Genomic DNA, 69370 nt, shown 5'->3' with positions numbered 1-69370 from the left:
CATACCTATTTTAAAGTTTTTTAAAAAATGTTTTATAGCCCTGGCTAAATAAACAACTGTTATTTTAGGATATCACGATAGAGTTGACACCTTAAATTTATGTAACTAGAGATATGTATACAAATGAAAACTAAATATGTTTGTACAAGCTTTGTCTAAGTGTTATGTAAAAGCTAGTAAGATGAAAACTATATAGGTTTAATACATGCATGGTAAGCAATGAAGGCTCTCTTTTATACATTGTATCTGACATAAAAGGACCCCACTGTCATTTAATACACTGGCTTACATCTGTTTTATCTCTATATATATATGTTTCATTGTTATATAAATGAGATGCATTTGTACATCAGATAAGTCTATTTTTGATACCTCACCTGAGTTAAGGTTCTACCTCTCACCTTACCCCATGTTAGAATGACTCCAAAATGGTCCATAATTAAGCTCATTTAAAGTTATGTGCAAAAGATAAATTTTTATTATAAAGATTTACTGTGATTTCAAAGTAAACAAGGGATATAATGCAAAACTAAGGAAAGATTTGGGTAAATTATAAAAGGTATTAAGGTTGTAAGAGAGTTGTAAAAGAGAACAAAATTTGTAAAGAATTTCATATATTATGAGTTAATAAATTAATGGGTCTTTGTAGAGGCTAAATAAATATTAACTACACCTTAGTGTTATTATAGACACTATGTTTCTTGGTTTGAAGCTATTATACAAACTAAATCATCATACAACTTTATAACTGTTGCCTGTTAGTATTTTACAAAATTACTACTCCTAACAAAACAACCTGAGCTAATTTAAGACAATAAACCATCAGATAGGATATAATGCTTCCTTTCAGTACTACTATTGACCCCAATTAAATAAAAAGAGTAACTATACAATCATAGGCATTAAAGTGAAAACCCAGTACTCTTATTTTCAAGAATGGTGAAATTGGCCTGCTGGTTGTTTTAAAACTAAAACTTGGAGACCAAGTCAAAGAGGTAAAAGGTAACAACAACAACAACAACAACAACAACAACAACAACAACAACAACAAACCCAAAACCTAAAACCCAAACACAACAGCATCAACAACAAACCAGTCAATATTTTGGCTCTTGCCCTCTAAGGTCAGCCAGAATTCAGGGAATGACTATACTTCTCTAAGGGCCCTGCAACTCTGGTGAGTCACCAGGTTTCCTTATCAGGGGATCAACAGGATCCGAGAGACTGGGAAGCCAACCAGTGCACATTCTGCAAAGAGGAGTGTCTTTGGAAAGGGAATAGTCCCTGATGTTTCTGAGAAAGCTATTTACAAAAAATTAGATGGCATTCCACAGCTCAAGGGAAAACCTGTGCCATTTTAAAAATTAAAAATTGACTATGTTTTCAGCAACTCTGCTGATGTTTCTAAAGCCTTAAATGATCTCCACTGACAAGTGAACGACATGCTAGACCACACCTGAAACTCTAACAAGTTGCTATCTTTGCAGTCTTCAGAGGCTGGCTGATAACACTGATTGTTTTGTTCTAATTGTTTGCAAAAATTAATACTTGACTTTCTTGTTTATGGCTGCACTGGTATGATCCTTACCCTATGTATATCTTGTCCAGTCACCTGCCAGCTGCTCTCATGGACCCCTGTATTGCCCTAATGCGTGAGCCACCTACAGATGACCATGGAGACACTACCATGGAAGTACCAACTGACTTTTATGCATGTCCATTAGATAGGCCTCTGTAGGAGGACCTTGGCTGCTGTTCCCCTCTCAACACCCCTTTCGACCTGAAGAAGCTAGAGCTGTCATTGTCCAAATTCCCTAATGGCAGTTAGGGTTACCTTTCTAGAGCAGGGAACAACATCATGAGGAAGACATAAGGCTGGGAGGATATGGAGATGGGCCCCTAGGTAAATTCCTAAGGAGTTGAGCACAAACAGCCCTTGGAGATATTTTCTAAGAAACTTACAAAAGCTATTTTAAAAGCTGGACCTATGTGGCTGGTGTCTATATCTGTCCAAAGAAGGGAACATGCCTGATTGACATTTTTGAGTGGACTAAAGGTGCATGAATACCTAATGGACACTGAGTGCCTTACCCAGGGTTGGGCAGCGGACTGACTTCCTTAAACCTATAGATCTATGTAAACCTCTAGACAATAGCCACTCTTGGGTATCCCTTGTCTCTCTCTTGGGACTCCTCCCTCCCCAGGATCTCTGCTCTCTTTCTATTATTCTGGTAAATCATGTTACTTTGCTCTCACCCTTGTGTCCATGGACTTTATTCATCAAATTCATGAGACAAAGAACCCAACTTCCTGCTCCATGCTACATTGACTTGACATGTTATCTCCCACACAGTCCTTTTACTCTTGCACTTAATAATTTGTCTTGTTTTCATTTATTCCGGTGTTTGGGAGCCTAACTTTGGCATTGCTGGTGGTGTTGGGGAGAATGCCTCCCAGTACTTTGTGGGGGGAACCTGTGACCTTGCTGAGCTGTGATTGCCCAGAAAGCTGGGATACCTAGAATGAGGGTGTGGACGTAGTGTGTGAAACCTGAGTGGAGTGAAGTGCCAGCTTTGTTCTGGCCCAAGAAGAGCCAGGTCTGGGTCTTGACAGAGCCCATCGCATCCCTGCAGTTGGTCTTCCGGGCCTGCCTCTTGCCCCACACCACCCACCTTCTGCTCTTAGTATGAAAACACCTGGTGAGACAAAATCATGCAACTTGATTTTATTAGGACAGGATGGTGGGTACTGGAGTGGCACTTCCCAGGGCAGAGGGAAGTGCTGGGGCAGCATGACACAGATGCCATGTCACTAGAAGGCGCAACTGCTTTCCACAAAGCGGCGACACTTCATGACCCGCAGGTAGGTCTCGGCCTTGTGCAGGTCCTTCTTGAAGCAGGAGAGCAGCCCGTAGTTCTTGAGCAGCGCATCATCACTGCGCAAATTGATGTCAAACTTGTCATAGGTTTGCTTGAGGATCTGCCCAGCCCTGGGGCTGCCATCTTCCAGTTCCTGCAAGGGGAAGAAAGGGCAGGAGAGGCCGATTCCCCCGGGAGCTCTGCTCTCCCTCTTCCAGCCATTTTTCTCCCTCACTCTGAGGCCAGAGAAAAGGTGGGAGGATTCAAAAGGAGAAATGAGGTCCTCCTGCCTCAAGCCCTGACTGGTAAAAAGAGAGCAGCAGCCTATCCGTCCCCAACCAAGGAGCCCCAGCCCTCAGCCAGGCCAGGAGGGTCTCCAGGCCCAGGCCGAGGTCAGCTCTGGCCCCAGGGTTGGGGATCCTGGTGCCATCCTCACCCGCATCAGGGCCTGGATGCCCTCCTCCAGGTCCTTCAGTTTCTCATAGACGCGGTCAGAGGTACCAAACACCAGGCTGTTGGTGAAGACCCTGCTGAGGAACTGCACAGGGCCCAGCCACGACTGGATGAGCAGCAGGGAGAAGCGCAGCAGCTCCATGTCCTGCAGGGGGAGGGCTGGGGTGTGACGGGGAGGCCTCTGCCTGGGCCTCCCGTACTCCGCCCCAGCCTGGGGGAGAAGGCTGTTGGGCAGGAAGGAAGAACTGTGTCCAAAAAGAGCCCAGATGGTCACTCACGGATCTCTGCTGGGCCTCATCTTTGCCCGTCGGGGCAGGGATGGTCTCTGAGAAGCAGAAGGCAGCCTGGGCGTTCTGGATGGAATACCGCTGTCCCTCGGGGATATAGGCACGCTCCTGGGGAAGCACCGTTCCAAAGTCGGAACTGGTGATCAGCTCTCATTGCTACTTTTTTGGGAACCCCTTCAGTGTCTACTCAGTTTCACTTGCATAAAAAGCCCTGAACCCCTCTATATCCTCCCATTGCTTCCTGGCGGGGGGAATCGCCCTTCCTGCCACCCCACCCAGTGCTCATCCCTGGGAGCTTACAAACTCTTTGTAGGTGTCAGCAGCCAGCTGGTGCAGGTGCTGGGCTCGAAGCACAGCATTGGCAAACAGGCTGGACAAAGGCATGGCTGGGAAGGTGCTGGCCTCCCGAGGCCAGGACAGGCAGAGCAGGGTGAAGGCCAGGAGCCAGGCAATCTGACAAGCTAGAGAAACGCAGGAGGGCCAGGAGGCCCTAAGCAGGGGCCACTCTGTCTAAGCCCCTAGAGCAGTACCTTGTCTTCCCACTCTCCCCAGGGACTGAGAACATTCTCAACATGGCCCAGTGTTGGGCTTTGATGGCTATACTCACATTAAAAAGCCCCAACTACCAGGGTTAGTGCCCCCATCCTACCTGCACAGACCCTGCATCTCCTCTCGGTCCATCCCATACCCAAAGAGGTATTAGGGGTGCTTACCTGCAGCCATTGCACCTGGGTGAGCTGTCCACAGAACCCTGGCAGTTTGAGGAGCTCAGCCCTAGGATCCTGGAGTAGGTCTCTTGCAGCCCCATTTATACCTGGTCCCTTCTCCCCCACTCCAAGGCCCCCACCTACTTTCTCTATACATTTATGCATGGGGGCGCTGATGGCTGTGCTGATGGATAATTTAGAAGCTTCTTCCACTCATCCTGTTCCTGCTCCTCGCTGGGGTCATGTCCCCCATCCTATCATCTCCTCACCACTCTGATTAGGCTTGTGATGGCTGTGCAGGGTCTCAGCGAGGGACCACCTCGTCCTTCCTCTTTTAAAAAAGTGGGAGGTGGTAGAGGAGAGTAGCCGGAGTCCAAGGGTGCTCTGCCAGAATGTCATTGTGGAATAGTCTGTCATGGTGAGGATGGCCCAATGGGGTTCCCCAAAAGGAAAAAGTGACTTTTTAAAATTTTTTTATTTTCTGTACTGAGGGTTGAAGCCAGGGCCTTGCACATGCTAGACAAGCTCCTCTCCACCAGGTTACATCCCCATCCCGTTTTATTTTTTATTTTGAGACAGATTCTTGTTAAGTTGCCAAGGCTGGCTTCAGACTTCCAATCCTCCTGCTTTGGCCTGAGTCTCTGGGATTACAGGTGTGTATCCCATAACATCGGGCTAGGACACCTTTCTGGAGAGCAGTACTGACCCCTTCCCACTCTCCAATGGTTCCCCTCCACTCACTGGAGACATGGTATGGACTGGGGATGGGGGCCAAGGACAGCCTATAGATCCTGGGGTCTCTGGCTTAGTTCAGCCCAATTCCAGTTTTGCTTTCTCTGCTCCTTCACCTGGGCCAGCAGAGCGGCGCTGGATGCAGTGCTAATATTGACCACTAGAAGGCACGGACCTCACATACTGACACCCCCCACACACAGTTTCTGGATCTCCCCCAAGTCCAGTTCTGTGGGGCAAAGGATCCAAACTTCAGGCATTGCCCCTGATCCTTGGACCTGCCACAGAGATGCAAACCAAGAAGCAGAAATCTCAAGAACAGACAGACCATAAGTGCTTCCTTCCATAGCCCTGAATCCTCAGTATCAAAGTTGACTTGAGTTTCCTCCCTGCATTGAAACTCAGAGTACAGCATCCTGAAAGATGCCCTCCAGTCATCATAGTCTCCTTTTCTTCCTTCTCCAACTCCTTTCAGTCTCTTTACAGAGCTCATCAGGTGAGGAGAGCCTGCCTGCTTGTCCTCACATTCAACCCCTAAGGCACCTGTGAATGAGATGGTATCATCACACCCATTCTTCAGAGGAAGAGACTGAGGCTCCGAGAGACCGACTTGCACAAGCCAATTCAGCAGAGGTGGCAGCTCTGCACACACTCTCTTCCGTGTGTTTCCTTGTCCAAAGCCCTATCCCCCGAGCAGCCTGGGTAGTGCCGCTCAGTTATTTGAGCTTCTAAATCCCTCTGAATGCTGGGATCCTGTCCCAAATCACAAGAGTGCCTTTACATCATTTGTCCTTCTGTAAGCAGCAGATTGTTCCCCCTCAATTTCCAGGTGAGGAAGTCCCAGGGGTACAGGTTTATGTGGGCACCTCGGAGCAGGGCAAGGAGAGGGTGCAGGGACGGTGCCTTTGGGCCTTCTGGGGCTGAGGCTGGGCTGGGGCTGTCTGGATGGAGTGCACCAGCCTCCAAGGCCCCCGGTGCTGATGGGAGGATAAGTCACGGCCCTTCAGTGCAGCGCCCTGCTCCTTGAGTCTCGGAGCATTTGGCACTCCACCACGTAGGAGAGTACACCCACTGGATAACCAACTATTCTGGAAGGTGGACTTGTTTAACGCCGGCACCAACATTGAAAAGGCACGTCCTGTGGTCTGATGAGCGAGAGCTCGGGCATCACCACTTCCCCATTTTTAGGACCAGAAGACAGAGCATCTTTCCTTCCGAGCATCCCCAAAGCGTTGCCCCAGCAGTGCCCCCCACCCATCATCCACCCTGAGGCCACCGGGATGCTGGGGTTGTTCTGCTGGTCGGTCTGGGAAGGCCTGGGACAGGGGCAGGCTCTAGGAAGATGGGGCCACACAGGGAAAGCAAGGATACCCTTTCCTCTCCTCCATCCAGCTCCACTGCAGAGGAGGAGCCAGGTGGGAAGTGGAGGGTTTCTGAGCCTACGTAGCCTTCTGCCACATTCCTTCTGCATTCCCCAAGGAACATGGAACCCCCATGACAAAGACTTCCAACTGAAGCTGGGGAATTATATGTGGGCTTTGGCCCAGAGGGAAAGTCTCTGGCCTCCTCTAGGAGGGAGGACAGGAGGGTGTAAACGAGGTGTGGCTGAGGCACCAGAGAGGTTACTGCCAAGGACCAACTGGGACCAGTCAAGACAGGGCAGCCTCTCCTCTCGCCATCTCATAACTGAGGTGACCCCAGAACTACAGTGGCCCAAAGGACTCTGGAGTCCCCTGGAGATACACTCTGGCAACTACTGGGCCCAGAAGGCAGAAGTATGGCAGCAGAAGTTGGTGATCACTAATCGGGACCTTTTCAGGGCTTCTGGTGACAGAGACCACATCTGTCATTCATTCCTTATAGAAATAAAACTTTGAATTGGGCCTGGGATTTTCTCCTCCTGTCCTGGGAAGTTGCCCAGTCTTGGGGCAACACTGAGACCCCTGACTCTTCCAGGTTCAGAGACTGCCCAATAATGGTCTCTCATTGAGGAGAGACTATGATTGGCATCTCTGATGTCAGCCTCCAAAGACTCAAGATGAACCCCCCAGTTGTCCCCAGAGAACACCCCCTTTATAACTTGGAATCCATGGATTTCTCAGTGTATTTGGAAACTCTTCACATTTCCAGAACTGACCATCTCTGGGGGTCTGTGTACCTACTGTAGAAGGTCATAGATCTACTCTTGATCCTAATGTGGCCTTTCAGGCTTCAAGAGCCCCTCTGAGGTTCAAGTCTGTGGACTGGGGGTGAGTTTATTTTCTCACTGGTCATAGGGATGGTCATAGAGGGATGGGTGGCCTGTCTTTCCACTCCTCGTTGGTGATGTGAGGCCCCCACTTCCCACCTCTAGCTCTGTCCTCTCCTTGAGGTCAGAGGCTGATAATCACATATCACAGAGGGACATATTCTACCTTGTCTTAGCTTCCAGTGTCCTATACATGAGTCTTAGCACCATTGATCACTCAACCCATTGGGTCAAGGACGTTAGAGAGGATTATGAGGGGACCCCAGGGCTTTTCCAGGGAGGTGTGTTTTGGAAGGCTTCTGCCTGCCAGGCACTATTCTGAACAATAACACATGTAAGTCTCATATAATTGAGGACGCAGAGGCTCAGAGATGAAGTAGCCCAGCCTCCCCCAGTTCCTGAGGGAAGTCTCCTCAAGGCTGCCTGTCTCTCCACGTCAAGTGCTTCAGAAGCCTCATCCAGTAAAGAGAGTGGTACAGTTTGGCGTGGGCAGGATTTTCCTTGTACAAAAGATGATTGGGTCCCCCCAAAGAAGGTGCTGAGTGAAGGTGGAATTGAAGGCAAGGCAACTCAGCCTCAGGATACGCTGTCCACAGGCATTAAGGACCACAGAAAAAACAGACCCCTGTAGCCAGATTCAGTGAACCAGATCCCACCGTCCTTTGTATTTGTGTTGCACGTTTCACTGTTCATCTGCGTTTTCACTTCCTGTATCTCACTGGACCCTTGAGTTTACCCCACCATGCGATCGGAGGGCTTGAGCATGGAGGAAGCACCTTGGCGGGGCAGACGCCCTGTGTGGGGGATGTCGTTTACACTGGCTGACAATCCCAGAACAATCTAGAACTCCAGGACCAGCTAGGTAACTGGACATGCTAGTAGCCTCAGCTTTGAGAATTATCCTCCAGGGAGAGAAGGCCATGGAGAAAGAAGCCATGTGCTCTGAGGGGCGTTCCAACAGCTGTAGGAAGCCTGGGCTGCTTTTCCTGATGTGTGCCCTTGCTGGAAGTAACCACTCCCACCTGGTCCTAAGGTTGCATGTGGACATCTCCTTCCCTTTATTCCTGCTCCGCAAGCTCTTACAAGGCAGGCTGGATTTCTGCCATCCATTCATTCATTCGTTCTTGCCCTCACTCCCTCCTTCTCTATTCAGGCATTGACTGAGTCATTAAGGAGTTGGAGCAGGCCGACGGGCACACCAAGGTGAACAGAGACAAGGCCCTTTCTCTTCTGGAGCTTACAGTCCACTGCGGGGAGACACAGTAGCTAACAAACGTGAACTATATAATGGTAAAATATAGACGGAAAGGTCAATTTGAGGGGGATTACCATGAAGGAAATGGTAGAGACATTGAGGGGAAGGAAGAAGCCTGGGAGTGGAGAGAGTGGGCGACCCGGTGCAGGCTGGGACCCCGGGATTAAAACATCTGCTGAGTGAACAAATGAACGGAGGGACAGAACCAGAGAGGAACTCAGAGATGGAACGGACTGGGAGCAACAGGTAGGCATGGCCTGTCTAGGTGTCCTCCTGCTAGTAGTTATTTCAAAATAACAAGGACAGGAACTTGAATGTACGGCAACATACATGGGGAAAACAAAAAAAACAAAACCCGAAAAAGTGTGCAAGGCTGTGTGCAGGAGCTGTTCCAAGTTCACACGGACATTCTACCAGACTACGACCTGCGGAGCCTGGACCTAGAGGAGGTGTCCTGCCTTCCCCGCCTGCCCCGCCTGCCCCACGGAGATGGCGGGTCAGGTCCAAGGCAAACGTGTCCCTCTTCTTCTTTTGAAAATTGCTTTAGGATTAAGTAGTCATCTGTTTCTAAGGGAAGGCTTTTGGACTGAGTAGGGCAGTGGAATGTCTCAAGTGAAAGGCTGCTGTTTCCATGACAACGCAGGACCTAAGGATGTCATTCCAGGGGCCGCTTGGAGACCTGGACACAGCCAGCATTCCCCCGATCGGGTCCTCATTCCAGCCCTGACGTGGACTAATGGGAGCAGACAGAACTCAGGAATCCAAACTCCATGTCCCGGAGTGGCCTCTGGGGCACTGCTCAGGATAAGGATGAACGCTACCCCCCACTGTCACCCAAGCAGTGGCAGGTTTCATATTTTGTTTTTTTCTCACCTCTGATTCTGCTGGAAAAACACCCAAAGCCTAAAGTCAGATGGCCCCAGCCCTAGTAGCACCTGCAGCAGGAGGGCCGGAAGTCAAGCTAGGTCAGAGGAGGAACCAGCCTGTATTTAAACCAGGGTCCCGAGGGACCCAGATGGATTTCCCCCAGTGGGCAGTGGGGCATGTGCCCACCAAGGGTCTCAGAGCTGATCTGAGTGGGGGGAGGCCAACAGGAGCTGGGTTCCTGCAATGGCAGGCCAGGGGCAGCCTCTCAAGTGTGCTGGGAGGCCTGTCCAGGTCTTGTTAACAAGGGATGTTCCTGTAGGGCTTCAGACCTTCTGATGAATAGGAAGAATGAAACTTTTCAAAGCCCAGAGCTTTGAAGAAGTCAAAATTACCCCAGGATCTCCTCTCCCTTTGTTCTTTCCCTTCTCCTTTGGTTTAAAGTCTTACTGCTGCAAATCCTGCTAGGGAGGCGGATGCGCTATGGGGTAAGAAGGTTGCATCTGGAGGTCAGGAGGTTTGTGTGTGACTTTTGGTCAATTCATGTAGTTTCCTTGGGCCTCAGTTCTTTGTTTGTATGGTGGCGATAAGGGCTAAGGGATTTAACCCAGATAATATAAGTATGGGGTTGCTCAATAAAATTTTATTGATTATTAAGAGGTGTGTTCAATAAGAATTTGCACCAGCAACTTGGGAGACTGAGGCAGGAGGATCGCAGGTTCAAAGCCAGCCAGCGTCTTAGCGAGGCCCTAAGCAACTTAGTGGAACACTGTTTTAAGAAAAAAAAAATGTTGGGCTCCATGAAAGGTTTTGTTTACATCTGTCTCCTGATTGTGGAGGTAATTATACAGAATTCATAGAACTGTACACCAAAAGAAGAGAAACTCAATTTTACTATATGATAATTGAAAAAAAAAAAAAACAAAAAAAACCCCACTAAAATCCAGCATCTGGTTCAACTTCTGTCCTTCAGATAGTTTTTTTTTTTTTTTTTTCTTTTTCTTTCTTTCTTTCTTTCTTTCTTTTTTTTTTTTTTTTTTTGAGATAGGGTCTCACTATGGTACCAGGGTAGTCTTGAACTCCAAGGCTCTAGCGATCCTCCTGCCTCAGCCTCCTGAGTATCTGGGATTATCAGTGTGCACCACACACCCAGCTTCAGATAGTTTTATGACTCCCAGTTTACAGATGAAACAACTGAGGCCTGGGATACTCCTAATATGTGTGGATATCTCCACACCCAGCTAGGTTTCCACTGCCAGAGTCAGTTCTGGGGCCAGGAACCCATAAGACAGACAAAAACACACAAATTGTGAGCTCCTAAAACAGAAAAAACAGTCAGGGGGTGTCTGGTGGAGGGGGCAGCCTCCTCCCAGATGACTTTCAGTCTACAGGCCCTTCAAGGCCGTAGGGAAGCCCAGTGTTCCTGTGCAGCCAAGGCCTCCTCCAACCCAGGGCAGCCCCAAGCAGGGGGAGACCCTGCTTGGGGGGAAAGTGAAGACTCTAAAATCTCTGACAGCTACCCAGGTCCCTGGTGGAGGTAGGGGGACAAAATTAGTGCCACTATGCAAAGCAACAGGAAAGCACAGGCTCCAGCTCAGTGGAGGCAGATGCCAAAACAAGCCAGTTCCCTCTGGCAGCCTCAGCCAGGGAGGGAACTGCCCAGCCCAATTCGCCAGTCCAGCCCAGAGTGTGTCCTGCCTGGTAACACAGATGGACGTGAAACTCCAGGTGTCTGCCTTACCCCCTCACCCCACCCCGCGGCCGTCAGAGGTCTAGGGGGATCTGCTAAAAAATGATGCTTCTCTCAGACCTTGGTTCTCCAGGTAAACTGGAAGCTCCCTCAGGGTAGGGATTCTCCTGCCTGAATCAGAGCATGAAGCAGAGAAGTGCTTCAGGGTCCCCTCCAGGTCAACAGGAAGTAGAGCACAGCCTGGCTGGGAGCGCGGTTTTGCACACAGATTAAAGGCACTCGATCTCCCAGCTGTGAGGTGCTCCCAGTTACTCCCACAGCTGGTATATTTGGCCCTGATTTTCAGGACCCTAAGGCCCATTTTGGGGGTAACCCAGGGCCTTCAGAGCGGTGCTGAGAAAGTCTGAGGGGTCACCTAAGGACTCCCAAACTTCACCACACTGCAGACTCCCTCTTTATGAATCTCTTGGTGGCTTTGGGTGAAGTTTTAAAGACAATGTCCCAGGTTTGGTGGGGGATGGGTAGGGGGTATTGTAGAGGCAGAAAACCCCTGACCCTCAGGAAACGTCCAGTCTAACTGGAGAACCAAGAGACATGAGCAGCCCAGGCAGTAGCTGAGGCATAGGCTGCTCCGAAGTGGGGCTCGGCACTGCCTGGGGCACTGCGGGAGGAAGTTCTATAAGGAGGACTTGAAGGGCAGGATTGGGTTGGGATGGTGTTGGGTGGGGTGGTGGGCAAGATCCTCCAGGGTTGAGATTCTGGCACGTAGAGCATCAGGGTCAGAGGAGTGCAGGGTGAGGGCATCCCTGCTCAGGGGTAGGACGGGCTGGATCTGCCTTTTTGCAGTTGCTGTAGGCCCAGCCAGGCCAGAGGGGAACAGGGAAAGACGGGGGATGTGACGTCAGGCCCCAACTGGGCCTTCAGAGACCAGATGACCATGGTGGTCCCCCCTCCCACAGCCTCCAGGCCCCCAGGTACCACGTTCGGAACGCCACGCCTGACCACAGTGGCACATCATCCAGTCCGCTCACGCAGATGCCACATCCTGTGTGGGGTTGTCAGACCATTGTTTATTCCATGGGAGAATGGGCTCCAGGCTTGGTGCCCCTGGGATGGGAGAGGATGAGAGAGAGGAACAAAGTTCTCACCCGCCCTTCGGGGCCATGGGGGGCCATGGCTCTTCCCAGGTTCTGCAGGAAGCAGGTCTGTTCTGAGTCCATTTGCCGGTTCCAACAAGTCTCTGCTTTCCAGTCTCTATCCCCTGAGGACTCCCACTGCAAGTCACTGCCCTCTTGTCCTACTCCAGGTCCTTTGGCAGGAGATGGCGACCTGGGGCTGGAGCGGAAGGTGGCTTGGCAGACCAGTTTTGGAGGCTGTCTGGGGATCCAAGGAGGAGGGGCTGGGCGGCAGCTCTGAAGCATCAGTGAGGCCCGAGAACCGTGCTGGGGCGTAGGGGGCGGCTCCTCACTCCTGGCCTGGGTGCTCCCCAACAGACCACTTCACCTCTCCTGTCCGCAGAGTCACTATGTCCTCGTAGGTGGCTGTCTGGTCAATGTCCAGGCCCTGGAGACATGAAATGGAGCTCAGGCCTGGGCACACCCTGACTGAACCAACAGACAGCAGGCACTGACCTCTCAGCTCAGAGCTTCTGGGTCACCTGTTCCTTACCTCATAGGTGTGATCTTCCTCCATTCCCGCTTTGCTGTCATCCTGGAGAGAGTTGAAGGGAGGGATCAGAGTTAGTGTCCCTTAGCCCCCGTCCCTTGCTGAATCAGGCTGAGGAGGGCTGGGGACATGGCCAGTGCAGAAAGGAGGGGAGGGATGCAAGGTGTACCCTCCAAGAACAACTGAACAGGCGGAGCCAGAGGGTGGCCTGGGACTGAGCCGGGTCTGGAGGGCAGCCACAGGTGCTGGCAAGATGGAGGCCCGGCCCATGACTGGCTTGCCCTGTGGCCACCTTCTTGGCCAGCCAAGGCTCTCCCTACCCCTGTGGTCACCTTGTCCACAGCAGGAAGATATGCACAATGATGAGAGATGATGAGGAGGGTCTGGATCATGATGAATGCCATCTTCAGTGTGTTCCGCCTTTTCAACTGTGCCAAGGTGCTGAACCCTGGGGGAGGCAGAGATGGGGCCATGAGGCCAGGGCGGAAGGTCCTTGAGGGGAGCCCACTCTAAAAGCTTGCAGTGGTGGCTCTCTGTGCACCCCTCAGGACCCACTTCCCCAGCATCTGTCCCAGGTGCTCTAGGGTCACGCCATCCCATAAGTGGCTGCTCTTCCCTGGTGGCAGGCTGGCTGGGGGGGTCCTGGCTGGCTGGCATGTGAACGCCTGTCTACCCAACACACACCCATGACTCGCAGCTTCCGTGCCACAGCCCCAGAACACAGGCTCGGCGGTGCAAATTCTGCTGGCAGAAGTAGATGCCGTTGTCCTCGAACCGAATGCCCTGGATGGTGAGGGTGTAGACAGAGCCGCTGCGGGACTGCAGGATGGGGCCCTGTGTTCAGGGGCAGCTTTCGAGGCTCCTGGTCCATATTCTGCTTCCAGAACCAGGTCACATTGCTGGCAACGCTGGAGTCGTGTACTAGCAATGCATTTTCACCACAGAGCCTCGTTTCTTGGCCATGAAACGTGGATGCTGCCAGATCCGGGAACAAGCACTTCCTGTGGGCACCAAAGGCCAGGCTCAAAATCCTCCTTGCCATTTTTCTGACTGCCAGCCTCTCCTGCAGTCCCTGCCCTGGAGGGCACCTCCCCTGGCTCTGTCTGTCCTTGCTTCTCAGGGTGCGAGGAAGTCAGGGGCAGAGGTTATTGGGGAGCAGGCCACACTAGAGGCTACACGCCAAAGCACTGGGACCTGCCTTTTCTTGGCCCATTTGTGTTGTCTTTAGACGGACCCTGGGACCCGATTTCTTTCCATGCTCATTACGACAGCCAAGCCTAGGCCTCACCCCAAAGCCTGGAGGCCCACAGGACAGTCTGCCACCTGGCCCCATACTTCGAGCTCTCCTTCCCCTGGGCTACCCTGCACTTGTCTAAAATCCTCAAAGGCTCCCCTCCACCCCCCAGAGAATAAGGCCACACCCTCAACCTACTAACCGGGCCCTCCTCCGTCACCTGTGGCCTCCCCTGTGGTGAATCTGCCTGCTTGCCTTCTTGAATCCCCTGCTTGGGACCATCTCCCATCTGCTACAAGGGAGCCTCCTTGGTCCCAGTAAGCAGCCCCTTGGAATCTGTGAGTCCCTCACTCTGCAAACCTTGCCCCGAGGGACTCATTATGAGGCTGAGCCCAGCGCCCCAGCCAGATGGGCCTCAGTGGAATCCTCTCTGGCTCCACTGATCTGAGCTCAGCACCCACAGGAGCCAGGACTGAGCCAGCTGGTCTGATGAGAGGACAGCTGGCTGGGGGTGGAGCCTCAGAGAGAGACCCTAAGGAGGCCTGGGGATCGCAGTCCTGGGGGGCACACCCAGGCTAGGATGGGACAAGGGTCAGCCCAGAATAGTGACACACTTGCCCACAGAAGCCGTGGGCAGGGGGACTGAACCTTGGGGATTCGGGTACATGTCCTTTTCTGTCATTGCCGGCACGGGCTCCCCTGCAGGGTGGGAGAGAGTGGGCGGGCCCAGGTCAGGCCTTTCCACCCTGGGTTCCTTGTCCCACACCCCTGCTCCCTCTGGGAGCCGAGGGCCGCTTCCTCCCATCAAGCCCGCTGCTTTAAGACCCCTCAGCTCTCCCTGCCCCGCCCTGGGGAGACACAAGCGAGAAGGGTGCCGGAAGTGGGGAGCCTCATCCCCAGCTCCCCTCTGCCACTGACGGCCTAAAATGAGGGAAGTCACAGCTGGGAGGGCGCTCCCAGCTTCCAGATGAAGAAGGAACCCATTCTGGAACACGAATCTCCGCCCTCCTGTGTCCCCCAGATGGTGCCCTCTGGGGCTTAGGGGTGAGCCACACACTGCTCCCCTCCTCCTCCCAGGCCCAACTCGCACACAGCCATAGCTGCCAACCAGGTTGTACCGTGTGCCCAGCACAGTCCAACACCCTTCAGGCAGGAGAGGGGTTGGGGCTGCAGACCCCCAGCCAGTCACCACCCGCTGTGACCTACAGACCCGGACCTCAGGGCAGCCAGAGGGGGACAGGGAGGCAGCGAGTGAGACGCAGGAGAAGGTTGAGAGCAGAAGACTCAGTCAGCAGCACAGAGCGAGGCGGGCAGGCCTCATCGCGGGCGCCATACCTGAGAAAAGCAGCAGCAACACCACCAGCCAGTTGCCAGGCACCGGGGACAGCACCAGCCCGGCCATGGTCAGAGCTCTGCCCAGAGCCTGGGCCCCTGACTGCGTCTGAGGCTCTTGGGCGAAAAACGTGTAACTGCCTGGCTGCAGCCCATCTCCTCCCCGCCTCTTCCCCTCCAGGCCCCTTCCTGCCATGCAAATTGTGACCCAGGGGAGGCATCAGCTCTCCTGGGACCCTGGGGGATGGTGGGCTTTCATCAGCTGGGCTGCTAAGGCGACCCAGGTTCGCCTGGGTTGGGAAGCGCAGCTGGCGCCTCAGTAGAAGCCCTGCAGGGTGGGGTTCTCAGTCTTTTGGGCACAGCTTGCGCTTCTCTCCCTGGGTCCCCATCCCCTTGATGGTCATCTCCTGGGTCTGCCAGTTCCTGAAAGGACAAGCCCAGTGAGTCTCCATTCCTAGGCACTTAGCTAAACACATGGGAATGAATCCAAGCTCGTCCTACGAATGAATCTGAGTGCCAGTCGTCTGCCCTGGACCACCTTTACCCTGTGAGAAGAAGAGAACCAAGGAAGGACAGTGCAGGGGTCAGGGGAACCAGGGCCAGGTACCTGGAAGGGGCCCAAGCAGAGCCTCTTGTGTGGCATGCAGGTGACTATGTTGGAAGTTGACCTTGTGAAAGAAGAGAGCTAACAGAGGTTCTTGAGCAAGAGCAGGGCAAATGAGGCAGCCACTCAGGAGAAGATGCCGGCTAGGCCCTGGTGAGGGGCGTCTCTTCCTCATGCTGTGGAGAGTTGCTGTGGGCTGCCCAAGGTGAGTGGACTAGGTAGAGATGCTTAGAGACAACCCACTACTTAACAATCAGGGGCTTTGCCAGGAGCAGTGGCACATAATCCCAGAGACTTGGGAGGCTGAGGCAGGAGGATCGAAAGTGAGAGGCCAGCCTCAGCAACTCCCAGAGGCCCTAAGCAACTTGACCACGCCTCAAAAAACAAAAACAAAACCCCAAAAAACAAACCACCCCAAAAAACAAAAAAGCATCAGGGGGCTTCTTCAGGGAGTTCTGATGACACTGTGTTGTCCACAGCTCCAGGGAGCCTTGGGCAAGGGACAGGGGGATAGTGTGGGTGTGCCCTCAGGTTCTGGAATTAAAAGGCCCTCTGGCTCTATCCTGTCAGTCAGCAGGGTGGGAGATGGACCGACAGCCCTCAGGAGTTCATGCAGACTCAGCTTCCAGCCCCTGCCTCCAGGGTCCTTCGGAACCCTTGCCCCAGGGTGCAACCTGCAGACCGAATAGACTTGAGAACCTCAGCCCCACCACCAATCCTCTCCAAGTTTTATGTCTCCTGGTGGCTTCCTTCTCTCTTGTCCTTTGCCTCTTTCTCATACTGTGACTCCCAGGAGGGGAAGACAGATGCTAAGTCTTCTGTTCACATCTCACTGTCCCTAGGACCCTCCATTTCTCAAACAGCCTGCGTGGGTGGCAGACCTGCCTGGGTTTGGGGAGCTGCGACCCCTCATCCCACACAGGATTGGCATGCAGAGGGTCTGCGTGCTTTGCCTCTCTCCTGGGCCTACGTGTCACCTGACAGGTGGGGCCTGTGCCCGAGGGGAGCAGACCAGGAAATCGGGGATCCAAGGGTTAAGTGTGCACAGAGGGACGGGCTGGTTCCAGGCAGTACCAGATATTCTTGCTCATTTCCAGATGTTTCCGAATGGAAAAAACATTTCTCTGAAAAGGTGTCAGATGTTCAACTCACAGAACAAACAGCCCAGAATAAGAACATCACCTGAGGTCAGCCCTGGGGACCATGGGTCCACTGTGCCAGTCAGGGGAGAATGGAGAGAGACCACCTCAGGAGTGGACAAAATCCAGGGGTCTCTTTCCAGCAAATTCTACCCCTCCTGAGCCCCTGGGGAGGGAGGCCTTGGTTAGCTTTGGGGCTAGTGTCTCTCAATTTGGGAGGCTGCTGGGGAGGAGTGGGGCTCACTGTGTGCCTGGGGTGATCTCACACCTGTTGCTCCCTGGGCCGGGTGGTGTGGGGCCGGCTCAGGAACTGGTCCTGGGGCCCAGGTGCCTCGTTGGCGGGGGCACAGAGGTTGGCAGAGGGCAGCTGGCATCCTCCAAACTCACAAACATCAACATCCCCTGTGGCAGGAATGCAGATGTGTCCTTTGGACTTCATCCCCATTCATGCCAGGCAGGGTGCCCCTCCCACGAGCTGTGTAGGCGGTGGGGCCCCCGTGGCCTGCCGGGTTATTTGTCACAGTTGGGGCTGTGTTGTTCCCTGCTGGTGACAACAGCACTGAGCCGTCCTGGGCTTATGAGGATGCCCTTTCCTTCCCAGAACAGGAGGCTTCGTGAGCCCACCCCCGCCTCTGCCCCCGACTGTCCGGGCTGCCCGCTCCGACATCTGGTAGGCCCTGCCTTCCAGGAAAACAGCGTCAAAACAAGAGAAGGAGCTGGGGGTGGGATGGGACCAGGGCTCAGACGTTGGGGAAACAAGAAGACAGGGACCCCAGTCACCCCGGGAAGGGTAGGAGGGGAAGAGTCTCAGGGGAAAAAGGAGGCCTGATCTCCCATGGCTGCCCGCTCAGCCGCCCTGGGCCTGTGGGGCCTTGTCACTGCTGTCTGAGAAGGATGCCGGTTCAAATCTAACCTGCATGAACCAGCCAAATCCTCCCTGGTCGCTGGTGGTTCTCTATGCGTCCCTCACTGGGAGGCATTTGGAAATGTGAGGGTCACAGTGGGCACCCCTGGCATTCACGGGCCAGGGGCACTGAAACATCCAGACAGAACGGACAGTGAACCGCAAAGCAGAGTTTCTTGGCCATCAGCACCCCTGGCAGCAGCACCCATTCTTGACCTCTCAGAGACCAGGTGTCCTCATCTGTATACAGCAGAAATATTCCCCAGGGCGTGTTCTCCACGGGGGGCTTGCTCAGGGAAGCCTGGAGCACTTGGCATGCGGGAGCGCGGTGCCTCCCGGGCCGGAGCAGCTCTGAGGGGGTGGGAGTAGCTGTGAGACCGGAGCCCGAGTTTCCTGTTTCCTGCCTCAGTATTTTGCCTTTTTCCTTCCCACTGGTCATTCAGGGGAAGGGTAGACCAGACCCCCCGCGAGCTTCCTGTCCTCTGGATCAGAGAGGACATAGGTGACGTCTCTGGAGAAACTTGAAGGTGAGAAGAAGCCCCATCCCCACAGATTGGCAGCCTGTGGGGCTCGGAGAACACTGTGGGGTGCTCCAACCCCAACAGCCAGAGAGAACTGTGAGGTGGCAAGGGGCAACCGGGGGCAGTCAAGGGACATAGGGGCCACCTGGGAGACTGGGCCCGTGAGTACCCCTCATTCCTCGTGCTGTGTACGAGGGCCCAGAAAAAGGGGGCGCAGAAACCTTAACCCTAGGAGCCAAAAGTTGTTACAGAAAATAAAATTACATTTAAAATTGCTTGTCACCCTCTGGGCTTGTGGGCTGATTGTTTTAAACATGCTCTCTGTTGTGCAGAGGCCCGTGTGACGGGTGCTGTGTGTTGGAGGAGGGACTGGACCCACCTTGCCCTACCCTAGCCCCCAGGGGCTCCCTGTGCAGTCCCCACTGGGCACCAGTAACCACTGGTCCACCTTCCTTCTTGCTGTCCCCAGCCCTCGCCCTCTTCCACACACGCAGAAGGCAGAAACCACACAGCAGAGGCCAGGGAAGGGTTTATTGTAAGAACTGTACAAAGAAGCTCATTTGCTAGGCTGGTTTGGGACCAGTTCCCACCTGGACAAGGTGGGAAGGGCGTCAGTCTGCAGGGGAGGGGGCCACAGGCAGGGAGAGGCCAGACCCTACTCATCTCCTCTCCCCCTGCAGTCGGTGACAGTCCGTGGAGAACATCCAATCTGACAGATTCCTGAGGCTCAGGGCCCACACCAGTCTGGGGCTCAGGAAGGGGAAGGCAGAGGAGCAGGGTGCTGGGCAGGGGAAGGCTGACCCTCTCCTGGAAGAACCTTCTGAAAGAAGAGGCAGAGTCACTGCAGGAACAGATGGAAGGAACTGAATTCTTTTCCACAGAGGAGACACAGGCGGGAGACAGGGAGCAGGGCTGATGACAGAGGAGCTGAGGGAGGAAGGGAGGCAGGCTGGGGAGGGCAGGGCAGACAACAGGGAAGACTCTGGCCCATAAACATGCACGCATGTGAATACGCGCACATGCACACACACAACTTGTTCTGGAGATTTTGCTGCTTCCTGAGTTTTAATCAAATGGCGTATAGAAACAAGAAGAAAAAGAAGAGGAACTTAGGCCAACAGAGGACTCAAAGTGCAAATGTTACCACACGTGTTCACATTAAACCCTCCTGGCACAGATTCACTCTCCCCACATGCAGGCACACTCATGTGAACAGGACAGGACAGAAGATGCACGCATACAAGCTCACCAATCTGACACTCCAGGGCACACTGACACACACACACACACAAAGATACCCAGACACACATGAATCTGCTGGCAGCCTCCACAGTGGCTCACACGCACACACGCGTGCACACACACACACACACACACACACACACACGAACCCACATACAACTACACTCAGGCTACAAGCAGACACAGTCACAGAGGTCCACACACAAGTGACTGAATCCAGACAGCCCTGAGCAGGACTCTCACACCCTCCTCCAGGCCCAGCCTCTCTTCTCTGGAAGCCAGCAGAGCCCAGTACAGCCATGTCTAGGTCATTGATGCTGGTGGAAGTGGCTTTCCAGGCAGCAGAAAGTCAGAAGTTTGAGCCCCAGCTGGTTAGCCTTCTCTGCTGCATGCCTCAGAGCTGACATCTCTTAGGGTCACTTTGAGGAGGTGGAAAGGGAAGAAGAGACAGGCGGGGAAGGAAGATGAGGAGAGATCTCTGAGGCTTGATGGGGTACTAGTAACCTGGGGTGGACTAATGAAGGTGTCAGGAGGGGAGAGAGGGAAGGAACAGAATCTTCGTACTGAGCATCAGGGTCCCCGGCCCCCACCCAGGTCTGGACACTCAGGCCAAGTGCAGTGACTTGGCTGGCAGGACCCAGCCTGTACTACCCATCATTCTTCTGAGAAAAGGGCAATTCTTAAGTGGAATCCTTCTTTCTGCTCTTCCCCTAGGGGCCAGCCAGGGGAGCTGTCCACGGGCCTGGTTGTGGCCCTGGGGAAGGATTTCAGGAGTCACACTCTCAGCCTGATGCAGCAGGATCCAGTGGTCAACTGGGTTGTGGAGCAATTTCTGGACCAGTAACATTTCCCTCTTCCAATGGAATTCCTGAGCCGGCAGAGGAAACTGCATCCCAGAGTCGGAAGGGGCAGATGTCCACACTCACTGAGGTTAAGACGTCTTTGCCCAGGCTAGAAATGGGAACCTGGGCCACTTCCTGGGGAGAGGCCAGCAGCCCTTAACACTCTGGTGACAGGAGGGCAACCAATCCCTCCATGGTAGGCTGGATCCTCCCCATGTGGGGGACAGAGATTCTGATATTCAGACCTCCCCCAGACCAAGAGGAGGGGTGGCAGGGCCCAGGTCTTGTTGGAGAAGTAAGAGCAACTTGAAGTGAACTCAGAGGTAGGGCTTCCACCCATCCTGGGGCCCTGAATCAACTCCCATTTGCTACGGCCTAAGTGTCAACCCCAGCATGGCCAATCCTTTCCTCCAGAAGGGAGCTGGACACAGACCTGGATGCAAAGCCCAGCTCCATCACTCAGCCTGCGGGCACCTTGGGGGAGCTTTGGGCCTGTGCCAAGACTCAGCTGGCCACCTCCATGCTGCCTGCTAGACAAGAGGACTCTTTGAACCCTGGGCGCACCGTCTGCCCCGGTGGTGGGGAGGGAGGCAGGGGCAGCGTCCGAGGGGCTGACAGGAGCAGGCGGGGCAGTGTCTGAGGGCTGACTGGTGTGGGCCCCATGGAGGGTCCAGTCTCCCCCTGGGGAGCTGCTCTCATCCCCCTGGCTCTGCACACTGCTGTTCCCATTCTCGGGACCGTACATCTTGCTCATGGTGTTGGCAATCAGTCCCTCCTTCTCAGGGGCCCCGTCCCCGTGCCGTCCTGGCTGTGGCGGTACATGTAGGAGGCCTGCTTCACAGAGCGCTGCAGCAGATGCCGGCGGTAGGCCCTCTGGATCTTGATGGCGCACACCTCCTCGTGCTTCCTCTTGAGGTGGTGGTGATGGGCTCGTAGGAGACCTTGGGAGGGGTTGGCTGCCATGAACTTCTCCTCCATGGTCTGCTTGAGAGCATCCATTTTCCCCAGAGTCACCCAGCACCTCTTTGGTCAGGGCAAAGAGGATGTCCAGGCAGTGGATCTTGTCCCCCGGCACCATAGGCAGGTCCAGTGTGATAAGCTTGATCTTGTTGGGCTTGGCGATCCTCAGCGGCTCCTGTAAAGTGTCCACGAAGTCAGAGAGGCGGCTGTAGTCGATGAACTGTGTGGCATCCGGGTCGAACTTCTCCCAGGTCTCGTAGAACATCTCGAAGTCATCCTCGCCAAGTGGCTCGCTGCTCTCCTCGGTGGCCACGTTGAAGTTCTCCAGGATGATGGCGATGTACATGTTGACTACGATGAGGAAGGAGATGATGATGTAGCTGCAGAAGAAGCAGATGCCGATGGACGGGTTGCCGCAGTCGCCCCTGACACTGGTGCCCGGGTTCTCAAGGGTGGGGTCACAGTCCGGGGGCCCGCTGTTGAGGATGGGGTTCAGAAGCCCGTCCCAGCCAGCAGATGTGGTGATCTCAAAGAGGCAGATGATGCTGTTGCCAAAGGTCTCAAAGTTGAACATGTCGTCAATGCCCGACTCCTTCTTGACGTAGGCAAAGGTGGACATGCCGAAGATGGAGTAGATGAACATGACCAGGAAGAGGAGGAGGCCGATGTTGAAGAGGGCGGGCAGCGACATCATGAGGGCGAAGAGCAGCGTCCGGATTGCCCTTGGCTCGCGAATCAGCCGCAGGACACGCCCGATTCGCGCCAGGCGGATCACACGGAACAGCGTGGGTGACAACGAAGTATTTCTGGATCAGGTCGGACAGTGCGAGGCCTGCGGGGAGGAGCGGAGGGTGGGTCAGAGAGTGGGGGCGTGTGGAGCTCCCTGCCCCAGAAAGAAGGCAGGGGGCGCGAAACCTCCCAGCACAGGCAGGGACAACCTGACTGAGGCGACAGCTGCAGGGGAGATATGCCAAAAGTGACGGGGCTGTCAGAGATGCCACAGGTGGATGGTGGGGTGGGGAGACCAGCTTGTGTGATTCTGGGCATGCCGCTTAGCTTGCTGTGGCTCAGTCTCCTCATCTGCACAATGAGGGTGGATAACAGGACCACCTCGTGGCCTGGCTATGGACAGAGATGAGGCCTGTGAGCCACAGCACAGCCAGGCTTGCAGGAAGCGCTCAGTGGTGGCTGGCACTGTCCCGGGTAGATGTGTGGCCGAGCTCTTGTCAGTCAGTGCAGGTCCTGGAACCACCTACGCTTTCCACTGAGTATGTGGACACCTGAGCCACAGGTGCGTCAGGTAATGTGCTCCTTGAGGTGTAATCATGCGTGCACAGGTGACAGGCTGCTGTGAGCACGAGCATTAAGAGTGAATGTCAGGCACACACACGGGACGGGTGTGTGTTTGGTGCTGGGGATGGAACCCAGGGTACCGTACCACTGAGCTTCATCCCCAGCGCCCTTGTTATTTTTTGAGACAGGGCCTTGCAAGTTGTCCAGACTGGCCTCGAACTTGTGATCCTCCTACCTCAGCCTCCCGAGTTGCTGGGATGACAGGCGTGTGCCACTGCACAGGTCACCTGTGTGTTTATGTGGGTTTGTTGTGAGCGTGCCGGGTGCAGGAGGAAGGCTTTCCTGAAGAGACCATCTCGGAGCCGCGCCCCAGCTCACCCACAATGGACAGGATGACGACCACAAAGTCGAAGATGTTCCAGCCGACGGTGAAGTAGTATGGCGCAGGCGAACATCTTGAGCACGCACTCCCCCGTGAAGATGATGATGAAGACCATGTTGATGTTGTACAGGATGTCCACCTTGAGCTGGCTCTGGTCGTCCGTCTCCACCATCATGGTGACCATGTTGAGGCAGATGAGGATCATGATGGTGATGTCGAACACCCTGCTTCGTCACGAAGTCATAACACCATGCCCTGGATCTTGTTTCTGCAGCACGAGTGAGGGGTGTTGGCAGGCACGTGTGTGGAGGGGTGGGGGGCACGGTCGGGGTCAGGACAGGATGGGGACACTCAGGAGACAACCAGATGGTACGATGGCACCACACCGAGGACACACAGAGAGGAGGTGTTGGGGCTGATGACGGAGTCGGCCACAAGAGGGACAGGCCTGGGACCACGCCGTCGTGTGGCACCTGTGAGCCCTCCTCACTCTTGGATCCTTCCCCCCCTTCAAGGTCCCCCAGTCACCCTCATTCTTCTCCAAAGTCACTGCTCCACTGGGAGGTGTATGGGTATTCTCTTCCTCTCCCTTGTCCCAGGGGCCACTGAGGGTCCCAGGTTGAGAGGTGGATGGACAGTAGGGTCCTCTGCAGGGCCAAGGAAGGACTATAGTGGAAGCGCTGTGTGTGCACATGGTGTCTCTGTGCACTAAGACTCTAAGGAGACGGGACTCACATCACCAGGGACATAGCCCGGCAGGCAGAGAGGCAGGCTGAATTTGGCCCCCCCAATGGTCCCCTGGGGCAGGAGCCTGGTACAGGCCACAGAAGGCGGGGTCCAGACAGCGGGTACCTGAGGCCGGGGAATTGGCTTCTGGGGCTTCTTGAGCCAAGCTTCTTCATGGCTTTATAGTACTTCTTCTGTTCCTCTGTCATGAAGATATCTTTCCCTCCAAAGTATAGTGAAATAGGGCCCAATAAGGTTTGAGCTGGGGCCCCCTCCCTGCCTTCAGGGCCCCCCCAGACCCTCAGGTACCACCCTCAGGGCAGACCCAATCCCTGCCGAAGCACCTGGTGGGGGAGAGGGAGAGGTTTTGGAGGGACCAGAGATGGAGGGATGGAGGAGGAAGGGAAAGGGAACTGAGAGGGATAAGGGTCTGGAGAGGGAGGAGTGGAGGCGACAGATGGAGGGAAGAGGAACTGAAGTTGCCTTGACGCCCATGCTGGTCAATTTCCATCAGCGTCTCGCTGGGGTCCCGAGAATAACCCAGCAAGACAGGTTGTATCCACCTCGTTTTATAGATCAGGGAATCCAGGCTGAGGAGCCACGTCACTGCTCAGGGCCCCTGGAGGATTTGGAACCAGGCTGCCCCAACCATGCAGCCTGCTCAGGCAGACCGGTGAACCACAGGAAGGAATGAGAGAGTGGACACGGAGGGGAGGCGGGAGGCCCCGGGTGGCTGGGCGGGCCGGGGAAGGTGGAGAAGATACTCATCTTCTTTTTCTGCTGGTTAAAGTTGTCAATGATGACGCCGATGAAGAGGTTGAGTGTGAAGAAGGACCCAAAGATGATGAAGATGACGAAGTAGAGGTACATGTAGATGTTTACCTCGTACTTCGGCTGCTCCTCCTTCTGCAGGGCCACAGGACAGGACTGTGTGGGGTGCAGGCCTGGGGTTCCCCCTGCTCCCTAAAGCACTAGGGGGCACCCAACCCCAGGCTGCAGGGGCTCCCAAGGAGATGGCATGGAAGGGAGGGGGATGGCAGAACATGTCCCTGTGCCGCTGTCCTCCCCCAGCTGGCTCACCAGTCACATCTCAGAGAGCCGACTCACCTCCCGGGAGTCCACGGCTGCATACATGATGTCCATCCAACCCTTGAAGGTGGCCTGGGGAGGTGGGGTACCGTGTGAGGGATGGGGGCTTCACCCAGGTTTCCCTCCCCTCCCAGCCTGGCTCTTCCTGGAGGCCACCTGCCAGAGCCCCATGGGGCAGACATCAGAGATCAGAGAGATCTGGACACTACCTTGGGGGAAGCAAGGTGGGAGGGTCCCCTACCAAGGGGCGACAGTGGTCTTAGGTGCAGAGATACTTGCAGGCACCTCTATGCCAGCTCAGGTGTAGTGGCAGCGGGCGACACTCACCACCTGCAGGAGGGAGAGGTAGCCCAGACCCACGTTGTCGTAGTTGACCTTGACATTGAGCCAGCGAACCTGGCCGGTGTGCATGAGGCTCTCACATTCCGACTTGTTGTTTGACCCTCGGAGATCTCGAACCTCTCTGAGGTGGTGGTGTTGATGCAGTAGTAGAACTTGCCAGCGAACAAGTTGACACCCATGATGCTGAAGATGAGCCAGAAGATGAGGCAGACGAGCAGCACGTTCATGATGGAGGGGATGGCGCCCAGGAGCGCGTTCACCACCACCTGCGGGCCGGGGCGGGGGTCACCGCCGGAGCCTCTCCAGGCCCCCCGAGAGAGGGCTCCCCGCCTGCACCCCAACCAGCGCAACCAGGCTGAGCTGGGCCTTGTCATTTACGGAGGGCTGATCTGAGCAGGCCAGGGGGAGACACATGGGGGTGGAGTGGGGGTGGAGTGGGGGTGGGGGTGGGGGAGACTCGGCAGCTGCCGCTGGGTGGGCAGGGAGGGCGCTCTGCTTGGCTGGAACTGCCAAGAAGCCATTGGGCTTCTCTGGAAGCAGTCTGGTCACGGGTCACCAGGTAGGAGACAAACACTCTTTCCTCGGCCCCCATAGGAAACTCAGCCCACGTGACCCGGCCCTGCTCACAGCTCAGTTAGTGACAGACACAGAAAAGGCACAGAAAAGAGAACACCAGGGGTCTCTGAAGCAGCAGGACTCCAGGGTTGGAGCTCTGTCCTCTACTTTCCCTGGTCACACAGACACAGCAAACTGTTTGGTGGTCTGAATCTGAGAACTGTCCCTTTTCAAGGAGGAGCCGTTTCATTGACCTCCAGACAGAGTGGATGGCAGAAAGCCCGGCGTGGTGCCCGGGAGAGCGCTATCTTGGTGGAAAGCACCACCCCAGCTGTGTGGCCAAGGAGAGGTTATTTCCCCTCAGTGGGGAAGGGTCACTGGCCTAGGGGTGGGAGGGCCTGGCACCGGGGGCCTTCTTGAATGAGCCTGGACCCTGCCAATTCCATGGGGTCCCTGTGGAGGCGTGTCTTTCTGGTGGCAGTCCTCTATCGTGTGCTGGGGAAGTCCCCGTAGACTTGCCCAGACCCTGTGTTTACCCCTGTCACTTCCTCTGTCAACAGCCTGAGGGGATTCTTCTCTGAATTGACCCTAAACATGGAGCTCAAGGGCAGGCAGCTCAGGGCTAGGGAGCCGGCACCTTCACACTGCTTATATTTCAGGGCCCTGGGGCCCAGACTGAGGTCAGGGAAGGACAACCCAGAAACCCACAGCCTGCCTTCCTTCCTCTTGTCCCTGCTGAGCTTCCTGGGCGCTGCGGCACCTCTGCTGCCCCCAGTGGTGGTGCAGACAAGGAGCTGAGGGGGCTGAGAGCGGGAGGAGGCAGGCGCAGGTGTCTCAGGCCCCACTTCCCGCGGTCAGCACTTGGAGACCTCTGCCTGCCCCTGGCGGTGGCTGGGGTACAGACAGACACCCCCTCCACCCTGCCCTGCGGGTGGATGCTCCCCCCATCCCGAGCCCTCTGTACCCACCCCTCATGCCCTCGAATCGGGACAGTGCCCTCAGGGGACGCAGGGCCCGCAGCGTGCGCAGTGATTTGATGGGTCCCAGCTCTGAGTAGCCCAGCCAGTTGGCTACCAGGCTGATGATGGAGACCTGCAAAGGAACAGTGGGTGGCCTGTGAGTGCAGGTGCCCTAAGCCCAGGGACACAGCCCCCCAGCCCCAGGGACACAGCCCCCCAGGTACACTCCCCCTGGGGTGGGAGAGTCTTCCTGGGCTCACAGCTCCTGGTTGTCTCCCTCTGATCCCTTCCCTAGTGGGAACAGCAGTCCAGGGACCTGTCCCAGCATCTCAAGCGTGGGCTCCAGCTCAGTGATGTCACCAATTAACTGGGGATGATGGTAAAACAGGAAGGGACATTTCACAGGCCTGTGTGCCCATCAAAGAGGATATGGAAATCCTCCGTACATACTGGTGGGTGTCATAAGACCCCCAGCCTGGCTTCCCCTGAGGAGAGGTAGCCTTTTTTTTTCCCCCTCCCTGGGCAGCTGTGTGTTTGTGGGGAGCAGAGCTGACTGGAGGTCGGACTTCCCGTGTGGCCCAGGGCAGGTCCTCCCTCCCCATCCTGAGCTCCCTAAAGCCCTCAGCTACGACAGCTTTCAGAGCTGGCTGTGGGGCCAGGGCTCGGCAGACTCACGTCGACAATGAGAAAGTCCAGCCAGCACCAGGCGTTGGTGAAGTACACCTTGAAGCCATAGGCCACCCACTTGAGCAGCATCTCCAGGATGAAGATGTAGGTGAAAACCTTGTCAGCGTATTCCAGGATGGTGCGGATGACCGCCGCTGCTCGATGTAGATGTCCTCGAAGGCCTGAGGGGCACCAGCATGACTGTGGGTGGCCAGGGGCCCGGAGGCTGGGGCGACAGCCCACGTCCCCTACCCTGCCTGATGCTGCTGGTTCCCAGGGTCTGCCATGGGGCATCTGTGGACATCTCCCAGCCCTCTCTCATCGCGGGGAGGGGTAGGCTTTCCCGGTGGGGAGGAGTCTCTTGGTTGTCAATCATCTGCTAGAGGGTTTCACAGTGACATAGGTTCAGTTTTGCCCCCGTCTCCCCAGGGCCCACCTGCCTCCGCATTGGCTGGGAGCGCATACAAGTCAGACCCACAGAACAAAATGGGGGAGACTGTCGCTTTAAGAAGCTGATGCATTCTATAACCTATCCTGGTGGTATGGGTGAGTCCCTTTAGGATTCTTTGGATTCAGGACTGTCCAGGCTGTGACTGCTCTGGTTTGGAGTAAGAGAGCCCCAGGGGACCTGCTTGAGACTTGACACCTGCCTCTGCCTTGCGCCCCATCCCCAGTGATGCCTACCAGGGCCCCACTGCTGAGCAGGATCATGAAGACAATGAAGGTCTCAAACCAGTTGTGCTCAACGATCTTGAAGCAGGCCCTGCGGAGGGTCCACCACATCTTCCCACGGCCTTGGGAGATGTCCACGTAGAGGCAGGGGCCAGCGCTGCACGCAGGCTGGGGAAAGGGACAGGCACCAGGTCATACACCTGGGGCCACCTCAGTGCGTCTCCTCAGCCTCCACCTCACTGTCTCCAGACCCAGGGTTCCAGTTCAGGTCCTCCCTTTGCAACTGGCTCCACCATGTATCAACCGCCACCAGGGATGGACAGGTGGGGGAAAGATGCTCTGCACACAGGACTCAGGCCACCAACTGTCCCCATCCTCCTCCGCCTTGCCTGGGCAGGCTTCACTCTGTCCAGCCTAGGATCTCTGAAACAGGACCCTGTTTCTCCAGAGCTGTCTCCTGAGGCCTGAGGCTCCAGAGTCCGCTCACCAGAGTGAGGCAGGGGAGGGCGGTGCTGGGGAAGAGGGCCACCTGCTTTCTGCGGCCTCCTCTGGCCCTGGTGACACCGGCTGGGGGAGGCACCCGGGCCAGGAAGGGTGCAGGCTGTGGGTGCATCCTCACCCTCCGTGAAGCACTCCTCAGGCTGCTCCCTTCGGGGTTCTCCTCGGCCTGCTCCTCGGGGTCCTCCTCAGGGGCTTGTAGTCAGCGGTTGCTGCAGACGGAGGAGTTTCCATCGTAGAGCGGCTGCGGCGGCTTCTGCAGGGGCCACAGGGCACATGACCCCTGGGTCCCAAGAGACCCCCTCATCCTCCCACCGGGTGGGGCGGGACGGGAGACCCGAGGGAAAGGAGGAAGAGGGGGTATCAGACCCATTCACCCATCCATCCATTCATTCACTCGGCCCTGGTCCCGGGACAGACACACAGACACAGCCCCACGCACAAGAACCACAGTTGCTGGAGGTGGCCTTAGTCCTGCCTCCATGGCACATGAGGCCTGGGATGGCGCAGGGAGAGCATGAAGAGACAGGTAAAGGAGGGAAGCTGGGACAGAAGCCGGGGTGGGGGTGGCTGCGTGGGCTCAGGCTGCGGGGTGACCTGGGAGTGTGGGGAACACCTGGGGCCTGGCAGAGGGAGAGACGGACAGGTCCTGAGAAAGCAGGAGTAAGAAAAGAGGTCAGGACGGAGCTGGGCTCCCACAGACTGCAGAGAACAGGCATCTGGTGCCCCCAGTGTCCTGGCCTTCCCACCCCCAGGGTCTGTTTGGCTGAGGGATCCAGAAAGATGGAAAATTTTTCCCAGCCAAGGCCCCAGTGTGGCGCCAAGGGAACCTGATCAGAGTGGGGGTGGGGTGGGGGGGCTGGTGCTCCGGCCTGGCCAGGCCTCCTCCCACCTCCTCGGGTGCTGTCCCAGGCCAGCTTCCCAGTCCTGGCCTCCACTCTGCAAGGGACCCTTCATGGCTGGGGGTGAGGCCCTGAAGAGGAAGAGGGCAGCTCGGTGGGGGGGGGGGGGGGAAGCGCCACATCCAGAGCCCTGACCAGAAAAGCTGGGATGGTGGTTCTTGTTCCCAGCTGACAGAAAAGGAAACTGAGTCTCAGAGCATTAGGTCAGCCAGCCAGGGCATCCACGGAGCTGCTGGCTCTGCCCAACTCCCACAATATCCCCTGGGAACTATGTTTGTCCCCCTTTGAAGAGTCCTCAGGCCACCCCCCCAGAGACTTGGACCCCAGCATTCTCCAGCCCCTCCCCCACCAAGTTCCTCCTAACGAGGTCGAGGTCAGTGCCACATTTTTCAGGGTATTTATAGCTCAGCAGGCACTTGGCCCCCTGGTAAGTCAGCGTGCCACATATTTGGGGTGAATAAGGAGTCAAGAGCTTTCAGGGCAAAGTTTGTTAGGCTCCAATCTCTAGCCAGCCAGGGCTGGTGGTGTGGGGTGGGCAGGGCCCTGGCCTCACACATGTGCTAGTCTTTTCCCTGCTGTGGCTGAAGAATGGAGGAGGGGTCAGAGTCAGCTCCCCTGCAAGGTCCAAGGCAGGGTCCAGGCCGCCAGGCCAGCCTCTGGAAGACCACCACCTTGTTCCAGTCCCTCCCCACCCTCACCAGGGAGAGATAGGAGTAGGGGGTACCTTGGCCCAGCAGCAAGGGCCCTGCCTGGGCTGGTGAGTGGGGTGTCAGGACTCTCCCTGAAACTGAGTTACACCTCTCTGCTGTCCTCGTCCCCAAATCCCATGGGCTCTTTGACCTGGATCTGGCATCTTGGCCCACACTGGGAGGTTGGGACCAGCCCCAGGTGGGGTTTAAGCAGAAAAAGATGATTGTGGCAAGCACTTGGCAGGGGCTTTAATCCAGAGGGGGATTTAAGAGAGGCCTCTTTGTCTCCAGTCCTGGAACTAAGGTGCCACAGGTAGGGTCATCCTGTCCAGGAGCGCCACCTGCTGGTGTGAGGGCAGGTGGAGTTTTGCCTGGCCCACCATCATAACCATGTCAATTACGACAATCCAGTCACCATTCACACAAGGCTTTCTAAATGCTCCATGCGTAGCATGCCACGTAATGCTCACAACCAACCACGAGGTGGGAACCATTACCCCCATTTTTACAGATGGGGAAACTGAGGACTGAAGAGGATTTGTGACTTGGTCCACGACCCCTCCGCCAGGCCCCGGATGGGCTTACCTTGACATCCTCAGGCTCTGAGAAGGTGTCTGTCTCCTCCTCCGTGGGCATCTCCAGGTCAGACTCCTCAGAGGCGATGGGCACCTGGATGGTCAGGTAGGGGTTGTTGATGAAGTTGAGGTGGTCCAGCTCGATGCTAGAGGGAGGTCCATCCACCAGGCCCACGTGGTTCAGGATGTGATTGTCCTTCTTCAGGTCCTTGTCATCCTCCTCCGGTGGTGGCTCCTTCTTCTCATCCTCAGGGGCACCTTCCCCGGCCTCTCCAGCCTCCCCGGTGCCCCCAAGCTCCCCAATGCTGAGAATTATCTCCTTGGGACTCAGGATCTTGCCGTGCAGCAGCCCCAGGAGGAAGGTCTTGGCAAAGCTGATGCCCCACTTGATTCGCGCGATGGCGATCTGCAGGTTGTTCATCTCGCCGTCCTCGTCTGAGGCCGCCAGGCTGTCGGCACTGAAGGAGCTCAGCAGGAGGGCCAGGAACAGGTTCAGAACCTGGGAAGCAAGGGTTGGGGAGCCTCAGGCCACCCCCCTAGTGCCTGGGGGACCCCCCTCAGCCACCATGGGGGTTCGGTCTACAGGTCAGACCAACCACATGGTGGGCATTCAGAAGGACACCACCTAATGGACTCTCACAACGGCTCCTGGAGGGGAGGGCTGCTATGGTCATCCCCATTTTGCAGATATGGAAACTGAGGCTTGTGCCTATGATAGGACTTTGCTGCCCGCGGCACGGTTTGGAGAGGTACACCAGATGAGAGGGACTCTGCATGCTCTGTCCTCTACCTTCACTGTTGGGGCTGGAGAACAAAGGACAGGGCTCCAGTCTCAAGTTTCTGGGGGAAACCATCTTTGAGGCTTCTTTTCCTCATCTATTAAGTGGGACTTTTAATAGATGCTGTGTTCTGTCCCCTGTTGCTCTGGAAGACATTTGGCTTACAGTTCACTCCTTCCTCTCCTTGGGATTCCCTACCACACCTCTTCCTATTTCCCTTCCTCCATCCCTATTGACGGGGACCTAGAGGCTACTTACTGGCCACCCTCTTGTCCCCTCCCCACACCTTATTTTTCTAGTGGATAGACAATTACTGAATCCCTGCCACTGTTGATGAGCAAGTGGCCTCAGGAGCCCAAAGCCAAGTAGAGACGGACATTTGATGAGAACAATACAACACCGTGGGTTTTTGTGGCAACAGGGACTGGCAGGTGCCGGCTTTGAAATGATGCTGCTTGTTCCAGATCCCAGTTTACTAGCTTTTTACTAGCAAGTGCTTCACAGCTCTGTGCCTGTTTCCTTGTCTATAGAATGGGGCTAATTCCAGTAATCCTCACATTGTTGTGATGATTAGAAGATCAACACAAGTAATGCTCAAAACATGTTGGCTGTTATTATATGTGCAATAATAGAAAGCTCTACATGGTACAAGGAAGAGTATGATTAACTTGGCCATTTCAGCGTTTTATAGATGAGGAAAGAGTGCCAGAGAGGTCGAGTGGTTTGCCCTAGGACACACAGTATAGTCACGACTAACACCCAGGTTTCCAGTCACAATTTTAGAAGTTACCGTTCACTTAGACTACCATGTGAATGATATCCCAGAAGTTTACAAAGCAATGACCTTTCCTTCCACCCTCCACTCCCAGGAGGTGACAGTGACTAGGGTGGGAGGTCCTGGCTCTTGTCTGCCAGAGGCAGAGCCAGGTTCTTACTCTCTGGGGCCTGGGGCCTGTCACTGCTAGTGGATAAGAGGGAAGCCATGCCCTTAACTGTCTTCCCCACGTGCCTTGCTGCCTGGCTTGACCAGTGTCCTCCAAGGTTTTTACAGGATCGTCTTAACTATCATGTCAGCACAACATCATGAAAAGAATACACTAAGACCCCCTTTGAAAGAGTGTGCTGGGGGATCTCCATCCCCTGGGCCCCATCCTCCCACTCCTTCTGCCTGAGCCCCCCACCCACATTTAATGGTCCTTTTCTCTCCCTCAGGGGGAGGCATCCAGTTGCCAGAAGCACATCTGAGATGGGAATTAGCTGCTCTCTGGGTCAGCAGGGTTTGCACACGGCTCCTGCCCGGGACAGAAATAGCCTCCTCAGGCAGGGGGAGGAGTGGGGAGGGGAGGGGGACAGAGGTCATGTTCCCCGGGGGGCTCTGTGGGGTGGGTCATCTGTGACCTAGTCACTTCCCTCTTCTTCACAGTAACCCAGCGGAAGTGATCAAGTGCCAGGGATGCAAGGGGCACGGGTCCCCACCCTCCCTGGCAGGGTGCCCTGGCGCCCTCTGGTAGACACCTGCTTCTCTGAGGCAAGGGGGTGTGGTAGGAGGGGACTGTGCCCAAGGAGCTGACCACGCTGCCTCCTGGGCAGCTTCACTCGCTCTGAGAAACCTGGGAGAGTCACAGAGCCCAGCCGGAAAAGAGGCGGGGGAGGCAGGGGCCACAGGACACAGGTGGGACCATGCAGTGGCTGTAGACCCTGAAGCCAGACTACTTGGGCTCAAACCCTGTTCTTTTCACTAATTACCTCCCTGTGCCTTTGCTTCCTCATCTGTGTAGCAGGTAAAGCCATCTGTCCCCCACAGGAGGCTGTGAGTATAAGTGAATGGGTAGCACTAGGCACTTTACCGCTGAGCATGCTCAGAGTGCCCGCTAGGCCCTGAGCAAGGGCCAGCGGTCCTCAGCATCGCGGCTGGCGTCACGGTTATCATTATCGCTATTGCTGCTCTTACTGGCATGCTGGTTACTGGAGTCACAGACACAAGCTCTTGTCCTAACTCAGTTTCCTTTTTCTTTCTTTCCTTGGTACTGGGGATTGAACCCTGGGGTGCTTTACCACTGAGCCACATCACCAGCACTTTATATATATACACACACATTTTTTTTTTTGAGACAGGGTTTTGCTAAGTTGCTTAGGGCCTTGCTAAGCTGTTGAGGCTGGCCTCAAACTTGCCAATCTCCTTACATCAGTTTCCCGAGTTGCTGGATTATAGGAGTGTGCCACCTAGCCCACCCAGCCACATGCTGTGTGACTCTGGGCAGTGTCACCCCAGGGGTGGAGACAGCATGGCGGCTCTGCCCATCTCTCTCGAGAAGATTAGGAACAATGCACAGAAAGCCCCGTGTGCAGGTTTGCAGAGGGCAGGAGCGTTATGCCAATAGCTGGTGCCCCACCGCCCCACAGGTGTCTCATCAATTTTAGAATTTACCCGTTTATTACGACGATTAACACAAAACCACAGGCCTGTAACATTTGACTCCCCTGGCCTTGTGCGCCAAGCACTTTTCAAAGCCCTGAGGCCTGTGTCACGTAACCCACAGGGCCATGGCCATTAGCATCCCCGTTTTCCAGATGAGAAAACCAAGGCCCCAGAGGTTAAATTTTTGCTCAAGGTTTCCCAGTGAGCAGGGAGCAAAGTGGGAATGTGAAACATTTTTGAGTGTCCACTTGTAGGGACAGAAACCCCCCAAGACTCTCTCCAGTCATCTGCAGGTCCTTAAATGTATATTTAGAAACTCCTACTCAGAGCCAGTGAGCCACCCCACCCCGGTACCTTCCCTGTCTGTCTCCACTCCCTCAGGTGCATGCCCCACCCCTCGCCCCTGGGGACAGCAGGTCTGGTTCTTCACTCTAACTGTCCACTTGCTCCTCCTCCAGCAGAGGTGACACCCCTCCCCCATCTGCCCCTGTCCCCACCACCGGAGCTCAGTGATATCCGAGAAGCGCTGACCCAGCAGCCCAAGGGATTCCACAGGTCTTTGCGGAATGTGGAGACGTGCATGCGTCTTCCACCCCATTGCCCAGGGCAGTGCCAGCCACCATAGGGGGCAGCTGAGCACAGCACCACAGGGATCTGAGGGTATGACCCTCACTCCCACCTCAAAAAGGGGAGGATTTGGGATGGGCAGGGTAAAGAGAGATGCTTCCACAGGCCCTGGCCACAGAAATGCTGTCCAGCTGGACCATGGACCCTGCCCCTCACCTCACTATGCCTCCTCCCCTGCATAGCCTCCCAGCCCAGTCCTGAGCCACAGGAAGGGGTGGGATGGATGGAGTTTATGTTGCCTCTGGAGTCTCCCAATGCCAGGGTCTAATTCTTTTTTCCAGAACTCAGGAACAGAGGAGAATAAGAGGGTAGGAGAAAGCCAAGAGGCTGGGGGTTCTGGTCCCACCCCATGCTGGGTTATACTGCGTCCACTAGTGAGGCCAATCTTCCCAGTGACCTCAGGAGGGTACCTATTATTTTTTTCTATGTGGCAGTTAGAGAACCCAGCCTGACTGGTGAGTGGGCATTAGCTCAAGGTTACACAGAGGATGCCCAGGGAGCTGGGATAGTAAAGCAGGTCTGCCTGACTCAGTGGTGTTACTTTACTCAAAATACTAGTAGCCTACAGCACGGCCCCTGGACGGAGTCTGGAGCTTGTCTGAAATGCAGATCCCCAGCCTCGGGCCCAGGCCTGCTGAATCAGATTCTCCAAGGGAATCTCTGTTTTAGAACCTCCAGGTAATGCTTAAGCAGTTTAAAATTTGAGAATGGCTGGGTAAAGCCATATAAAATTGCCATTTCAGGGGCGTGGGGAATAGAAGATAAAAAAAAACCTGACAGCAATTTCCTAAGATCTATCTACTAGCAACAAAGCCCTGGAATAACAGCTTTATAAAGGGACTGGACACGCCTTGCACTTTTCCTGGGTGAGGGTGGGGAAGCTCCCCAGCTGGTCTCACTCACCACCAGGTTGCCGATGACCATGACCATGAGGAAGACGGTGAGGCACATGGCCTGGCCAGCCACCTCCATGCAATCCCACATGGTTTCGATCCACTCCCCACACAGGATGCGGAAGACGATGAGAAAGGAGTGGAAGAAATCGTGCATGTGCCAGCGGGGCAGGCTGCAGTCGGCCGCGATCTTGCACACGCACTCCTTGTAACTCTTGCCAAACAGCTGCATGCCCACCACGGCGAAGATGAACACGATGATGGCCAGCACCAGCGTCAGGTTGCCCAGCGCCCCCACGGAATTGCCGATGATCTTGATGAGCATGTTGAGCGTTGGCCACGACTTGGCCAGCTTGAAAACCCGCAGCTATCGAGCAAGGGAAGGACAAGGGCAAATGAGGCCGGGTGACAACTGGCCCAACCCCAGGACCCCAGCCTCAGCACAAAGAACAATTTCAAGTCATCTGAAGTCCCACCTCTGAGTGATCAGAGGTCTCTTTGCCTCTTGATTAAATGGGGTTACTCATGTCCTACCACTTCTTGCTATTAGTATGTTAAAAGAGAGAAAAACATCCTTACCTGTTGAGGACAAAGACAAAGCATTTTACTAATGACATTTTATGTCAAGATTGCTTTAACATACTTCCCCTGCCAATAAAAATGGGGGAAGGGGGTGAAACAAGAATTGTAGAATGTGGTAGGTACTTGGAGGTTCATTTTCCTTTGTCTATATCTATATTTTTGTATGCATGGAAGGTCTCATAATAAAGTTAAAAAATAACGTAAGTACCCATGATGGGATTGTCCCAAAGTCGTCCACCGTCAGCTCCCCAGGTTGTCAGTGTGGTACCCCCAGCACTGTGTGGAAAGGAGGGATCCCTGGCTCCCTGTTTACAGGTAAGAAACGTTCCTGGGCAGGGCAGGGGTCCTCCTTTCCAGTCCTCTGCCTTCCTGAGGTTTCTCCTCCCACCCACTTCTCAGTCCCTGGCCCTGTGGGTCTCTCGTACCAGACGGAAGGAGCGGAGCACAGACAGCCCCTGCACGTTGGCCAGGCCCAGCTCCACCAGGCTGAGGGTGACGATGAAACTGTCGAAGATGTTCCAGCCCTGCTGGAAATACTCGTAGGGGTCCATGGCGATCAGCTTCAGTACCATCTCAGCAGTGAAGATGCCTGTGAAGACCTATGGGGCAGGGTGGGTCCCTGTCACAGAGCCTCAGGGAGCACACGGCCTTTGGAATCCCCCTCCTTCTGAGGGAGGCTCTGGAGACTGAGGGGAAGAAGGCTCAGAGTTTGAGAGGGAGGGAGTTTGTACCCACCACCCCCCATGTGTGCAGGTGGGAATTTTTTTTTTTTTTTTTTTTTTTTTTTTTTGTAGTAGGATTGAACCCAGAGGTACTTTACCACTGAAACTATAACCCCATCTCCTTTTAAATAAAAATAATATTTTGCGACAGGGTCTCACAAAATTGCCCAGGCTGGCCTGAACGTGTTGTGATCCATCCTGCCTCAGCCTCCGGAGTGGCTGGGATTACAGGCAGACGCTACCATGCTGGCTGGTGTCCCTAGCCTCCAAGAAGTTGGCAGGGAACATCACACTCATCCCACAGATGAGGCAAAAAGGTTCAGCCAGGTCAGCACCCCCGCTCTCAGTCACACCAGCCAGTTTCTTAGGGTGGCTGAGTTCAGGTTCTTTCCTACTATGCCTTAATCCTATCTACTGGGTCCATTCCAGGACTTGGCAAAATCTTGGTGGACATCAGGCTCTAGGGGCAAAATCAATGAGGGGAGGTCAGAGTTGCTTCCCTAAACTTGGAACAGGAGCCTGAGGGGCTCTACCGCCCTGAAAGCTTCCTGGGCCTGGTCCACTCGGCTGCCAGGCATCAGCTGTCCTAGGGTCCACAGCCTGCATGGGCACATGCTGAGCCCCTCCCAGGGGCTGCCCTGGTCATAGCAGGTGTCCAGACAGCAGCCTGGTGTTGGCAAGGGTTGGGCAGTCAGGCAGGCCCTGCCCATCACGCACACCCCAGCAGCTGGTGCCATGATTCCATGGCACGGCCCTTGCCCTCTGGCCCAGCCTGGCCCATGCTGCCTTGTGCATCTCCATGGGAGAGATGTTCTTGGCCTTGAGGGCCTGGGGACTGCAGGGCTGATTCCTGTGCCACCCACACCAGTCTCTTGTCCTGCCAGGTCCCACATCTCACGCTCCCTGAGTTGGCCTCCTTGTTGGGGGTGGGAAGAGCACCTTGCCAAAAGCCACCCTGGAAAAACTGTGAAGGGATCAGGAAGGGTGGGTGGGGCTGGAAGGAGGCAGTGGCTTTTTCCTTGGTCAGGCTCCACTGGGGCTTGCAACAAGGTGATAATGCTCCTAATGGCAGGGATAAGCGGGTGGATCAGGGCATGTCAACAATAGCAGAGCAGGCAAAGAGTTGGAGAGGGGAGCCGCCTGGCCAGGCTGGAGAAATGGGGGAGTGATGGGACTATTCCCTAGGGCATCTAGGGTGAACTGAGGCCCTTGGGCCTGGATGGCGTGTGGCCACATGCCACCATTCCCAGGTCCCTAGGTCCCTTTCAGGCCCATGCCAGACTAAGGAAGTGGGAGGAACTTGTTACCCCGCACATGCCTCCATCTCCACACCCCCACTCCCGCCCCCACTTTTCAGAGAGTGCCTAGATCCCTGACCCTGGGGAATTCTGATCTCAAAGAGCCCAGAAACTTACCCTGCTCTCCCTGCCCCTGAATGCCCTGCTATCCATATTCCACACCCCCACCCATCACCCCATGTATCTCCCCTCATACACATCTCATTTCCACATACAAGGAAAACCCCACCTGTTCCCAGATGCCCCCCTAATATGCCCCATAGTTCCAGACAGCCCCTCTGGTCCTGCCCCCTAAGGACCTCCCTTTCCCCTAGGCCCCTCCCTACCAGGTTGCCCACAGAAAGCACGTTGTCGAAGTGCTCTGTCATGGGTGTAGTGCTCCATGGCCATGAAGAGGGTGTTGAGCACGATGCAGATGGTGATGCCCAGGTCCACGAAGGGGTCCATGACGATCAGGTGGATGATATGCTTGAACTTTACCCAAGGGGTGGCAGCAGTTCCATATGAGGACTTTGTGAGCACACTTGTACCACCATGGCGGGCACTTCTGGTGGGCCTCCTCCAGCTCTGCGAGTGGGGTTTTAACAGGTGCCGATGAGGAGTCTCCCGCGCACCCCTTCCTTCCTCCACTAGCTCTTTGGGCGCCACATCCAAGCCCCATCCCTTAGCGCCCCACGCCTCACCACTCAGTGGTTTAGCCTAGCTTAAAGTCCCCCCTTCTGTATTCAAAAGACCCCACCCGCAACAGGTCCTTCTCCAAGCCCCGCCCCACAATACGTCACTCCCCAAGGCCTGCCCCCTAAGCCCCACCCACATGACCACACCCCTCGGATTCCCTGCTGTAAGTCCTGCCTCTTGGAACACTGCAAGCCCTTACAAGCCGCAAGCCCCGCCTTCTCGCCACGCCCCGCCAAGCCCCGCCCCACAGTGAGCTCAGGCTGGACTCCAGGCCTCTGCCTTGGCCCAAAGCTGCTATCCCCGCAGGAGAGACGCAGAGAGAAGAAAACCCAGGCCACGAAAGTCTGGGGAACAGACTGAGACCCCCTTGGGCTCTCCTTCCTCACTGCCAGTAAAGTCGGCCCCTCCAGATCCTCCTTTCCCTCTAGAGTGGCTCTCTGAAAACAGCCCCTGTTCTTGCAGCCCCAAAGCCAGGAGGCTCAGTAAAGGACCATGGGATGAAGGCGCTCCTCCACCTGGTCTCTGTGGCCAATGGGAACTGCCTTGGCCTAGGTATGATCTTACTGACTCCTCACTAGAAGACTAAGAGGTAAATATAAATATTAGTGCCACCTATTTTATAGATTAAAGAAGGGACTGGATGTGTGGCAGCCTATGGAGACCCTGGGAACAACCTCAACCCTGCCAGGCATAAGAAACTCGAGGCAGCAATGAATTCTAGTCTGTTTGGTGACCTCCCTCACCTTCATGTCCACCCCCTAGGCCACTGCAGTGCCCCAGCATCTGAGGCTAGAAACTCCTGGTGAAGGTCCCAGCAAGGGTGTAGGGGCCAGCCCTGTCTGTCCTTCATTCTCTGGCACACAGTCACCTGGCTGCATTATGCAAGGTCAGGTGAGATGGTATCTTCTAAGGGTTTGCAAAGTCCTGTAATCCCAGCCCACCCCCACCTTCCGACTCCCCACAGAGTCCTGCAGAGGGACCAGCTCTCCTCTCTGGGTCAGACTTCCTTTCTTGTGTCAATTCTCTCTCTCCTTTGTTTCCGTCCTTTCTTCCTGCTTTCCATTGCTCTTTCCCTCACTCCTTCCCTCCTTCCTTTCTTCCCTCTCATCCATCTATACTCCCTTTCCATTCAGGAATCTTTCAGTCCATCCATTCATTCCATCCATCCATCTATCCATCCATCCATCATCTTTCCACCCTTCTCTTATTACAGTATCTTTATTCTCCTCCCAGGTCCGGGTTGTGGTACAGGGATTGGGGAATCTCTGATTTTACTTGGGAATTTGATGTTGACCTTTAATATTTATCCAGAGAACACTGGAAGAGCAAGCTCTTCAGTTTCCAGAACACGGGGCCTCTCTGGTTAGTATTATTAGCCTGTCCTTCCCCGTTGCCTCGGCAGCCCCCAAGGCCCTCCCGGAAGCCCCTGGTTCCCACAGTAGCTTGGCCTTGCACGCCACAACTTGGCCAGGTTAAGATGGAACTATATTTATCACAGCTCATTTCTTCATTGCCAATATTAAATTACTGTCCTCCTGAAGCCGAGTCTAGTCAGGCTCCACCCTGCCCCTCTAGGAGGCTGAAAGGCCTGTGGGTAGAGCAGACAGAGTAGGTGGGAATGGGGCACAGGACACTCACCCTCCATAGCATCAGAGATAACCACTGTCTGCGCTGACAGCTCGGCGCGGGGGCCCCCTTCTCTCCTGGCGATGTGTCCAAGGCTGCCGTTGCAGGCCTGACTGTGGGCTGGGGTCCCCCGTCTGCCTCCCACCTTGCCAGCGCCTGGGTGGCCTTGCCTGGTAGACCAGCAAGGGTGATGGGTGTGAAGCCCACTCTGAGCCAGGGGATGGATCCTTGACTCTCAGAGCCTCTTTGTCAAGTCCTTTTAGGATGACAGCCCCTCTTCTTGGCCTGTCTCAAACCTAGCAGGTGGGAAAGGGGCCAACTTTGGTGGTGGTGAGGTGACAGGGTAAGGACAAGTGACTAAGAACCTAAACCCTGAATACCCTCCACTCTCAGAGACTGACCCTATAATCAGGAGATTGAGAAAATGGGCAGCTGCTCCCTGCAGCTACACGGGGACCTGCCCTCTCCTCAGTGTGGACCATGAAACCACACATCTTTGAGCTGGAGGAAACTTCAGGTTTCACAAGAACAATTCCTCGTCACAGATGAAGAAACTGGGAGTCACTGAGCAGAGAAATATTCTTCCGACTGCCTAGATGACACCCATCCCACTGGGGACCTTTTGCTACTCCTGCCCGGCCCTCCCACCCCCTCAACCAGCAGCCAATCAGCCCTGGCTGAGGGCAGGGAAACCCTGGGTCTGGGCCCCCTCCCTGGGTTCACACCTTCTCTAACTCCTCCTGGTGCTTTTTAATTTCTCGAGCATCTGCTGAAACTCCTCCTCTTTCTCCTGATCCTCGGCTAGGGTAGCCCTCGTTCTGCTCAGCATACGCCATGGCCACCACCGCCAGGATCAGATTAATGAGGTAGAAAGAGCCCAGGAAGATGATGACCACGAAGAAGATCATGTAGGTCTTGCCAGCCGCTCGAAGGGTCTGAGGGTGTGTGAGAGAAGGAGGAAGGGGTTTTCATGGCACCCTCCCTCACACGCCATTGCCCAAACAGGTAAGCAGAGGCCATCCCTTACAGAGCCTGGGGTTTGATGGCCTTTGAGGCAGGGTATGGCCATCCTTGGCAGGCTAAGCCACAGTCTGGGAAACTCTGAAATATATCATGGGATCCAGGTATTCCTGGTGTCCTGACAGAGACCCCCTGAGGATCCCAGCCAGGCATCCTGAGGTCAGAGTCAGGACAAATGGTGGACATGGGCTTTGGGGCCAGGTTGAATCCTACCTTTGCCATAGAGCCTGGTACTTAGTAAGTGCTTAGTAAATAGTAGCTGCTATAATCACTATTATTATTAATATCACCAGGGATCAGAAGGCACCATCCCTCAAACTCAATCCTCCATGCCCTGCAAACTGTACATATTAAATACAGGTGGCCTTCATCCACAGGGATTGACTGGTTCCAGGAGGCACCCCCCTAACCAAAATCTGCAGGTGCTCAAGTCCCTTATATAAAATGGCATGGCATTTGCATCTAAGCTAGGGCACATCCTCCCTGTACTTTAAATCATCTCCAGTTACTTATAATATTATACATAATGCAAATCAAGTGCTTTGTAAAGAGTCGTCATACAGTATTATTTAGGAAATGATGTCACAAAATATGTATGTACATGTTCAGTACAGACACTTATTTTTTTTTAATCTGTGGTTGGTTGAATCCACAGAGGCGAAACCCGAGGATGCGGAGGGTCAGCTGTGACTGTGTGGGCAGAGCTGCCCACTGCTTTCTGTGAGCCTGGGACTTCCTGGGCCTGAGCCTGTGCCAGGCCCAGACTCAGCTCATAAAGCAAAGGTGGGGAATGAAGATGGGTTGTGGCTTGGCTCTGAGCAGGCGCCTGGCATCAGAAGGCTCCAAAAGCTTTTAGGGGCACTGACAGGTCCCGTGGAGGAGAGGGCCCAGCTGAAGATGTGGCCATCCTGGGACAGGCTCCATGAGGCCCCGAGGAGGCAGCAGGGATGGAGGGCGGTGGATGTGGGCTGGGGGCAGCTGTACCAGCTGGAAGAGGTTCTCCCAGTAGTCCTGAGTCATGAGGCGGAAGAGAGCCAGGAAGGCCCAGCTGAAGTGTCATAGCTGGTGTAGCCATAGTTGGGGTTCCGCCCCGCCTTGATGCACTCGTAACCCTCTGGGCAGTGCCTGGGGACAGGATGGGGGACTGGCTTTAGGGAGGAGAGCTCCAGCTGGGGACAGACTGAGGACCCAAGGGAAAAATAATCCCTTAGTCCTGACTCTGTTCCCCAAACAGGCAGGTCTTCCACCCATGCCCAAGAATTTTCCTTAGGTTCCCATTCACCCCACATCCGTGTCCCTAATCAGTCCCCCCCATCTCCCAAGACTCCTGGGGCTTCTTTTCCCCACCCCTGGGCATTACTCACCCAGCGGTCACTGCTGTTTCCCACAGAGCAGGGCATCATTGGCACCCTCCAGGAAATAGTAGTTTGCTTCGGGAGGCAGAGGTCACAAAGAAGGCACATCACCCCACTGGACACACGCAGGCATGTGCACCCATTCCACACCTGCGGACAGGTCTGTGTGCACCGCTTATAACAAATAGGTGTTCCCTGGGGGCCCCTCTCCCCTCCTTGGAGGATGGCCCTGAGTTCCAAGTTCCCTGGGTGGGCAGACTGCAGAGGTCAACTCCACACAGTGTCTTCTGGGTACCTAGTGTAGCTAAGGTCAAGATTCAGCAGGGACACAGGGAGAACAGAAGGGACATGTGTGCATGTGTGTGTGTGCAGGGTAAGCGGGGGGGTTGGAATCCGGTGTGCAGGGTGAGGAAAGGGCACCCTCTCCATTGGCTGAAGACACTGGATGGACTGAGTGGCTGTGTTGAGAGTGCGTGCGTGTCTCATGCGTGCCTGTGAAGGATGGGTATGTGACAGGATGAGGGTGTATGGGTGCCTGATAGTTACCCTGCCAGGATTTGAGCTCAGAGGGTGACGAAGGAGAGCTGGGTGCACGGTTATGTCCAGAGACTATGGCTCTTTAGAGAGAAACTCAGAATTTTAAAGCAGTTTACCATTTAATTGTCATAGCAACCACTGAGGAATTGCCACCTCAGTTTTATAGGCAAGATTCTGAGGCCAGAGGTTAAACAGGTAGTAAGTGGTGGATTAACGATCAGGTCCTGGATGGGCTGGGGCTGCAGCTCAGTGGTAGTAGCGCTTGCTTAGCGCGTGTTCTGGGTTCCAGCACCATATAAAAATATAGTAAATAAAGGTATTATGTCCATCATGACTAAACAATAAATTTTACAAAAGTCAGGTCCCTCCAGACTATTTGTCCCAGAAGAGGCAGAGGCAGAGGCCTCCCTGGGGCTGGGGCGGGCCTTCCCGTTGCCGCGCACCTTGGTCTTACCTTCGTCGTTGATGTAGGCCTCCCAGTCGAAGGTGTAGTTGCTGGCCCGCTCTCGTGGCTGTTCCACGTGTTGTTGGCGGTACCACGTGTCATTGCCATACCACGTGTCGTTGCCGTACCACGTGTCGTGGCTGTTCCACGTGTCGTGCCGTACCACGTGTCGTTGGCCGTACCACGTGGTGTTGGTGTCGTTGAAGGGGCGGGGCCAACGCACGCACTTCTGTCCTGCCCAGGTTTTCCCATGAAGAGCTGCAGCCCACCAGGCAAAGACGCTCAGGCAGAAGACGGGTGAGGATCATCACGTCGGACAGCTTTTTCACCGACTGGATCAGGGCCCCCACGATCGTCTTCAGACCTGACCACAGAGAGGTTAAGTGCATGGGCAGGGGCAGGGCGGGGTGCAATGGACCCCCAAGCCTTTGCCTTTGCTCCATCTCCAAGGCTCCACTTAACCAGGCACCACCAGCTTCCCAAATTAACCCAGCTGTTCTCCTGGCACATCCTCAGGGTGGAGCCTTGGAATTGCCCCAGAATTTCAGCTACTAGAATGGACTCTCAGATTCACTGGCTGAGACTCTAACACACACATAAGCACACGGAGGCGTTGAGTACATGTCTCTAGGTTAGCACCCCCCAAAGTGTTCTACAGAAGGCTAATCTCCAGAGCTGTGTCCTTTAAAGAGGCGGAGGGGAGGGGGTCCACATGTTTGTAAAAGGAAATGTTTGTAAAAGTCCTGCAGAGATAAACAAAAAACTTTTATGCCATATTTCCTTAACTTCTTTGACCTCAGAACCCTACTGTATGTATGTAATATATACATACGGGTTCACTCCGAGAAGCTCTAAGAGCCTTTGAAACATCACTGCATTCTGTCCTTCAAACAAAGGCTTAGCTGACCCTGATGGATTCCCAGGGCAGATTCCCATCACCTATGGAAGAATCACTTCTTGGGCCTGATCCCAATCTCTCCCTTCATTCCGTTTCTTGCCCTGAGATGGAAACCAAATGCACAGCAGCCTCCTGAGCCTGGGGGATGCTGGCCCAGAGCGAGGCAGCTGCAGCCTGCACTCAGCAGTGGCTGGTGGTGGGGGGAGGGGCTCCGTAAGCACTTCCCATCCCGGGTCTTGTCTTCCTTTGCTCCATGACAGGGCTTTGAACTAGAGAGGACTAAGGTACTTTCCTGGCATCAGGATTTAACTGTTTCCCTCCTCCCACAGCCTCTTCTCCATCCCTTTCAGATCATCCTTCCTCCACGAATGAACTGTCTCCAGCTTCTCCTTATGCATTTATTTTTTTGGTGCTGGAGATGGAACCTGGGCCTCACCCCACACTAGGCAAGTGCTCTACCACTGAGCCACGTCCCTGGCCTCCATTGGCTTTATCAAGGGGCTGGATGAATGGATTCTGTGCAGGTGGTCCTTCCTGAGGTGTGACCTTCTTGTCACCCTGCCCACATCACTGAGGACTTCTGGTCTCTGTGCTGCCCCCTCTGCTTACTTGATTTACCACACACTCAAACATCCCAGCCCACTGGCAGCACTGGTCTAAGCACCCCATAGATATTAAGGCAACTGGTCCTCAGAACAACCCAATGAGTGGCACTATTCTTATCTAGTTTGCAGAGAAGGAAACTGAGGCACAGACAGGTTAAGGTCAATGTCAGAAAGTGGTATGGGGGGGACTGACCCCGGGTTGTCTGACCTCAGGTGTGTTCTCTCTTGCCTTTCTATCCTGCCTCTCAGATGCCCAGCCTCCCTCAGAGGGCCTCTTCTGCTCTCTGGCCACGTGGCCCTTCTGTGTCCAGGCTGTGGCATGTGTCCTACACAAACATGGTCCCGGGATGTGACCTTGGGCCAGGGTTCTGGAAGTCGAGTGTCTAGGCTTGGGTATGGCAGGACACCTATTGGCTGAGGCCGAGGGTCCCTGCACCTCCCCGGTACCTGGGATGACTGTGATGGTTTTCAGGGCCCGCAGCACCCGGAAGGTCCTCAGAGCTGAGATGTTGCCCAGGTCCACAAACTCTGTCACGTACCTAGTGTGGGAGAGTGGGTGGGGGCTGCGTCAGAGCCAGGTGAGTGGTGGGCTTCTCCAGGCCCAGAACGAGGATTCCCAAGGACCTTGTGGTCAGGGTCACCACAGGGGGCCTGGGGCAGGTCAGACACCCTAAGGTTCCTGTTGGGGGCCCAGTGTTGGGGAAAAACAGTGCAGCGGTCTTGCTGCTGGGCAGTGGAGGCAGTGAGGCTAGCCCACTTGCCCAGTGGTGAGGCCTGGGTCAGGCTGCCTTCTGTGGGTAAAGATGACATGTGGATGGAACATCAGCAGAGAGTCCAAGCCAGAGCCTGGACAGGGCCACCCCTAGAATGGTGTAGCTCGCTATCCACACTACTGGCCAAATGGCCCCCGTGGTCCCACTCCCCTGATTTGCCAGGAGGCTGGCTGCCCTCCCTTCACCCACCCCAACCTCAAGATGCCCTCAGGCCCCTGCTCACGCCATCGTGATGACACTGAAGTCCAGCCAGTTCCAGGGGTCACGGAGGAATGTGAAGTCATCAATGCAGAAGCCCCGGGCCAGCATCTTGATGAGGGACTCGAAGGTGTAGATCCCTGTGAAGGTGTACCTGAGGGCAGAGGGCCAGCCAGGGCCAGGCATGTCACCCAGGCAGGGTTGCGTGTGGCAATGACGGACCTTGCACAGAGGGAGGGGCAAAGATGAAATATGTCACCTAGGGGTCAAGGACATTGGTGAAAGTGACAGTGTGCCTCCCCCCCAAGGGCTTAAAGTGTTGATGAGGGTCACAGTGATAGTGTGTGTCCCACTGGAAGACAGAAGCAGCGTCACTAAGCATCCTGAGAGGTGCAGATCCCCGGGCTGGGCTGTGGCCTGGGCTGGGCCTTTGGGAGGGGAGACTTACTCCACGTCCTTGGACCAGGGAGGCGGGTCACTCATGGTCATGAACACACAGTTGGTCAGGATGGTGATCATGATGAACATGCTGAAGAGCGTGGGGGCAGTCAAGGAAAGTGAGGGAGCAGGTGGGAAGGGGGAGGGAGGTGGACGAGGGTCTCCTGGCCCAGAGTGCCCTGTCTTGCCCGCCCCGGCCTCCCACCTCTCCCACTTGGGCAGGATATGAGTGGATTAGGCACCTTGATGGCGCCACGCCTGACAATGCTGAAGGGGCTCAGCATGTAGAGGGCAGGCGTGGCAGAGAATCGGAAGATGGCCTTGCCCTTGTTGAGCACGATGAAGGTCTGAGGCAGCGAGAGAGTCTGTGAGGCTGGGGGACACACAGAGAGATGGGCAATAGACAGACAGATGGAGGGAGCCCTCCTAGGTCCGAACCTTCTTGTCGCTGTAGTAGGGGTCCAGGTCCTCCAAGGGTATGCCTATGACCTCCGGCGGGGGGTCCCCATAGATGAGGGGCAGGTTCTTGCCGGCCTCCAGGTCACTGCGTGGCTTCCGTTCGGGCTCCTCAATCTCCATCTGCTTATTCCGTTGCAGCCGGGCCTCCTCTTCTACTGCCCGCCGTTCTATGGCTGCCAGGGACTCCCGGGTGAAGGGGCGCAGGCAGTCGGGGCCCAGGGGCACCAGGGTGGGCAGAGATGAGCTGGCCATCCTTGCATCCTGGGCTCAGGGGCCAGCTGGGTGGCGGGTGGCTGGCTGGCTGCAGCGTGCAGCCCCGGGGTGCTGAGTGGCCACCCCTCTCTGGGTCTCCTGTCCACTCCTCACCTCCTGCCTGCCCGGGGGCTGGGCCAGGAAGGTAGGTGTGCAGGCCCTGGGATTGGGAGATGTGCCTGCAAGGCCCAGGTGCTGCTGCTGCACAGGCGTTGGGCACAGAGCATCCCCCCTGGGCCTTGCACCACACTCTCCCCAGCAGTGGAGTGGCCCCCTTCAGGACAGATAGCAAACCAAACAGATTCTCTTCCGCCTTGGGGACTTTTGGCCAGTGCCCTCAACTGCCTCCTGGGCCCGAGCTCTGGGAATGTGTGGCTTCAGCCTATGGGGACAGAGAGAGAACTTCAGTTGTCTGTGTCCGGTGACCACTAGATGGGCCAGGACCAGGGACCTGGTGAAACCCACCTAAAGCAACACTGGCACATAGATTTCATCTTAGAGGCCCACGTGCATTGGCTGATACTGACCACCTGGAGATGTGGGTGGAGACCATCTAGGGATCACAGCAGACTGATGCCAAAAGATGGCTGTGATTGATTAGCAATGTCTGCTGGGCAGGACCATAAGAATGTGGCACCTCTGCCTGTAATTGCCATCCCTGGTCTGAAGAGAAGGGAAAAGGAGGATATAGGGGTATGGAGTCCCCTTCCTGATCTTTGTGGTGCTTGGCCTTAGGTTGAGGCAGGGAAGAAGGAAGAGTCCAGGCCCTGCAGAGGGTCCCAACAGCTCTCTCCCATGCAGGGCTCCAAATTCCTGAGCAGATAGGGACAGCTAGGGTGTGTGAGGGGCCATCTCTGGAGAACTGTGGATGCTAACATATTAGAGACACACAGGAAAGGTCATGGGGACAAGGAGAGGGACAATTTCAATGGTTGGTGGCCCCTACGTGAACTAGATGTGGGGAAGGGGTATCCACCAGAAAATTGTGGGGCCTGTGGGCACTGCGTAGCTGTCTCCCAGGTCTGTCCCATGCCTCTCCTGGCCCCTGGCCCCTTGTGTCCAGAGCTCTAAGTCTGTTCCCTGTGGAAGAGCAGTGCTAGATCACTTATGGAAAATGTCCCCGGGGGAATGACCACATCAGCAGGCACTGGGAGACCACTGAAGCCCAGTCACACGCGGCCATCACAAGGCCCGCGTGGAGGGATCCCGGAGCACCCCCAATGCAGGGACTCAGGCAGAGCCACAGAGACTCCCAGAGCTTCGCTGAGTGGGTCCAGGTGCTGTAGCAGTGTCCCTGCCCTGGCCAGTGGGCATACTTCTCAGGCTTGGTCAACTTGGGGAGGACTGCCAAGGAGAGGCCAGAGCCATTGGGCAGAGCTGGCCACACCCCATGCCCGGCTCCTCAGCTGCTCCCTGCCAGCCTCCAAGGAGTCGTGTTTCCACGGGGATGACTCTGCTCGTTCCACCCATCCTGTCCTGCAGCTGCTCACTGACCCATCGCGTGTGCGGGTGCACACACACACACACACACACACACACACACACGCACGCACATTAATGTGCACACCCAACCTGAAGCCCCCCTCCCAAAGGCCCTCACAGCCCTGCCACACACTCTGACACCTTCCTCTCCATCACCCACTCCCTGCATGCTCACTTTTACTTGTCACCACATGAGCGCAGTGACCTGCCATATGGCCTTGGAGGGACTTACGCAGTTTGCAGTCTACATTTGGCAATCCTCTTATCCCTCCCCCAACCCTCGGTACTGGGGACCCTACCAGGGCTTTGCACATGCTAGGCAAGTGCTCTGCCTCTGAGCTACATCCCCAGCCCAATAATCCCCTTATCTTTTTTTTTTCCAGACCTGTTTTGTATTTTATTTAGAGACAGAGTCTCACTGAGTTGCTTAGCATCTCACCATTACTGAGGCTGGCTTTGAACTTGCGATCATCCTGCCTCAGCCTTCTAAGTCACTGGGATTACAGGCCTGGCTCCCTTATCTTGATGTTGCTCACTTGATACTTCATAGGAGCCCAGGGGGACCACAAAAACCCAGAGCCACAGGCAGGCCCCAACCCAGTCCTTGAGGAAACCACCATTACCCAAGTCACAAGACCACGGGGGACGGACCCCGTCCTTCCTCTCAGCTGACCCCCTGAGAGAGCTTTTCTTCTTGAGAGTGGACATGGCCCACCCCACTGGCCACTCTTCCTGTCTCTGCTCTGGGAGCTCCCCCTTCCCTGCCATGGGGGGATGCTCCTTGTATAGCACACATCTCTCCCTTCAAAATTTGTCCTTCATCCCAACTTCCTGGAGCTGCTTCATGTGCGGATAGTTCGTTATGTGAAGGCAAGAAGTATCTTTATTGGCTGAAGCCCAGTTTGGGTTGGTGACCGCAGAAAGCATCACTATGGCAGATCTGGTCGATTCACACGCCCCGTGGACGTCCCTCCCCAGCATCACTGTCCTCTCTATTCTCCAGGAGTGCGGCTGCTTGCATGCTCATCTGCTCTTTTCAAACAACCTCCCTCCCTCCCGGTACATCTCCATCCCACCAACTGTATTTCTAAAACCACAAATCTGATCTCTCTCTCTCTCTCTCTCTCTCTCTCTCTCACACACACACACACACACACACACGCACACACACACACACACCCCTTACTTAATCCTCCAGTCTTCCTGCTGCTTAACAGCAAGTCCAAAATGCCTCCACATGGCTCCTCCATGATCTGATCCCTCCTGGTGTCCAACCTGTTCCCTCACACGTGCCCACCTCTGGCTTTTCTGCCCCCATTTCCACAAAGAGCAAAGAGATTCCCACCCCCCACCCCGGGAGCCTCTGCTTGTGGTCTGCTGGCCTCCTGGAACACCTATCCTGTCTTCTGGAGAGCTCCAATTTTGTGCTTCCATACCCAACCTACACAAGAACCTCTTCCTCCAGGAAGCCCTCCCTGGGCACCTTGGCTGGCTGGATCCCTCCCCTTCTTGTACCACAGCTTGCCTGGTGCTCAATAAAACTTTCCAAATGAACAATAAATTAGAGGCATGTATCATGTGAGTTCCTTTCTCCTTTAATATGCACCCTGACCTAACTGTAACCAGAAACCCCATCTCTGGCACATCCCTGCATCGGGCTCTTCTCTCTCCCCACTGGCTTCGGCTGCACTCGGCTGGTGGCTCAGAGGCCTGGTTGCTGTGATTCTCAGCTTTCTGGTGCCTTCAGTTCTTTGGTCCTGCCTTGTCCCCCCTGCATCAGACCCCTTCCAGGTTACTTCCCTCTTCTTCCAGCCTCACGAACACTGCAAGGCCGGGGACTTCTCTGTCCCTCATGAAACTTGCCCGAGGAAACCCAACCTCCACCTGCCAGCTGTGCTCCTTCTGAGTCACCCCTAAGCACTGGATATTGCCAAAGACGCCCCTGGACTGGGCTCACAGTGACTTGTGGTTACGCACTCCAGCTTTGCCCTTCATCCTGCCAGCCCTGTATGTGCAGAATTTTCTAGTAGTCTCATTTTTCCACTTTTCTGAGAACAGATATTTCAGGTCTTCTCTTACGTCCTCAAACTTCCACATTCCATTTGCTCCTGGTGACAACCTGGCCCCAGCCTTCGTGGAGGATGTGGGAGCGTTGCACACCACCCATCACACCACCAATTCCACTGCCCCTTCTGCCTCCATCCTGACACAATAGAAAGATCATAAAAACCCAAAGCCACGTCTTCCCCTTGGGCTCAGGACTGGACCCCTCCTCTTCCCCAGGTCCTTGTTCTCTAGTTACCTTTCCTCTTTACCACTCAGCAACTTCTTCCCACCTAGGAGCAAGCACCAGTGTCCTCCCTCTTAAAAATAATGGCGGCTACGACAAGGCACCTGTCAGTCTCACACCTCCCTTCATCTCCTGCCCTATTTTTTCTGTCCCTGTTCACTGAAAAAACTTCTTGGAAAGTGTCTACACCAGCTGTCTCTACCTCCTTACCTTTCGTTAACTCATCAACCCATTCCAACCTGGCTTCCGTTTCCCCCACTCACTGAGATGTCTTTGTCAAGTCACTAACACCCTCCCTGCTGCCAAGTCCTGCGAGTGCATTTCTGTCTTCAACCTGCCTCAGCCTCTCGGAAGCATTCAACCCAGTTGGCCGCAGCCCCCTTCTGGAACATTCCATGCTCTCAACCTCCATGGAATCACACTCATGGCTTCTTTCCTACCTCTCTGGCTGCCCCTTATCTGCCTCCTTTGCTTGTCTCTCTTTCTTTACCTAATCTCTAGAGTTTCTCAGGGCTTGATCTCTGCTGGGGTGGAAGCATTCCTGTGACTATATGCCACAGGAACAAGACACACTCCTTGAACTCTGGACGGTTGGCCAAGAGGCACTCCGGCTGGATGAAGCTTTTGTGTTCTTCCACAGTTCCACCCAGGAAATGGCACTGCCCCCATACAGTGGCTCAAGTCAAAAACCAAGGTGGCGCTCTGAGTTCTCCTTTTCCCTTAGTGTCTATGTCCAGCCTGCTCAAAATTCCATTAATGTCATCTCCAAAATGCATCTAAACTCCACCTTGATCCAGCACCCCAGCCCAGCCCACAATAATCCCTTGCAGTGGCCAGTTCCTGGTATCTGCTTTTCCATCCCTACTTTGAATCAGTTTCATAAAGTAGTCACTGATCTCTTAATGACAAAAACGTGTGTTCCCGCTGCCCACCCTCTCTGTGTTGTTTCTCCTATTAAAATTCCCTAATTACTTCCCATTGAACTTAAAATACAACCAAAGCTTCCTGCAGTGGCCTAGTAGCCCCTGTGGACCTAGCTCCCTCCCACCTCCCACCTTTGTCCCCTGATGTCTCCTTGGTCCCTCTCCACTCTAGTCCCAAGGCCAGCTCCTTGACTGCAGGGCTTGTACCAGCTCCTTGGTCTAAGTTCAGGTGTCCCCTATTCCAAGAGATGTTCTTCCTCCCTTACCTTGATATCATTTATCATAATTCATAATTGCTTGTTTGCCTAACTTGTTTGTCTTTCTCTTGCACTAGATTGAAATGTGGTGTCTGTCCAGGTCAGCATGTCTGGCCCCAACACCAGGCACATGGTGGGCCCTCAGTGTTTGTTGAATGAATAAATGAAAGAATGAGGCCTTGGGTAGAGTCCCTTCCCGGGATCCCACAATTCTCCTGTTTGATCTGTTCATTCATTCCTCCATCCCCTCATCATTTTGTTCATGTGCCAGGAGCTGAGCTAGCCGTGGTAGGACACAAAGGTGCCCAGCCTGGTGTCTTGCCTACAGAGGGCGGGACAAAGGGGCAAGGAGTTGTGGGCACACGTGTGTGGTATGAGAAGAAGGTGAGTCTTGCCCTCAAGAGAGTTGATGGTGCTGCAGGAGTTCAAGTGGGTGAGTGGTTACTTCCAAGAAGGAGGAAAGATGTGACTTTTCATTTGTGTCTCAAAGAATGAGTAACAGAAACACAGGGAAACAGAGGGAAAGACATCCCAGGGAGAGGGAATAGCCAGCACAAAGACAGAGGCAGGATACAGGGATCCCAGACCCTCCTTCCATTGGCCTCTGCAGCCTGCTCCCCGAGACGTGGCAGTCGAGGACTGGTGGGCTCCTTTACTGTGCACTTGAGAATGTTGGAGTCTAAGACCTCAGTGAGCAATGAGTCCAACTCCCTTGCTTCACCATGGGGCGCTGGAGCCCAGAGAGAGGCAGCAGCTCTCCCCAGGACACCTAGATATTCATTTGGCAGATGTTTTCTGAGCATCTGCTATGTGCTGGACTCTGGTCTGGATACCAGTGGACCATGGCGGCGGCAGAGTCCCTGTCCTCCCTGAGATTGCATACCAGAGGGAGGAGGTAGACAGTAAATAGGGAAGCAAATAAGATAATTTTAGAGAGTGATAAACGAGGGACAGAGCCAAGATTAAAACCCAGCTCCTCAGGAGCCAGGGCTGGAGCCCATTTAGCAAGTAAAAAGTCCCATGGTACCTCCTCTGAAACGGAAGTATGGGCGGAAGTGGTGGATAAAGTCAGGGCTTCCTGGGGGCTGGAGCAGACAGGGATGGGTGGGGGAGGAAGGGTCGGGAGAGGCGCAGGCTGGGGCCAGCTGTCCACAGGCAGGGAGCCGAGGGTGAGGACGCTGGAGGGCGAGGCATCTCTTCCTGGAGCAGATCCAGCCCAGCATTGTCTCTCCTTGTGGCACAGCCAAATCGGAACACCCAATTCCAGATATAGTCTGACCACAGAGGCCTTTTCTCCCTGGCCGGGACACACTTTGTGTCCATTCATCCCAAGATGGCATTGCTTCTTGGAAGTCCAATCACCCTTGGAGCTTGCCATTACCTTTCTCAGTTGTGGTCTTCTTAGCCCTTCCCTGTCTGGCAAACCGTACAACTGATTTTTCTGTTTTCGTTCTAAATGTACCTCAACAAAATATTAGCAGACTAAATTCAATGATGTATTAAAATAATTATATTCCACAGTCAAGTTGGACTTATTTCAGGCATACAAAGCAGGATCAACATTCGAAAATTAATTAATGTAACCCATTACATCAACAGGCTACAGAAAAGTCACATGTTCATATCAATAGATGCAGAAAAAGCATTTGAAGAGGTCTTTCATTCAGTCATAAGGTGAGGTACACCTATAATTCCAGCAACTCAGGAGACTGAGGCAGGAGGATTTCAAGTTTGAGGCCAGCCTGGGCAACTTAGTGAGACTGACTCAAAAAATAAAAAGGGCTGAGGGTGTTATTCAGTGGTAGAGCATACCTGGGCTCAATACCCTGAACTACAAGGAAAAAAAAATAGCTCTAACAACATTCATGATATAGGCTCTCAGCAAACTAGGAAGAAAGGAAAACTTCAGGGATTTGATAAAGAAATGTTACCAAAAACCTTATAACTAACATTGATGTTAATAGTGAGAAACTAGAATTTTCCCTACTAAGATCAAGAACCAGGCAAGAGTGTCTCCTCTCATCACTACTTTGATACCAGATTGAAATCATGACTAATGCAATAAAACAAGAAAAGAAAAGAAAAGTTTTACTGATTGAGAAGGAAGAAATGAGACTGTCTTTGCATGACACGATTGTCTATGTACAATATCAGAATAGACAAAAAGACTCTTGGAACCAATGATGATTATAGTGAAGTTGCAGGATACAAGGTTAATGCAAATCCAGGTGTAGGACTTTACCGCAACCTCTACTTAAGTTCCCTTTGTGTCTCTTCATCTCAAGTCTTGCATGGAGGCCTGTTGGATCTTAATTTTCCCTCAGTTCAAGGCTATCTCTCACTATGATCCTGATAGTTGCAAATTATTGATTAGGCAAAGCTCAGGAGAGACCACCTCTGAAACGTTGTACTTTATACGAAGTTGCTTTGTACTTCTAAAACTTTCCCTCCTGGGACACCTATTCTTTTAGGGAGGGTTCCTTAAATATCCAGAAACTCACCCAGCTGCACTCTGGCTGAAATCCCCCAAGTGGTCTCAGTCAGCCCGGGCTGGAGAAGCCACTCTGGCCTCTTCTGAAAGACCAAGAATGGAGGGGGGTCTGCTCCTCACAGCCCTCCCTGTTCACTTAATGCACATCCCTGGGGATGAAGAGATGGCAGGTAGCTTGCTGGCCTTACTCAAGACTCCACCCTTCCCCTCTTGCCAATCAGGCATGTCCTTGCTCCCCAGCAGAGCTACTGTCACACACCAATGTCTGACATTTTTGTTTCTTTGAAAGAAAAACTACCCAGAGCTCTTAACTGGCCAGTGAAGACCCCCTTTAAGCTCCACCTGCAGTGGGGGCTCAGACTCAGAACTTTATGGAAGACCGAAACAGATCAGACTTTTCTGTCCTGGTCGTAGGCAACACTGGGCATCCAGAGGGACTACTCCCCAAATTCCTGTGTTCCCACTGCGGCCCAGCTCCAAGAGTGAAAAATCAACCTATGTTCCCCTAGCTATAAGTCTCAGCTGGAGCAGGCTGGGATGCAGATGGGAAGTGCTTAACTGTGTTATGTCTCTGCCAGCACTTAAGGCCTGGAGAGGCGGGAGAGCTGTGGCCTTGGCAGGCCAGGCCTGGAGGAAGTTACCCCAGGTGGCTCTCCCCTCCTGGCCTAACACTCTCTGCAGAGGAAATCTGTTCCAAGGGGCCTTTGGAGGGCAGCCTGCAGCTGGGAGCCTAGAGCGGAAACCCCTGGATGCTCAGGGGCCCTGAGAATTCTGGAAACCAATCGGGGTCAGGTGGGGGAAGGCTCCTGAGCCAGAGGGGGCAGCTAATGCTGATTGCTGATTGGGGCTCAGTGGGTCAGAACAAGCCTCTTTTTTTCCCCCAGTCATGTGATATGACCAGTCTGATAATCGTTCTACTTAAGAACTAAGAATGGTAGAGGTAGCCACACTTATTTTGCACTCATTGTGTGCCAGGGCTGACTTCCTGTTCAGGGATATATTGAGGACCCTCTCTCCACGGTCAGTCCCTTTCCTGCTGATTTCCAAGGGCTCTTCAGGAACATTGGGCGGTTCCCCCAACCTTCTGCCTCTGCTCCTCAGCCTGACCCTTTCCCTCTACACAGAGGGCTTCCGGTTGGCTCAGGACCCTATGAAATAAAATCCTACTATGGGGCTATGTTGGTGTTTTGTGCTCTGTGATCCGTGCTGCTACCTCCCTCACAGCTCATCTGTCTGCCCTGGAAGGTTTTCTCCTTGGAAGCAAGGCTCCAGGGGAGGTTTTCCCTCCCAGGTCTGAGCCTTAAGTCAAAGGAATTTCTCTCGAGTGTGGAATTTCAGGCTTCCGTCAACTTGGGAAAGTCTCCTTGGAGTAGGAGGGTTGGTTCCTCCAGTCCTCAAATCTCAGCACATCTACTCATACTTCTGATGTGCACAAGCCCACAAAGAAATATCTTCTGACAAAAAGCAATGGGGGACACATTCATGTGGTGCTCACGGTGTCCATGCCCTCTTCCCAGCGTTTCACTTTTGTCAACCCTGCTACCAAGTGACAGAGCCAGGATTTGAACACAGCTCTCTCTCCCGCCAAACCCGCGTGCCTGTTAACTACAAACATGGCCTCCCTCCAATCGTTTGGGGAACAGGACTGGGCATGGCTGCCCTCCTCCAGCACAGGCATTGCCCTGGGCTGACCTGGCCCTGGCCCAACTGTCTTCTTCAAAGGGCAGGCCAGAGTCCTTGAGCCAAGCTCCTGAAAGGTGTGGATTCTGGTGGGCATCCAGCAGATCCCGGCAGGACTGTATTTAGGTCTCCTGGGGCTTTGCGTTGGCAGCTGAGGTGGGAGGGTGGGTGGCACAGAGGTCAGTAGTTTGATAAAAAACCTTCCTCAAGGTATGGTTTTTATTGGCATCAACCGATTGGCATACGCACCCTCCCCCAACCTCCACTATAGACCAGCCGCTCGCACACACACTCACTCACTCACTCATCAGCTCTAAGAGGCATTTCCCAGCTGCTGGAAGGGATGAGGAGGCTGATTTGTTCCACCCAGGCCTGGGGCTCCTTGCCCTCTGTTGCCTCAGATCTTTCTAAGGAGTCCCCAGCACAGTGACCTGGATAGCATGGGTGCCCCTCCCAAACAGAGGTGTGCACACATCCCCTTCCCCAGGCATGCCCAAGGTCTGCCTTGGACGCAGCTGCCTCCCCTCTCCTGCCCGTGCCTCCTGACAGTATCCTCACCATACCCTGCCACTCTGCTCCTCCCAGAGCAGGAGAACATCATGGCCCACCTGGCTCCCCTTCCCCTTCACCCACCCCATCAGGGGGAGGCATGGAGCTCAGCCCTTCCTGCTGAGACACCACTGGAAGTTGGGGTCATGGTCACTGGGCCTCCAGCTATGCTGAAATTCCCAGGGAAGGCTGACAGGCGGCCCTCTCCTCTGACAGCGCCACCCTGACCCTCAGCCAGCGCCAGGGCTAGCTGGAGGGCCTAGCCAACCCAGAAACTCTTCCAGGGAGGTTTCTTGCCCTCCTCTTTGAAGAGCCTTCTCCAAAATCAGGCTGACCAAGAACTTGCAAACCTCAAGAAGACAAGAGTCAATGGCAGATATCACCAAGAGGTGAGCCTGGGTCTCTGCCCTGCTGGTCTGCTTCCAGCAACCTCTGCAGACCTCAGGCTGCAAGGGAGGGAGTATGCTGCCTAATTTATAAAAGACTTGCCCCAGGGAAATCAGACAGGAAGAAAACACCTTTCCCTGCCACCCCCAGCTCTGAAGGGGGTCAAGAACTGTGTAAGACCTAACTTCTCTCATCCACACAAGGTGTTTTTCTTTCCAGGCCCAACAGCCTATTGGCTATTACCAAGCCACAATGCTATTAGTGAGTGGATACGTAGAGCTGACTACATGCCAAGCATTTAATCCTCCCCATGATTCTGTTATCACCCCATTTGACAGATGAGGAAACTGAGGCATGGAGAAGGAGGTGACTTGCCAGATGAACATGATGTAGTAAACTGGGATTATCAGGCCAACCCTCTTGGAAGAGACCCTGACTGACTTTTTTTTTGGGGGGGTGGGGGTGGGGATTGAACTAAGGGACACTCAACCATTGAGCCACATCTCAAGCCCCTATTTTGTATTTTATTTAGAGACAGGATCTCTCTGAGTTGCTTAGCACCTCACTTTTGCTGAGGCTGGCTTTGAACTCACCATCCTCCGGCCTCAGCCTCCCGAGCTGCTGGGATTACAGATGTGGGCCACCACACCTGGCTCTGACTGGCTCTTACTACTAGGCTGTATGGTCTACCCCTGTCTAAACTGGACCATGACCTTCTAGCACCTTTGGGGTGGGTGAGGGTGCCAAGTTTTGCAAACCAGTTCAGAAGCAGAGTGGGGACTACTGGGGCTTCCCCCTTTCCTACTATGCTAGGGCTCCTGGCAGAGAGCCCTGAGAGGGGCTGTGGTCACCCTGCCTCCCACCCTGCTGCCCTTTGGCTCCTGGAGCCCCTCATTCCTCCTGCCACTCCACCCCCCAACACGGGCTGTTGACTGAAAACGGCAGGGAATAAAAATAGCCATTGCTGATGAGGCAAAATGGAGCCGGCACCCGTGAAAGGCCGGGCAGGGGTGGTGGAGGCTAAGGCAACCCAGGTCCCCCAGCCCCAATTAGCATCTTGGGATGGAGCCACAGGGAGAGCGGGTCTGTCCCCACCAGTGCTGGACTGGGGACCCTGCGGAAATCACCAGAATTGTTTAGAACCCCAGCACCTGCCCCAGCCCTTGGGCTGCCCCTGACTACCCACTGCCCTGGGTCTCAGGAGTGAGCTCTGTCCCCAGCCAGCCCTGCCCAGAGTTAGCTTCCACCCCAAGGAGCAGGGCCTTTGGCTGCTGTGGACAGAGCTTGGGGGGCTTTAGCCATGAGCTCCAGGTAAGTAACATGACCCCTCTGAGCCTGTGTGCCTCCTGTAAGAGGGGTCAAGAAAATGACAGTTTGAATAGCCTGTGAAGTGGCCAGTGACACCCATGGTCCCCCACCCACTCCCCTCTCCCATCTGGTCCCTGAGGCCTTGGGGTCAGGTTTTTTACCCGCAGAGTGCCTCACTCACTACTCTCTGAGTTCCAGTCCCTTTCCTCCTCTGGCTCTGCCTCCTGGAGTCTTCTTCCTACATTATTCCAACTCCTCCTTGCCATTGTCCCTAGTTCCTCCCTGTTCTGGTGGCCAGAGTTGCCCCCAAAGGCAAGGACCTGGTCAGAACCACCCGACATCTGAGAATCAAGACTTTGGCATCCATCTCAGGGTTCCCTAGGCCTGGCCTGGGACAGGACAGAGACCCTGGTGAGGGAAGCCAGCTGAACAGGTCAGCCTTGAACTGGGGAGGTGACCCTTGGTCCTGAGCCCCCATCCCAACTGGTTTCCAACCAGAAATCATGAGCAGGACCATGCTGGACCGGGGCTGCCCAGGAAGGACCTCATTTACCTTCCCCAAACTACCTAAGATCCTTGAACAATCCCTAGAGGGATGCCTGGGGTAGAACTGGGGTGGGTTGCTGAGGAGCCCTGGTGGCAGGGCCTGGGGCCTGTGTCCCATGTGGCCTGGGCCCTGCGTGGGCTCCCCTTTGCCTGGACGCCCTGCCTGAATGGTAGGTTCCAAACACCCTTGCGTATGTCTAGCCTTCAACCTTGTCCCACTCAGGTGATGTGGCTCCATACACTTGTGCAGTGACCTCACACCCCTGCCACACAGGGTGAGGATGTTGGCCATGACTAGGGGACTTGGGGATGATGCCAGAAGAATCTTAAGGGTCTAGGAAGGCCAGCCTTCCCTTCCTTCCATGTCTACCCTGTACACCTGACTCCTGCCACTACTGGGGTCTCCTTAGCCCAGGTCAGACACCTGGGACATAATCACCCACTGCCTCAGTCACAGATGAGTGATGGCAACTGTAATTCTTGACGCCGCCCCACCTCTGTGGAGTTCAGCTCGTTCCCCTTTCTCCAGACTGGCTACTGGCCCCCACCTGGCTTATCGCTATGGCTGAGTTAAATGGCCTCCAAAGCACCTTCCACCTCTAGCCCTCCCAGGCTCTGGGGTCAGTTTATTTTTGTGCAGGTGCCTACTGCAGGAAGCATGGGTACAGGGGGACATGTCTAGGGTCCCCACCTGGAGTGTCCCCTCCCATAGCACCCTCAGACTTAACCTGGCCCCCTGCTTGGACCCCAGGCCCCAGCAGGGGGTGAGGTGACTGGACATGGGGATGTGACAGGGCCATGGAGTGGGGGAGGGGCTTGCGTCTCCCACTCACACAAAGTAATTCTTCAAAAGCCTCTAGCCGCCCTCTGGATTTCCTGATCCTTCATGCAAGTGGCTCCTGGCAAGCAGCAACGCTTGCACCCCGGCACTCTTCAGCTCCCTGCACTTCCAAACTGCACCCCAAATCTGCTCAGACCCTTCCACCCTCTCCACCAACCACTGCCTGCTGCCACCCCAGTGCCCTGCTCTGCCAGTGGAGGGAGGGGCTGCAGCCTGCCAGGCACTGCCCCCCACCCCACGCTGGAGTACCGCATACCTTCCTGAATCCCCCCAAGACTCTCCTAGCCCCTCAGAGACCCCTGGGTGCTATGGCCCCATCTTCCTGCCTCCCCTTTGGTCCCCTCCTCTTCCTGGGGCTCAGTTTCTTCAGGAAAAAAGCCCCAGAGCTGAGTGGGCTGGAGGAGGGCGGGGACGGTGGGCAGAGCCCAGACCGGGGCTGGCGGCACAGCCTGGGATGTGTCCTCCGCTGGCATCTCACAGATTCCTGTTTCAGCGAAGCAAAGGAGCCGCCGCCACCCCCACCCGGCCTCCTGACGCTCTCCCGCCACCCTGCTTCTGAGCCCCTGCAAACGGACTCAGCAGAGCCCGTTTTGATCTCCTACTCTCTTCAGAAGAAACTGAAGCCTAGTCCCTGTCCCTTGGGTCACTCCGTGCCTGTCCAGAGCCAAGCTTTAGCCTCGGGGTCTTTGTCACCAGAGCGAGGACCTTTGCTGAGTGAGAGTGAAGAAAGCCAGCCAGGCAAGGGCAGAGAGAACCAATGACAGGACAGAGGCAAGTTTGGGGACAAAGAAAGGGTCAAGGTAGAAGGAGAGCAGCTGGGCAGAACGGGACCCGGGCACAGGCAGCAGAGCCTGGTGTGGGCAGGAGGTCAGCGGTGCCAGAGCAAAGTGGTGACTTTCTTGGAGCCAGACTGGGGCCGAGGCCAGGGTGGCCTGTCTCTTGGGGTGGCCCGCGCTGGGGTACCCAGCTGGGGTGGAGTGGAGGGGCACGGTACTCACTGTTGGACGGAAGCGGAGCGGCGACTGACAAGCCCGCAGCGTCGTGCCCACCTCGGGCTGGGGCTGGAACTCTGGGGGACTTGGCTGGGGGGCCGGGCCGACGGGGACAGCTGCTGCCGCTGATGTCACAGGGTCATGAGTGAAACCTGAGGACTGGGCCAATCTTCAGGTGGGAGCCTCGGCCACACTTCCCTGGCGGGTGTGCTGTGGGCTCAGCCGGGGAGCGCCCGGGCTCTGGGGCCTGCCTGACCTGGGAGTGACAGGCTGCGCACACTCGCCCACTCATGCACACGCACACACATGGGGGCACAGTGCGAGCCCACATGCCCAGGTCCTCTCCCGACCTCGACACACTGGGCTCGTTTTCACACTCGAATCTCCTTTCACACTCACTCCCAGGAGCGTGCCTGTGGCTCAGGCTGGCTCACACACTTGCACGCTCACACAACAGTGGAGCACACTCACACATGCTTCTGCCACACACAAATGCTGCCCTCCCAGCATGAGCCCCCTTTCATAATCTATACAAACCTTTCCACTACTGTCACACGCCTTCACACACACACCTTCAACTCACTTGGACAAACACACTCCCAGGCTCGTATGGGGCTGGTGCATAAGTACATGCTTGTGCACACTTAGCCGTGTGTGCTCAGGGGCACACTCATGCCCAAACAGATGCCGCCTATCATGGACAAAGGATTTGATCCAGTGGGTATTTGGTTGGTGCGGTCCTGTATTTTCACACGTGACTTCTCTGAGCAGTGGTCTGTGCCCAAATACATGCTCCGGTTCATATGAACACCGGGCCACTCACCATGCTCACTAGATTTGTATTGAGTGTACGCCTGTCTGCACACCCACACACATGCGGGCACACGCACGTGCACACACACACAGCCATCCGTTTAGCCAGACCACCCAGTGGTCTCAAGGGGCCTTTTTCTGCCTCCTCCACCCCACCCCACTTGCTAGACATCTGTCCCCCAGAGCCTGGGGAGACAGTGTGGTGGAAGGCGGGGGAGTTGGCACAGTGCCCCCACCCACTCTGGGGCTGCGATGACCCCTAGTGGAGCTTCTGGGAAGTGCCCCAGCTCACCACTGGCTCCCGGGCTTCTGCAGAGGACTGCGGGAGGAGTGACTCTAGAGTCCTGGCCCCTCGGGCCTTCCCGTTCTCCCCACGCGGTCAGAGTTGTCAGTGTGGAGCACGTCCCGCCTCTGTCTTTTCTGGCAGCCCAGAGCTCTGGCTGCTGCCTCAGGCCTCCGGCCAGTGCGCCCTGTACAGTGCCCTTTCAGAGGGGCTCAGGGTGGCCGGGTGAGCAGCCACCCTTAGCTCCAGGGTTAGGCCCGGTCCTCCCAGCCACTCTGCTCACACTCTCTGGATGTAGTCTTGACCCTCCTTGGGGGCCAGGCTTGGCTGTGGCTGGAGCACTTTTTACTGAGCCTGGGACTTCCCACATCTCAGGTCCTGCCCAGGGGCCACCATGGGCCCCTGTGGAGAGTCACCTACACCCTGAGAGATGGGTTTTCTAAACCTAGGTGGGGTGTGAGTGCTGGCGTCCTCCACACAGGGTTCTTTATCCTGCTTGCTGGCCTTTTCAATAAGCAGTTCCCTTAGCTTTATTGTGAATGTAACCTGGATGTCCCCCCCCCCCCCCCCGCCAGCCCTTCTTGCATCCTTCTCTTCTAGCACGAAGGAAAAGCATGCATTTCTTCCTAATCCTGTCCAAACTGTCTCCCCAAGGCTTTCCTTCGGGTCCCTCTCTTCACTTCAAGCCCTGCTGGGGCTTCTGTTCACTTTGCTGCTGGTCGCTGCCTGGGAACTGGTCACCATCCCCTTGATAGACACTGAACCCTGCCTGTGGGCACTGGAAGTGGGTGGGAGTCAGCTGCCATGTCCACTTATGGCTCTGCCTCTTTGCTCTCTGCCTTGCCTAGGTCCAAAGTTCTATAGAGTAAAATGTTCTTCAATAAAGGCTTGAAGTGGCTGCAGGGCATTAGTACACATGAGTGGGCGGGCTTGCCACATTTGGTTATATGGGTTGTACTACCCTGGGCACATTTGAGGTCACTATAGATTAGTATTTAACATGATGATTTTCAGGCAGATAGTAGTGCCATGTCTCAGGGAAGGAGTTAATTTTTCTAATTTTCACCAAGTGTTGTTTGGATTAGGGATGGGGTTGACTGGAAATCAAAACTGGGTGTTAAATAAATATGACTTTATTTCATAGCTCAGGGGGAAGGAATTGCTCTCTCTCTCTCTCTCTCCCCCTCCCTCTCTCCCTCTCTCCCTCTGTCTCGGTAAGGGTATTCCTCCTAACTTTAGGCATCTGCTCCTCCTCTACTCCAAATATGTGATTCTGGGGGGCTGCTGATTTCACCCCACCCTTGACTCACGGATGGAGATGCCAGTCCTCTTACCCATAGTGGTTGGTCCAAAAGCTGGGTGTGTGACTCAAGGGGGGCCAGAATCCTCCCCTGCGATTTTTATGTATCTGGACACAAAGAAAGACAAGCACCCTGGAAGTCTAAATTTGTCAGAAGGAACTGAAGTAAATCTGAAGGTGCTTGTGGTGTCTCCCACCTGTGGAGGAAAACTGTCTGTGGAAGGAGGGAAGGAAAACACCAGAGGAGGACGGGTCCAGGGGAGGGAAGAAGAAAGTCCATTTCTGCCTTGAGTTATTTGGTCAGGCTGATTTTCCAGGACCCTCAACAGGATGCTCCCTCATGGTTGGTGCCCCCACCCAATTCCAGGGATCCTGGGAGGAGAGAGCTCTGGAACTCCATCCCATAGTGCAATTCCAGTGGGGTGGGACCTTGAAACCTGGTCCCTGTTCTACTCAGTTTTTTGTTACTGTGACCAAAAGACCTGACAAGAACAATTAGAAGAGGAAGAGTTTATTTTGGCTCATGGTTTCAGAAGTCTCAGTTCATGGATGACCGACATGCTCTGGGCCTGAGGAGAGGCTGAATATGGTGGCAAAAGGGTGTGGTGGAGGAAAGTGGCTCAGGACATAGCCACCAGGAGGAACCAGAGCTCCACTCACCAGGGACAATATATGTATCCCAAAGGTAGGCCCCAGTGACCTACCTCCTTCATCCACAATATATCTGCCTACAGTTACCACCTGGTTAATTCATATCAGTGGATTAATCCACCGGTTAGGTTACAACTCTTGTAAATGTTCTTGCATTGTCTCACACATGAGTTTTTTGGGGACACCATATATCTAAACCATAACATTCCAGCCCTGGCCCCTGAAAGTTCATGTGCATCTCATAATCCAAAATAAATTTAGTCCATTTTGAAGAGTTCCCATATTATTAACAGTTCTAGCATTACCAAAAATTCCAAGTCAAAAATCTCATCTGAGCAGGCAGGGGTTGTTACTCAGTGGCAGAGTGCTTGCCTAGCATGTGTGAAGCACTGGGTTAGATTCTCAGCACCACATGTAAATAAATTAAAAAAAAATAAAGGTCCATCAATGACTAAAAAAATATTTTAAAAATCTCTTCTGAGACTCAAGACAAACTTTTAGCTCTTTTCCCCTGTAAAGATCAAAAACAAGTTACATATATTTAATACATAATGGCACAGAGCAAACATGTCCATTCCACAAGGGAGAAATAGGGACATAGAAAGAAGGAATGGGACCAAAGCAAGACCGGTATCCAGTTAGGCAAACAAGTCCTATGTTCTGTGTCTAGCATCTGGGGCACACGGCACTGTGATGTTCTCTCCAAAGGGCTTGCTTAGCTCTTCCCCTGCGGCCTTGCTGGTTGCAGCTCACATGGCCTCTCTCTAGGCTTGATCTTGCTGGATTCCTGTAGCTTTCCTTGACAACTCTTAAGCTTGGGGGTCTCCACTGCAGTTTTGGCTTCCTTCTCACATCTTCACACATCACCCTCTCAAGGGCACCCACAAGGACTCTGACGCTGCTACACTTCACCTGGTCTCCTAGGCCTTCCTTTGAAATCTTGGTGAAAACCTCCATGACCCCCTCACTCTGGCATCCTGGATTCCTGCAGAACCAGCACCATGTGGTTGACACCAAAGTCTACTACCATCTTGAGCAGTAGCCTGCCTCTCAGGTTACAGCAGCCTCTGAATGCCTGAGCAACTGAGCACAATCAAATAACTTCTGAGGCTCTCCCTGCCCCAGGTGAGAAGGGTGCGTCCATGGTCTCTTCTCACAGAACTTTTTATTCTTACGTCCTTGAGCCTGAGATGGTTGTGGTCTTGCCAATTTCTGAGATGCCCTTGAGCCATCTTTCCTATTGTTTCTGGGTAAAGTACTTTGAGTGTTTTTAGTGGCTGCAATCTCTTTAACAACCACACTCAGTTTCACTCCCACTTTTCCAGTCAAACTGCAAGTTTTTCAAATCTTTCTGCTCTACTTTCTTCCCCTGATTTTCATAGTAAACTTAGCTTAAAGCTGTGAACAATATCCATGCTACTTCCTGAATGGTGTGCTGACTTGAAGTTTCCTCTGCCAGTTTAATTAGCACATCACCTTTGAATTTAGCCTCACAGAGGTCTCAGGACATGGGCAAAATGTAAACAATTTTTTTTTTTTTTTTTTTGCCTGAATCTACCATGAATGAGCTCTGGTTCAGTTTCCAGAACAGTCCTCCCCTGAAACCTCACTGAAGCCAGTTTTTTGTTTTTTTTTTTTTTTTTTTTTTTTTTTTTTTTTTTAAATCTTAAGACAGCACAAATTTATTTCTTCAGAAAGAACATGGTCAATCTTCAGATGAGACGTATGAAAAAAGAATATTCTGATGTCAAGAACGAGTTCTTTGACATTAAACATTAAAAACCCAAAATAGAAATGTCAATACTGAAGGAGTTAAAATTTAAGTGCCCATAATTAAAGCACAGAATCTGTAGTCTAGCAAATGAACTTAGGAAAAGAAACAAAGAGGGACAGGCCTGAGGCCTGAACATACCTAAACAAGCCTAAAATAAGACTGCCAAAACATCAAAAACTAACTGGCCATGGAGGATAAACAATCTCCACAAGGCCGTGGACCATCTGGTGTCACCCACTTTCCCCCTTCTTCCCTTTTCTTTAAGGTTAACTTGACCCCTGCTAACCAAAATAAACTGCCCTACCACATTGCTGGAATGTCAATTTGCACGTAATACTTGCTGATGTAATCAATGTAGTCATGTGCCCGCTTATGTTTGAATCAGCCAATTATGTGTACCCGCGCCAAACTCCCTAACTTTTCCTATATAAACCCCTGATTTCTGAGCCTCGGGGTCAACTCCTCTATCTCCTGCGTGAGATACGCGTTGGCCCAGAGCTCCGTTGTTAAAGTGCCTCGTGCTTTTGCATCAAGCCGGTCTCTCGTGTTTCCTGGAGCGCGCCATCCTGAGACTCGAGTAAGGGTCTTCCTTTTGGGGGGTCCTACAAATACAACGGTGGAAAAGTTAAAAAGTCAATGACATTTCTCAGGCAAAATGGAAAACTGGAATGAAAATATAATTCTAGATGAGCATATCGAAAAGTTCTGTGGCATATTCTGCAGACTGTCTCCTTCAACCTATGAACAGCTGTTTCTTCCTCTCCTGACTTTCCCATGGATGCTATAAAAGCTAACACTTAAAACCCTGATCTCCCAGGTTGATAGGATGAAGATCAGAAGCACATAGAGGAAGGAAGCCTGTGTTGTGAAGACAGCGCTGGGACCCTAAATCTGCTCTTGGACTGCCTCCCTCTGAACACCTTGTGGGAAACAATACTAATTATTAAAAAAAAAAAAAAAAAAAAAAAAAAAAAAACTGTTAAGGAAGCAAAACAAGAAACATGGCCGCATCGCTGGCATATGTTCTCCGGGCAGCCTCCAGGTCGGCCGCCACCCCCACAGGGACTCCCGGGCTGTTTCCCTCCTCCAGGCAGCGCCTGGCCTGCTGAGAACTTTTAGCAGCACCTTGGTGGACGAGTTGGAGCTGTCCTTCGAGGCTTGCTTTGCTTCTCTCGTGAGTCAGGATTATGTCAATGGCACCTATAAGGCAGAAATTCGAACTGAGGTTGATCAGTGTATCCAGAAGTTTCCAGACCCTGCAAGACAGAATGCTTTTTTTTTTTTTCTTTTTTTTTTTTGCGGTACTGGGGATCAAACTCAGGGCCTTGCGCTTGCGAGGCAAGCACTCTATCAGCTGAGCTATCTCCCCAGCCCAGAATGCTTTTTTCTACAAAAAAGATTGCAGTTGTCTGTCCAGAAACCAGAGCAAGTGATCAACGTCTCAGAACTAAGGAATGAATTGCAGCGGAAAGATGCGCTGGTGCAGAAGTATTTGACAAAGCTCAGGCATTGGCAGCGGGTGCTGGAGGACATCAGTGTGCAGCACAGAGAGCCAGCCAAGTCCCTCAGGGCTCCTTGGCCTACCTGCAGAAGGCTTCTGCCAATATCCCTGCGCCTCTGAAGCAGACCTGAGAGGGGTCTGACCTACAAGGTAGCCTCTTGCAGACAAGTTTCACCAAACCTCTCTCTGTGTGGACACGGCATTTTAGAAAAATTATTTGCCAGGGAATAAGTTGGTGTTAATTTTGTTTCCACCTAAAAATTTCCCCAATTTTTATGAACTGTTAATTACTTGATTAGTTTATAAAATGCCTCTGGCTTGGTGAACCAAGCGAGGTTTTGTTTTTTTGTAGCAAAGTTTAGGCTTAGTTTGATGACACAGATTCTTTCTTGGTTTTTTGCTAGTTTTTAAATTTTTTATATGACTTTTTTTTATATAGTTTTTGTTTTCCAGTTGTTAGTTTGTTATTATCTGAGGGGAAAATTATAATACTCCAGATTCAGGGGAGAAGGAGTTTGGTTTTAGGCCTTTTGCGATTACTACCCATTCATGATAATAGAGAAATAAATTTGCTGTCTCAAGACCTCAAGAAGAGGAATCTAATGCAACGTTTGTAATGCTTCCATAGCGGTACAAAGGGCAGATATTTTGTAAATGGGTCAGAAAAAGGGTTACAATATGCTGTTAGTGTAGTAATATCACATAGATCCTTAGGTGGACGTTGCCTTTTGTTTAGGTAAGTTCACATGTTGTGGGGTGTGGCCTGTTGGGAGGGGAGCTGTATTAGACGCATGACACCTTAGATGCCTTGCCACAGTGAACCCATGTGAGTAACAAAGCAGACCCAGTCTCTAGCATGGCAGTGGGACACACAGGTGAAGTACGAGGGGTCAAAGCTTGGTCTAATTCTTTTTCTTTTGAATTTTTGTTTTGTTTGCTAGTTTTTGTTTTGCTTTTTGGAGAAAAGGCAGTTTACACAAAGGAAGGTTCTTGCTCATGAATTTGACCCCCAGGGACTAGGGCCTTGGGGTGGAGGTGACCTGCAGAGTGATCCTCGGCTCTTTCACCTCTAAGGAGAGCACATAGCTCCTCTGGGGAAGGTATTTGCCCTCTTGTTGGAGGAGATTTTCTGTTCTCTGTTTTATGCTTCTCTTAGCTCACATCCCTTCAGCCTGTACTCCACTGTCTTCTGACTAGTCGGGAGGTCTGTGGCTGTGTCTTGGTTCGTTTTGTCCTCTCCAACCTTGAAGATCCCACCCCACGGGCTTCGATATCCAGTCATATTCCTGGTCTGGCCTGGAGGCCACCTGGTCCATGAAGCCTCCACTCTGTTCCAAGGCAAAAGGACTTTTATTCCTTCCACTGTCTTGTGGGTTAGTGAGTGGTGTCTGTTTCTGTGCCCCTTGCTGCATTGTATGCTCATGGGAAATAGGCATTACTTCCTTTGAATAGAAACAACATGTATTTTGCACGATACTTTGTCCTCACTTTGTACACATTACACACTTTGTACTCACTATATACACATTACATACATGTATATATATACATATATATGTATGTGTGTGTGTGTATGTGTGTATAAAACAACTCATTTTGTTTATGTGCTGTGAGGATGATGTTTGTCTTGTGGACCTGTGACCTGCGATGACCAGCCCGAGGCCAGCATATCCCTAGGTAGAATGTATAGGTCAAAACTTAAAAGTTGTTTTTTATTCATAAGGGTTTAACCTGGTCATCTCATGCTAGTTAGAAGCTCTGATTGGCAGCTTTCAGTGTCTCGATTAAAAGCCTAAATAAACTAAGTTTGAAG

General features: G+C 54.0%; 3 protein-coding genes and 1 pseudogene across 4 annotated transcripts; 1 reads left to right on the top strand and 3 right to left on the bottom strand.

Annotated features, from left to right (window-relative positions):
• Nucleotides 1–2811: 2811 nt before the first annotated feature.
• Nucleotides 2812–4321, bottom strand: LOC306655669 (somatotropin; the record flags this gene model as incomplete). The annotated part of the gene is made up of 5 exons (XM_079130325.1): nt 2812–3012; nt 3295–3456; nt 3590–3706; nt 3899–4059; nt 4312–4321. 5 exons carry the CDS (start codon nt 4319–4321, stop codon nt 2812–2814), a joined length of 651 nt encoding a protein of 216 aa, XP_078986451.1.
• Nucleotides 4322–12351: 8030 nt separating this feature from the next.
• CD79B (CD79b molecule) lies at nt 12352–15447 on the bottom strand. Its single transcript, XM_079131519.1, is given in 12 exon segments — nt 12352–12657; nt 12763–12804; nt 13092–13099; nt 13102–13127; nt 13129–13207; nt 13444–13456; nt 13458–13482; nt 13484–13596; nt 13598–13683; nt 13686–13760; nt 14642–14692; nt 15329–15447. Coding segments are annotated over 12 exon segments (684 nt in total). The 5' UTR covers nt 15396–15447; the 3' UTR covers nt 12352–12558.
• A 3568-nt stretch (nt 15448–19015) lies between these two features.
• On the bottom strand, nt 19016–61337 carry SCN4A (sodium voltage-gated channel alpha subunit 4). The gene is given in 52 exon segments (XM_079130324.1): nt 19016–21171; nt 21173–21375; nt 21378–21491; nt 21494–21521; nt 21523–21576; nt 21578–22330; nt 22332–22369; nt 23209–23270; nt 23272–23435; nt 23437–23457; nt 23459–23479; nt 24065–24099; nt 24102–24161; nt 24703–24844; nt 25046–25099; nt 25355–25468; nt 25471–25636; nt 26895–27016; nt 27559–27698; nt 27701–27731; nt 28234–28371; nt 28373–28389; nt 28841–28864; nt 28867–28914; nt 28917–28929; nt 28931–28975; nt 30896–31384; nt 35614–35970; nt 36611–36784; nt 38532–38576; nt 38578–38694; nt 38696–38772; nt 40522–40543; nt 40546–40602; nt 40604–40640; nt 40642–40679; nt 41235–41263; nt 41266–41320; nt 41322–41444; nt 42514–42584; nt 42587–42654; nt 42905–42959; nt 43876–43923; nt 43926–43953; nt 43955–44161; nt 44163–44230; nt 45817–45908; nt 46366–46494; nt 46789–46892; nt 47021–47125; nt 47217–47871; nt 61242–61337. Coding segments are annotated over 51 exon segments (5565 nt in total). The 5' UTR covers nt 47490–47871; nt 61242–61337; the 3' UTR covers nt 19016–21081.
• Nucleotides 61338–67057: 5720 nt separating this feature from the next.
• On the top strand, nt 67058–68988 carry LOC306655667 (mediator of RNA polymerase II transcription subunit 28-like; annotated as a pseudogene). The gene is made up of 2 exons: nt 67058–67331; nt 67428–68988. The product of its transcript is annotated as a mediator of RNA polymerase II transcription subunit 28-like (transcript).
• The last annotated feature ends 382 nt before the right edge of the window (nt 68989–69370 follow it).

The sequence above is a fragment of the Sciurus vulgaris genome (genome assembly GCF_902686455.1).
Source record: "Sciurus vulgaris genome assembly, chromosome: 3".
NCBI classification, from domain to species: domain Eukaryota; kingdom Metazoa; phylum Chordata; class Mammalia; order Rodentia; family Sciuridae; genus Sciurus; species Sciurus vulgaris.
This window is presented reverse-complemented; position numbering and strand designations above follow the sequence as displayed.